At 45.3% G+C, this 72089-nt stretch overlaps 1 protein-coding gene and 1 pseudogene across 1 annotated transcript; both read left to right on the top strand.

Moving 5' to 3' along the window:
* Positions 1 to 25102: 25102 nt before the first annotated feature.
* On the top strand, positions 25103 to 25789 carry LOC123142825 (disease resistance protein Pik-2-like). The gene has a single exon (XM_044561562.1). The coding sequence runs from the start codon at positions 25109 to 25111 to the stop codon at positions 25787 to 25789; it is 681 nt and encodes a 226-aa protein (XP_044417497.1). The 5' UTR covers positions 25103 to 25108.
* Positions 25790 to 27268: 1479 nt separating this feature from the next.
* Positions 27269 to 48756, top strand: LOC123142824 (disease resistance protein Pik-2-like; annotated as a pseudogene).
* The last annotated feature ends 23333 nt before the right edge of the window (positions 48757 to 72089 follow it).

Genomic DNA, 72089 nt, shown 5'->3' with positions numbered 1-72089 from the left:
AGATGAGTCTCCCTCGGCCCTTGCTGACTCGGATTAATTGCATGGTTGGGTGTACCACTTTTGTTGTTTCAAAGTGTGCTGGTGGTATGTCGTTATGTTGCTATGTCAAGTTAGTTGGCTGACTTATAAACCGGACCATCTCATGTTGTTGATGTACCACTTTTGTTATTCAAAGTGTGCTGGTGGTATGTTGCTAGTTGCTATGCCAAACTTTGCTCTGTTATGTAATGAATTGAACCATCTCCTGATATATGTCCTTATTATGTATTGTACTATATGGGGCTGTTCTTTGCATTATGACTATGAGTTTAGGACTTGCTGCTATAGTTTATGAACTGCACTATGTTATGTGGCTGTTTGCATGAGTATGGTAGGAACTACATAATACAGTATCATTTTTCTATTAACTTGGCTCTATGCTAGTTGATATATGTCCATTTTCAAGTATATATATGTCAAGTTGACGACTGATTCTATCTTTATTTTTTCATTTTTTATTGATTTATACTGAAACGCTAAATGGGGCTTAGCACGCTATAGCTGCGCTATAGCGTTTCGTAGCTTTTGGTCAGGCCGACGCTAAGAGGCTTAGCGCGCTATCTAAAACTTTGCTTGGAGGTCATCGCTGATATCCACGGTCGCCTCGCTTTCCTCTTCCTCCACGGCCACCACCATAAGGCGGAAAGGGAGGCGACCCTTCTTTCTCTAGTCCTGCTCGCCTCCTCGTCCTCCCCTCATCCGGTCAATCCAGTGTGTGATGATTTGTCTTTGATCTGATTGACCATGGATGGGATGGGACGTGTGGCAGCGGTAAGACAAGGTCTGCGGCTTGGGGTGGAGCGGCGAGTGCAAGGGGGAGTGACGACCTCGACGCTTGCTGCCGTGACCACCACAACTGCGTCTAAAAGAAAGGTAGCAACAGCCAGCCATGGGTGCAGTAGCCACAGTTTCAGTTGCTGCCCCGTCATTTGGTAATGGCAATGCAGTGGCTGTTTGGTTCAAGACTGCGATACGAAATCTCCACCATAAGTGCCTATATGGTCTGATGTTTTTTTGCCCATTAGTTGCTCTTTTTTTTTGAAAAATGAGCATCCATCAAGCCATCCGAAGCCACCACTCACACCTACAAAACTCGATAATATGGACCACGACGTCACGGCTTCTGGATGATCTGTCGTGCGTAGCACCTACCGACCAGACATGACACAGCATCGCACCTGCCGTAAAATAACATAAATCCGCCTCTGTTAGAATTCGAACCCATGTGTTGGGTTTGTACATCCATTCCTCCAACCAGTTGAGCTGGGCCCATCAGTTGCTCATGATAAATTCTAGTATGTGGTGGGTTAATTTACTAGATAAACTGCGCCGACAGCAAAGGCACTAATCGACTAGCTACATAGTATGTGGTGGGTTAATTTACTAGATAAACTGCGCCGACAGCAAAGGCACTAATCGACTAGCCATGAACAACCATTGAATTGTTTGGACATGTTAGTTCAGATGGTAGTAAAGATTAATAAGATAAGCCAGGCCTAGATGCAAAGGCTAGAGAGATTCATATTTCAGAGTTTCCGTTGTTGCTAGCTCTACTCTGCTCTGTCATTTAGTTCACGATTTACAGATTCTTCAAAGGAAAGCTCTATAGAAAGTTTTGCGTTATGTGAAAGGCACTGGGAATTATGGAATTCACTACACTGGGCATCCAAAGGTGCTTGAAGGGTATAGTGACTCAAACTGGATCTCAGATGCTGATGAGATAAAGGCCACGAGCGGATATGTATTCACTCATGGAGGTGGTGCTGTTTCTTGAAAGTCTTGCAAGCAGACCATCTTAACGAGGTCAACAATGGAAGTAGAACTCACAGCACTAGATACAGCTACGATTGAAACAGATTGGCTTCGCCGGCTCTTGAATGACTTGCCGGTTGTTGAGAAATCTATACCGGGTATCCTTATGAACTGCGACAATCAAACTATGGTCAAGAAAATGAGCAGCTAAAAGGATAAAATGAAGTCTTCAAGACACGTTCTTAGTCCTGTACGGGAGAAGGGTGATAAGGTTTTAGGGAGTGCTCCGCGTGACTACTGACTTCTTCGTCACGGACGCCCCGGACTCCTACGACTACTTCCCCAACAATGACTTCTTCCCCGACGTCGAGAACCTCCTTGACGACATGGCTGGTGAGGACACCGACCCCAAGACCGGTGCTTCTGCTCCTGTTCCATATGTTCTCTTACTCTTGCTGTTAGAGGTCGTACCACAGTTCCCTGTTCTAGTGTTCGCCCTAGATATGTTAGGTTCTACTTCATATATGCAACTTGCCCTACTGTCTGGTCTAGATATGTTTGGTTACAGTTCATATATGCAGATGCTATTTACCTTCTCTCTGTCAGATCGCATGACTTGTTTTATCTCCGCTATATTAGTCATGCTTTATCTAGTATTTTTGTTAATTAAATCATTCGGTAAATTGCTCATATTTCAACCAGTACCTCTCAACCGAACGATCTATCATGCCAGGGGTTCCACGGAGAGCACTCACACAATATTCACATCCAAATGTGTGGATCTATAATTCACTACATGTTTATTACTTATGTAGCTCACAACTTATTATTTTAATAAATTTCCAATATGAGGGGCTCATCTAGATGTCAATGCGTTATTTTTACATCAAATTTAAATTAAAAATAACTGATTTTTTTTTCCGAGGTAGCATGATCTGGCATATATATGGGACGTACATTTCGTGATACATACATGAGAAATGATTCTGCATTTTTCAGAATGTTTTCTTGCTTTTCGGCCTAGTTGTGGTCTGAGTCAGTTATTGTTTTTCTTGCTATATTACTGATGAAAAGTGTTGGGGATATAACTATTGGGTACGACCCGCCCAGGAGAGGCCGGGTCATACCACTGGCGGTTCATAATGACAAGGCCCATGAAGATGTTAAAGATGGCGGTTCACGAAGCAGGCTTATTGAAGGCCCAAGACCCAAAGGCGACTTGAGACCCACGGGCGTAATCCGCCATATGTTAACTTGTACATTAAGGAAAGTATAGGTTCTGTCACCGAGCCGGACACATTGTGTATGAGCGGGCCGGGACTCTGTAGGCCGCCGGGCATCAGCCTAGGTATATAAAGGGGTGACCCGGCGGCGGTTTAGGGCAAGAAACAAGAGATCGAGAACTAGGTCAAGCGTATTCGCACCCTGGTAATCGAAACCTAAGCAATACCACCTCAAACTGGATTAGGCCTTTACCTTCACCACAAGGGGCCGAACCAGTATAAACTCTCTGTGTCCTTTTTCCTGTTTAACCCCTTTAAGCTAACCTAGTTGCGATGGTGAAAGTGCGTTATATCGACTAGAGGGGGGGTGAATAGGCGATTTTTATGAATTCTTCACTGAGGAATTTGCCAGTGAGGAAATTACTTAGCGAAGAACTACTTGCAGCGGAATAAGTACTCAAAAGTATGCATAGCAGAACACAAGCATGGTCATCATGATGAAATGAAGACAAGCACAGAGTACATAAAGCGTAAACACGGGATAACACAAGATGAAGACAAACAGACTGAAGAAATTGAACTGAGGAAATTAAAAAAGTCTTCAGTCAAAGTCTTCAAACACAGATATGAACAAGTGCACAACACAGTTATGAGGAAATGAAAGAGTTGAGAAAATAGAACTAGTTGGCTTGGTGAAGACAATGATTTGGTAGACCACTTCCAACTGCTGTCTCAGTTGTACATCTGGTTGGAGCGGCTAGGTATTTAAACCTGAGGACACACAGTCCTCACCATATTCTCCTTGAGCTAAGGTCACACAGACCTCGCCCAATCACTCGTGGTAAGTCTTCAGGTGACTTCCGAACCTTCACAAACTCGGTCACTCGGCGATCCACAATTCCTCTTGGATGCTCTAGACCATGACGCCTAACCATCTGTAAGAAGCACAGTCTTCAAAGGTAACAAGCGTCGAATCCACGCAGGATCAATCTCTTCAGTGATGCTCAATCACTTTGGGTTTGTAGGTGTTTGGGTTTGGGTTTTCCTCACTTGATGATTTTCGCTCAAAGTCCTCGAAGGATGGGATGCTCTCAAATGACAAGTGTCAGTTTCTCTCGGAGCAGCCAACCAGCTAGTGGTTGTAGGGGGCGGCTATTTATAGCCTAGGGAGCAGCCCGACATGATAAGACATAAATGTCCTTCAATGATATGACCGTTAGGTGGATAAGATATTTTGGGACAGCTGGCGCGTAGCACAGCAACGGTCGGAAATTTGAGTATCAAATTCCTCAGGGCTATCATGTTCCTCACTGTGTAGGCAATTCGCACTGGCGAATTTCTAACTCCTCAGTCAGAACAAATTCCTCAGAGACCAGAAGAACTTCGTCTCTGTCACTGAAGAATATGACTAAACTGTATGAGATTTCCAATGGCTTCACTCGAAGGGGTTGGTAGGTGTAGGATTTTGAGTTGAGCATCACATGGAAATTTTTCCTTAGTATTTCCTCGACCCCCTTTAACAGTACGATGTTTCCTATGACTCAAGAAAGAGAAAATGAAACTACGAAAACAAAAGTCTTCATGCTTCATGTTCCTCAAATGAATACCAAGTCTTCAAGGTAACACCAATTTCTTCACTTTCAAAGTCTTCAGAAAGTCTTCAGAAATCCAAAGTTTTCAGTCGAAGAACTTCATTTTTAGGGGTCGACTTTCTCTGTAAATATCAAACTCCTCATAAACTCATAGACATGTGTACACTCATAAACACATTAGTCCCTTAACCTATAAGTCTTCAATACACCAAAATCACTAAGGGGCACTAGATGCACTTACAATCTCCCTCTTTTTGGTGATTGATGATAATATAGGTTAAGTTTTCAAAGGGGATAAACATATGAAGTGTAAATACTGATATTGAGGAATTTGATTGCAAGATATAGAAGAACTCCCCCTGAAGATGTGCATAGTGAGGAATTTGCTTTTGAAGCAATGCACACTTGAAGAGTTGAATCATGGAGATCTCCCCTATATCTTGTAATTCATACACGGATTTGACATAATATATGAAGAATTTGAAATGCATGATGAAATATGGTGACTGAAGTAATTCAGCATGCGTGCAATAGCATTAACGAGGAATAAGCATGCAGAAGAAACAACAAAAGTATCAGGCCACCATAGAGTTTTAAGTTTACAACTCGATCCAACAAAGTCATCAGAAGAACGAGAGTTGTAACTTAGAAAAAAAATGCCCATATAAGATAGACCCGCTTGAAGACTAACTCAAATTTCTCCCCCTTTGTCATCGAATGACCAAAAGGTTCAAAAATGAGGACTAACGCCACTGAAGAATATCAAGTTGATGAAGGAGCGCCAGCGTTGTTGGGGTCGTTTGTTGATGTAGGGCCTGCCGCAGTGTTGTCCAAGTCTTCATGCTCGTCGGTGTCACGTGATGAAGAATAGGAGCTGGCCACCAAGGACGGAACCTTGACCTTCTTGTATTTCTTCGGTGAAGGTGCAGACCAGTCAAAGTCCTCCTTGAGACCCATTTTCTTCAGATCTTCTGCGCTATAAATGTGCGACAGAACAGCCCAGGTGCGGTTGAGGGTTTCATGAAGGTAGTTATGGTTTTTCTTCACTGCATTGTGGGTAGCAGTCATGTTGTGAAGAATTGAACCAAACTAACGCTTGACCCATTTGTGATTGCGATCAACCTTCTGGTGAAGACTGGGGAGAAGCTCATGGTCAGTCATCACCCTGGGAGCTGTGTCTTGAGGATTTGGCTTGGTTGCGTTGGCGGCAGAGTCATGGGTGGCAGAGTCATCATTGGTGGAGTAGGATGCAGCCTTGCGAAATTGACCATCCAATGGACGAATGCCTTCATCAATAACAGCAGTAGCCTTGCCCCTTTCATCAGCTGAGGAAAATGTCCATTTGAGGACTTCAATCGGGGGCAAGTAGCTGCAATAGTTCAGTGTATCAGCTTTGTAGTTGAGTGAAGACCTTGTTCTGATGAATCTCATAATCCACGGAGCCTAAGGCTTCAACTCAAAAGGTGACATTGCGACATTGGCCAGAGTCCTCATGAAGAAATCATGGAAGTTGACAGGAACGCCATGAATGATATTGAAAAGCAGATTCTTCATGATGCCAACGACTTCTTCTTCATTCGAGTCGTGGCCCTTGATAGGACTCAATGTCTTCATCAGAATGCGATAGACAGTCCGAGGCACATATAACAATTCCTTCACAAGGAATTTAGTTCTTGGGGCCTGACCTGGCTTTAATGGCTTCATCAGCACTTGCATATAGTGATCTGTAAGCTCAGGTTCACTGTAGACGCAACGAGCAGCTTCAAGGGGAGGACTGAGAGGCAAAGCACGAAGCAATTCAGTAGCTGGTGCCTTGTATTGAGTATTTTCAGACATCCAGTCCAGCACTCATGAATTCCCATCTTCAGAGTCTCCGGTGATGTGCAGAGTTGCATAAAATTGAAGAATGATCTCTTCATTCCAATCACATATATCAGTGCAGAAATTTAACAGCCCAGCATCATGAAGAACACTGAGGACTGGCACGAAGCACGGCCGAGATTCCATATCGATGTGAGGAATGTGCTCATGATCGAAGACTTTGTCTTTGTTGAACAACACTGAGGAATAAAAATTTGCCTGGCTGGCAGTCCAGAAACGCCTCTTCCTAATGCGAGCAGAGTCATAGGGGTTGTAATCAGTGAAGAATACGTGCTCGCCGAAGAAATCATTAGCCTTGAATTTTTGCTTCCTTGAGAATGGATCCTTTGGTTTAGGCAGAGGAGTGTCAGTCAGTTGCATTACAACCTCAGGAATCGCAATCTCAGGTTCTTCATGCTGAGGAATTTCTGGTTCCTCTTCAGTGGTAGCCTGGGTCTTCAATTCTTCATTTTCATTTTCTTCAGCACTAGTGGCTGGAATTTCTTCATGAGCTTCATCAGATCCCATTTGAACTGTAGTTGCTGGGGACTGAGGAATTTGTTGCAATGGTGTGAAGAGTGGAGAGTTGCGGTGCTGACTTTCCCAAAAGTCATCATTCAGCATAGGTGTGGTACAGCCAATGTCCACATCTTCATCTTCCATTTCTTCAACGCCGGCCTCTTCAGCAGTAAACTGAGGCATAGGCGAGGAAACTGTGGGGGTTGAAGGGATTTTATCCACTTCAATTTCTTCATCCATCTGCTCTGACGAAGCAGCAGAAGGATTTTCTTCACCAGATCCGCTACGGATCACATGTTCTTCATCAAAAGGGATGATTTCCTTTGATGGCATGGAGGAAACAGGAACAACATCAATTGGATTAGCAAATGAGCTTGTCAATTTCTTCATCTTCTTCAGTGCTGAAGAATCTGAAGGAGCTGGTGCTTTCCTTTTCTTCACTGCTGCACGCTCTGCAGCCTTGGTCTTCTTCAGATCTGATGCAGATGGAAGAATTGGAGTTGGGGTAGGTGCAGGAGGAGCAGAGGAATGTGGTTGATTTTCTTCAGGCACAACTGATGCAGTTGCCCTGGCCGCTTCATTTTCTTCAGGCGCACCACTAGTGGATGCCCTGGCAATTTCATCAGCGGCTGGAATGCAGTCATTAGCCCTAGAACATTTTCTTCAGCAGCCTGAATGTCATCAGCGGTGCTGGCATGTTCTTCAGTTGGCTGAGCAGATGCTTCAGTCTGAGGAATTTCTTGTTGCAATGGGGCTATAACATTGGAGGGGAACTTCTCAGTCAGTTTAACAAACCTGACCTTGGCTCCTTTCCGATCAGTATAGTAAGCATTGAAATCATCGCTGAGGACTTTGATTTCAGACTGGATCTTTACAAGTTCATCAGTTGTCATAGAGACAACGTTGTTCTTCAGGAATTTCTCCTTCCTGTACTGCGCTTTCTTGAGCTGCCTGGCGTTATCAAATTTCCATTTCTCTTTTTGGATGAAGGCAGTCAGCATATGACTTTTGCCAGGAGTCAGCTTGAAGTCAGGCATAGGAGTGTTTGGGTCCTTGTGCCAGAGATCAATGTAATCGAGGATCAACTTTGGATCCAAAAGCAGAGGCACATTTGTGCCTTTGGCTCTAGCGGCCCTGACTTGCCTATCTCTGATGATTTCAGCAAGTTCTTCATCATCAGCTTCGTCTTCTTCAGACGGCACTTGGAAGGCGACCTGCTTCTTGTGAGGACTTGGGCGAGAGCCTCGTCCAGCAGTGGTCTTTGTCTTCAGCAGAGAGGGTCCTGTTGAAGAATTTGGTGCAGCTGAGGAACTAGCTGAAGCCCCTGAGGCAATAGAGATGCATGTAGTCCTTTGGCATGTGGCAAGATGCACATGTGCTGAGGATTTGGTCGGAGCACCTGAGGACTTTGGAGGAGCAGGAGCAGCGTGAGGAATTGGCCGTGAGGGCATTGCTGAGGAACTTGGCCTTGAGGGCATTGAAGGTGAAGCACTTGGCTTACGCGCATGCTTCTTTGCCATGGATTTCTTCGCCTTGACAGAGACCTCAGCGGCAGCGGCAGCAGCAGCAGCAGAGTCTTCATTGAATTTCCTCACTGCTTCTCTAGCTTGTTTAGCCAGCTTGGCCTGGCGCTTGGCCCATTCATCAGGATAATCCTCACCACGCTTGAGGCTGGTGAGATCAGCTTCTTGGTCAGGTGCCAACGGAGGTCTTGAGCATGGAGGATTGAGTGCGAATTTCTTCATGTACTTGGGAGTCACATACCTGTACTCCCTCCACTAACTTGCGCATCTCCTCTCTATCTTCTGAATGCGCACCTTGCGCTGATTTTTATCTTCCTCAGGGGGTGTGTAGTAACCAGCATAGATGTCCTCAGGGATTTCAAATGCAGTGTTGATCTCAGGCCTCTTTCCTCCTTTCTGTGGCTTTTTTCCATCAGCCATTTTCTTCAGATGAGGAATTTGAACAATTGAATTCTCTGAAGAAGTATGCAACCTTTCTTCTAGGAACGCTGCAAATGAGTTAAGTTGATGAGAACCTAGTGATTCAGCAGCGGACATGAGTACCTGTGAACAGAGTATAGTTGCAAGGAATTTGAAGAGGTCATATGCGTTCTCAGAAGATTTTTCAAAAAAAACAAGTTTGAGGAATTTGACCAGATGAGTCTTGAAGAATTTCACTAAGCGTTCTTTGTCTTAGGTTCCAGAGTTGTATAGATCGAAGATCCACACAATTGAGGAATCTTGAAAAAATTTATTTCTTAGAGAAATGAATCAAGAACAAATGACGTGTGAGGTGTTTAGTGTGTGAAGAATTTGAAGAATAAACACCTTTGAAGATTTTATAGAAATCATTTGAATCAAGGAGGGCAGTAAAAGTAACTTTTAATTACCCTGAATGAAGAACACGATGAACTGTGAGGTAGAGATGAGAAGTTCGTCTGTGCAGATCTTCCACGCCCTAACTCGGCGGAGGAAGACGGCTACGGCGGCGGCGGAGTGAAGATTTCTGCGGCCAGCGCTAGTACGGCGGCGACGAGGTCGAGGCAGTGAAGCTCTTCCTCACCGGCGACGATGAAGTAGCGGCGGCGCTAGGGTTTGAGAAGCTCGAGCTGGAGAGAGGTCGAGCAGAGTAAAGGAAGTGAGGAAGGGGAGAGGGGGTATTTATAGCCACGGTGAAAAACTGTTCGCCCGAAGAAATTGGACGGACGTGCCCCTGACCCTTCTCATTCGCTTGACATGTGTCACCCACGTACTGAGAAGTGGAGATCGTGTTAGATCGTGGGTGAATAGACAAGTATTTCGTGGGATACAGAACGGTTTGAGCGGCAACGCCGAAAATTTGGATAAGATAAGTTAAAAGTTCCGTTCGCAAATTCTTCAGCTGACAAGGACATAGTGAAGATTTTGAACGAGTTTCAAATAGAACGCACATGAAGAATTTGTGAATAGATTGGGTTGAGTATAGCATAGAGGGGGAAGGGTCCGATCACATTCACTTAGCAGAAAAACCAACTTGAAGAATTAGCCATAAGTGAATGCTGTAGAGGACATAAACTCATATATATATATATATATATATATATATATATATATATATATATATATATATATATATATATATATATAGCCAATGAAGAAAAATGACGGAGAAGGTGAAGACAATGCAAAGTTGAAGAACATGAACAACTGAGGAATTTCAAAAACTGAGGAAAAACTCAAATTGAAGATTTTCAACTTTTGTGGTGGCGTGACCCACCGTATAAGAATGATGATTTCAGACACCGCGTACAATTGTTGTAGGGCTCTGAGAATCAAATTCTTCATTAATTTCTTCACACTTAGAGTGTTATTCTTCATTGATTGAAGAAAAACGTTTCTTCATGTGTTGCACATCTAATTCATCAATTTTGCATAAGTGTTAGGATGAGTGTCCTTTTCAAAGAACATTCGAAGATTCTAGGATATTTAGCTCACACCGCAACTTGCTAAATCTCTTCTCATCCAAGGGCTTTGTGAAGATATCGGCTAGCTGTTCTTCAGTCTTCACATGCTCAATAGAAATGTCGCCCTTCAACACATGATCGCGAAGAAAATGATGACGAATCTGAATGTGCTTTGTCTTCGAGTGCTGAACTGGGTTGTGAGCAATCTTGATGGCACTCTCATTGTCACAGAAGAGAGGCACATTCTTCACGTTGACGCCGTAGTCCTTGAGAGTTTGCTTCATCCACAGCAATTGAGCATAGCAAGAACCAGCAGCAATGTACTCAGCTTCAGCAGTAGACAGTGATACGCAGTTCTGTTTCTTCGAGGACCAACAGACCAAAGATCGTCCGAGGAAATGACATGTACCAGATGTTGACTTGCGGTCCACACGATCACCAGCATAGTCAGAGTCAGAATATCCAATGAGATCAAAAGCCGAGCCCTTGGGGTACCATAATCCAAGTGTTGGTGTGTGAGCTAGATATCGAAGAATATGCTTCACAGCCTTATGGTGTGATTCCTTCGGTGTAGCTTGAAATCGGGCACACATGCAAACACTAAGCATAATATCTGGCCTAGATGCACATAAATACAATAAAGAACCAATCATGGAGCGGTATACCTTTTGATCGAAGTCAATACCATTTTCATCAGTGCACAGATGGCCATTTGTGGGCATCGGAATTTTGACGCCTTTGCAATCTTGCATGCCGAATTTCCTCAGTACATCCTTGAGGTATTTCTCCTGAGATATGAATATGCCATTGCGCTGTTGACGAATTTGAAGACCTAAGAAGAATTTCAACTCTCCCATCATAGACATTTGATATTCTTCACTCATCATATAGGCAAATTCATCACTATAACGTTGGTCAGTACAGCCAAAGATAATATCATCAACATATATTTGGCACACAAACAATTCACCATCATAAGATTTAGTGAAAAGAGTAGGGTCGAGTGAACCGGGTTTGAAGCCTTTCTTCATGAGGAATTCCTTCAAAGTATCATACCACGCCCGAGGGGCCTGCTTGAGGCCATAGAGGGCCTTATTGAGTCTGAAGACTTTGTCAGGATGCTTTGGATCTTCAAAACCTGGGGGTTGAGCAACATATACTTCTTCCTCAAGCTTACCATTGAGGAATGCACTTTTCACATCCATTTGATATAAAGTGATATCATGATGGTTAGCATAAGCAAGTAATATGCGAATAGCTTCAAGTCTAGCAACAGGTGCAAAAGTTTCATCGAAATCAATTCCTTCAACCTGTGTGTAGCCTTGAGCTACAAGCCGTGCCTTAATCCTCACCACAAGGCCATTTTCATCTTGCTTGTTGCGGTAGATCCACTTTGTGCCAATGATATTGTGCTTGCGAGGATCTGGACGTTTAACCAGTTCCCAGACATTGTTGAGTTCAAATTGATGTAATTCTTCTTGCATGGCCTGAATCCACTCAGGCTCCAGAAATGCTTCATCTACCTTAGTGGGCTCTGTGATAGAGACAAAATCATAGTGCCCACAAAAGTTAGATAAATGTGAAGCTTTTGAGTGTGTGAGAGGACCTGGTGCTTCAATGTCATCGATGATCTTTTCAACTTGCACTTCTTTTGCAACGCGAGGATGAGTTGGTTGTCGTCGAGGAATTTGATCAGCATTTTCTTCAGGTGCATTAGCTCGACGTTCTTCACGTTCTGGAATGAATTCTTCAGCAGATTCTTCGGTAGGAATGACATCCTCAGTAGCCTTGAACTTGATAGTTTCCCCAGGTGCTGGTTCATCTATCATAGAGGGTAGGTGCTCTCTTTGAGAGCCATTAGTTTCATCGAACCGCACATCTACAGTTTCAACAACCTTGTGAAGAACGTTGTTGAAGACTCTGTAGGTGTGCGAGTCCTTTCTGTAACCAATCATAAACCTTCATGTGCTTTCGGTGCAAATTTAGCATTGTGATGAGGGTCTCTAATCCAACATTTAGCACCAAAGAATTTGAAATAACTCACATTGGGTTTCTTGTCAGTGAGGAGTTCATAGGCAGTCTTCTTGAAGAATTTGTGAAGATATACCCTATTGATGATGTGGCACGCAGTATAAATTGCCTCAATCCAGAAGTGACGAGGCGTCTTGTACTCATCAAGCATAGTGCGAGCCATCTCAACAAGAGTTCTGTTCTTGCGCTCCACGATGCCATTCTGCTGAGGAGTGTAAGGAGCAGATAACTCATGAGTAATACCAAGTTCATCAAGATAGTCATCAAGACCAGAATTCTTGAACTCAGTTCCATTGCCACTTCTGATGTGCTTGATCTTCACACCAAAGTTGGTTGAAGCCCTCGAGGAAAATCGTTTGAAGACTTCCTGCACTTCATGTTTGTATGTAACAATGTGTACCCATGTGTATCGAGAGTAATCATCAACAATAACAACGCCATAGAGAGATGCGTCATTTGTGACTGCTGAGTAATGGTTAGGACCGAAGAGATCCATATGAAGCAATTCAAATGGTCGAGTAGTGGTCATGATAGTCTTCGCTGGATGCTTAGCCTTGGTTATCTTTTCAGCTTCACAAGCTCCACACAAGTGATCCTTGAGGAATTTGACATTCTCAATGCCAATGACATGCTTCTTCTTTCCAAGCGTATGCAAATTCCTCATGCCTGCATGACCAAGTCGTCGATGCCATAGCCAGCCTTCTGAAGCTTTTGCAAGTAGGCACACGGCTGGTTGCGGTCCTGTAGAGAAATCAACAATATACAAGTCTCCTCTCCTAAAGCCTAGGCCCAATACCTGACTTTTGCCTTTGTCAGCGAAGATGATATGCTTCAGATGCGATGGTGATAAGGGAGCATCCATCAATAAATTCTTGTCACCAGTCATGTGATTTGTACATCCACTATCGAGGACCCACTCAGTGGCTTTGGGTTGATCATCCTGCAGATGAATTAGTGCAGCTTATGAACTTCATATACTTCATCAGTGAAGAATATGACATCACAATTCATCAGACCAATTTCATTAAGCAATGCAACAGTTAAAATAGTATGAGGACGTGAGAAATGAAAGTTCATTTCTTCATGATTAGCCCGCGTCCTTTCAGGCACTTTTCAGGTCTCCAGCAAATTCTTCAGACGTTAAAGTACGTCTGGAGACCTGACCCTGCATAAAAGATAAGTTCTTTTTCTTCACCACCCACATCTGAATGGGTGGCAAAGAATTCATCACTCTGCGAGCTCCATACGAGAAAGGTGGCATAGAAGCCAATCCATTTCGTTTCACATAAGAGGAGTTAGGGTAAGCATATGAATAAGCAGAGAAATTCTTCGAGGACTTATGAACATAATGATTAGAAGAATAATGCTCATATTCATAGCCCTTAGCTCTTCCCTGCGAAACAGAGTTGTTAGCACGATGATGTTCATATGAGGACTTTGATCCTTTTGAGGAATATGATCCATGTGAGGAATTCGATCCGTATGACACTAGTAGAAAAGGGGGCTTTTGTCCCAGTTGGTAAGGGCCTTTAGTCCCGGTTTTTGAACCGGGACTAAAGGGTCGTTACTAATGCCTCCCCCCTTTAGTCCCGGTTCTTACACGAACCGGGACTAAAGGCCGCGGCCACGTGGAGCTCCACCTTTAGTCCCGGTTGGTGTTACCAACCGGGACTAAATGAAATTTTATGATTTTTTTTTGAAAAATTTTCTTGCGAATTTTTTTTTGAATTTTCAAATTTCTGAATTATTTTAACCTCTAATCTCTAATCACCACCCCTCATCACTGCTCAATTTATCCTCTAATCTCTAATCACCCCTCATCATTCCAAATCATCTAACTTCCCGGACGGTCACCCATCCTCTCACTACTCCAGCCTGAGCACGCTTAACTTCCGGATTCTATTCTCCCTCGTTTCCAAGTCTGCACTTGTTGTTTTCCTGACAATAGTAAGATGTCAATCCTATTAACCCTCAGGAATTTAGCTTGAGCATGAAGTGACACATTTCACTGTTTGAGTTTGAAACTATTGTTTTAAAAAACAATAATTATTTAGTAACACTAATATTTCTGGAATAATTAGTTTGACCACTGTTTGACCACATTTTGACCACAGTTTGACCAGATTTGACCAATATTCAAAAAAACTGAAATAATTATTTAGTAACACTAATATTCTAGAATAATTAGTTTGACCATTTTTTGACCACAGTTTGAAATTTTTTGAATTTTTTTGCCTCTCCAGATCTTAAAAGCCTCGTGACTATTTTCTGTTAGGTTTTTGAGGAGTTTGACCACGGTTTTCAAATTTCTGAATTATTTTAACCTCTAATCTCATATCACATGGGAAACTTATTTTATTTTATTTTTTTGACATTTCCATCATTTTCTTTTGTTTTTTCTAAAACTGAAAAGGCGGTCCAGGGGGGGTAGAGTTTGAAAATGAGACCTTTAGTACCGGTTCGTGCCATGAACCGGTACTAATGCCTCAAAGCCCATTAGTACCGTTTGGTGGCATCAACCGGGACTAAAGGTCTAACCTTTAGTCCGGGTTGGTGCCACCAACCGGTACTAATGGGCATCGCACCCTTTAGTCCCGGTTCGTGGCACCAACCGGGACTAAAGGGCCCAGGTGAACCGGGACTAATACCTTAGCCGCACGAACCGGGACTAATGTGAATATTGCCCTGTGACGAAAGCCCTGTTTTGTACTAGTGTGAGGACTTGGATCCATATGAATAATTTGGTCCATATTACGAATTTGATCTAGGGTTCCTATTCTTCAGAGGTGGTGTCATGAGGACATTCACCTGCAAACTTTCAAGGCACCTTTTGGGAACCCAGATTTTCTTCATAGGAGAACCGTTCCTGCAGTTAGTGCCAACATATCTAGCAAATACTTCACCATTCTGATTTTTAAACAGTTTATAGTTGGAGTCAAATGACTCATCAGAAGAATGAGAAGATTCACATGTAAAGCTAGATAAATTAGATGGGTCAACTTGAGGTCCCTTTGCAGCAACCCATGAGGTTTTGGGGTACTGCTCAGGCTTCCAATATGTACCATCAGCATTGAGTTTCCTCTCAAAGGAAATACCCTCTTTCCTAGGGTTCCTGTTGAGGATCTTCTTTTTAAGCACATCACAAAGAGTCTGATGCCCTTTGAGGCTTTTGTACATGCCTGTCATGTACAATTCCTTCAGCTCTGCATCGTGTCTGATACTAGCAATGTCCTCAGATCAGGAATTAGTGATAGCAGAGACAGTTGAAGAATTTGTAGCATTAGAAGCATTTGAACATTCAGGTGAAGAATTAGCAGATTCACGTTCAATGCATTTCAAACATGGAGGAACAAATTCTTCCTGAGCAGCGCTGATTTGTTGAGCAAGTAGTGAATCTCGCTCTTTCTGAAGATCTTCATAACTCACTCTTATCTTCTCAAGATCTTGCTTTCTTTGAAGAAATTCATAAGAAAGCTTCTCATGATCAGATAAGAGAGTGTTATGTTGATCTTGAAGGGTGTCATACTTAGTATGAAGTCTCTGAAGACTTTCAGCCAAGGCTTTTGACTGATCCATTTCTTCACCCAACATATCATCGCTCTTATTTAGCATGTATTGAACTTTTTCCAAAGCTCTTTGTTGTTTAGTGGCAAGGGAAGCAAGTTTGACATAGCTGGGTCCAAATTCATCACCAGTTTCATCATCACTTGACTCGGATAGGTAGCATTCAGTTACCTCAGCACTTTTTGCCATAAGGCACGATGAAGAGGATGATGCTTCTGGTTCGAACGACATTACTTTGAGATTCCTTGAAGTCCTCAAACCAAGGATCATGACGGGTTCGATGACCTTCATAGACCTCAGAGAGACGGTCCCAGAGTGCGTTATATCGACTAGAGGGGGGTGAATAGGCGATTTTTATGAATTCTTCACTGAGGAATTTACCAATAAGGAAATTCCTTAGCGAAGAACTACTTGCAGTGGAATAAGTACTCAAAAGTATGCATAGCAGAACACAAGCATGGTCATTATGATGTAATGAAGACAAGCACAGAGTACAGAAAGCGTAAACACATGATAACACATGATGAAGACAAATAGACTGAAGAAATTGAACTGAGGAAATTAAAAAAGTCTTCAGTCAAAGTCTTCAAACACAGATATGAACAAGTGCACAACATAGTTATGAGGAAATGAAAGAGTTGAGGAAATAGAACCAGTTGGCTTGGTGAAGACAATGATTTGGTAGACCAGTTCCAACTGCTGTCTCAGTTGTACATCTGGTTGGAGCGGCTTGGTATTTCAACCTGAGGACACACAGTCCTCACCGTATTCTCCTTGAGCTAAGGTCACACAGACATCGCCCAATCACTCGTGGTAAGTCTTCAGGTGACTTCCGAACCTTCACAAACTCGGTCACTCCGCGATCCACAATTCTTCTTGGATGCTCTAGACCATGACGCCTAACCGTCTGGAAGAAGCACAGTCTTCAAAGGTAATAAGCATCGGATCCACGCAGGATCAATCTCTTCAATGATGCTCAATCACTTTGGGTTTGTAGGTGTTTGGGTTTGGGTTTTCCTTACTTGATGATTTTCGCTCAAAGTCCTCGGAGGATGGGATGATCTCAAATGACAAGTGTCAGTTTCTCTCGGAGCAGCCAACCAGCTAGTGGTTGTAGGGGGCGGCTATTTATAGCCTAGGGAGCAGCCCGACATGATAAGACATAAATGTCCTTCAATGATATGACCGTTAGGTGGATAAGATATTTTGGGACAGCTGGCGCGTAGCACAGCAACGGTCGGAAATTTGAGTATCAAATTCCTCAAGGCTATCATGTTCCTCACTGTGTAGGCAATTCGCACTGGCGAATTTCTAACTCCTCAGTCAGAACAAATTCCTCAGAGACCAGAAGAACTTCGTCTCTGTCACTGAAGAATATGACTGAACTGTATGAGATTTCCAATGGCTTCACTCAAAGGGGTTGATAGGTGTAGGATTTTGAGTTGAGCATCACATGGAAAATTTTCCTTAGTATTTCCTCGACCCCCTTTAACAGTACGGTGTTTCCTATGACTCAAAAAAGAGAAAATGAAACTACGAAAACAAAAGTCTTCACGCTTCATGTTCCTCAAATGAATACCAAGTATTCAAAGTCACACCAATTTCTTCACTTTCAAAGTCTTCAGAAATCCAAAGTCTTCAGTCGAAGAACTTCATTTTTAGGGGTCGACTTTCTCTATAAATATCAAACTCCTCATAGACTCATAGACATGTGTACACTCATAAACACATTAATCTCTTAACCTATAAGTCTTCAATACACCAAAATCACTAAGGGGCACTAGATGCACTTACAGATGGCTCCACGACTAAGTCCTTACGCTACGACATCTGCCGTGACAATTCCACGACAAAAAGAGATATAAGTACATCGTGAGATATAAGAATCTTATAAAATAGCTGAGTAAAAAATATACAAGGTGCTCATATATCATAAGGTTATAATTAATCCCCAATTTGCTATTATAAAAAATTACGTTGCATACATATGGCAAGAAGTATAATAGTACCAGTATATTTTAGAGAATATCTTCGATGCAGGAGTCGAGATGTCTAGACTTGTGCTTGACTTGATCAATAGGCTGGATCCTTCTCCTAGAGCCTCGAAGCTGCGGCCGGCAGACTCAATGACGTATAGCGCGTCGGGATGGTCCTCATCGGCGGCGTGTGTGACGCATAAAGAGACGGGGTCAAACCCCTTCGGCTTGCCGAGGGCGGGCATCATCTCGAAGGTGTCGGCGTCGGTGTCGTGGAGCACGGTCATGCCGTCCTCGTCAACGAGGAGGAACCTGGCATGGGCCCTGTCAGCTCCGCCGTAAAAGGGAAGGAAGCTGAGAGTCTTGGAGCGGCTGCCCAGTTGGGAGGAAGTGTTGAATCTGAATTTGGGCCTGGGCAGCGGCAAGACTCCGTCGAAATCCTCCTCCGGCACCGGCGAATAGATCATATAGTCCCTCTCCTTCTTCTTTGCCGCCGTCGCCGCCGCCGGCTGTTGCTGGACCTGGTGCTGCTGCGCGAGGGCTGTGGAGGGGTAGAAGAAGTGCTCCATGGGGTTGACGATGCGGCTCAAAGATCCTCCGCCGCTTCATGGTTCAAGAACCGCCGCGCCTTCATGGTTCAATTCGCACATATCGAAGAAGACGACGCGGGTGGACGAAGCAGCTAGCCGACGGGGGTGTAGTTGCTTGAAATGTATTTGCTCCTTAGCTTGATTGATCGAGTATTGGCTTTCTTTGATGATTCTACTGTAATTTTACCTTTCTTTCGCAAAATCACATAAAGTTGTCATATGATTGAATAAAAAAGGCATAATTCCACAACTTGGCAATACCATCTTTCTTCCCATCGGTCTAGTTGTGGCTGGCATTTTAGAGCAAGTAGTAGATGTCGGAGTCGAGACGTCTGGACTTGTGCTTGATCATCTGGAGCCCGGACCCATCTCGCACCACCTCCAATCCGGTGAGCAGGACCACCATGTCGACGCACTCCTCACCACTGCCCCATCCATCGGTTTCCATGACCTCAAAACTCCTGTGAATGCAGAACCTACCGTCCCCGAGGTACACCACGCTGTAGTACTGCAGCCTCCAGTCTGACAGAGGGTCGACGTCCACATCGACCCACGCGTGCACCGCTTGTCCATCTTGGCGGCACTGAAGACGTCCATGGCCAAGAAGTGCTTGTTGTCGATGCTGAACAGGAGGCCGTCACCGAACTCGGGGACATGCAAGGCCTGGGACCAGAAGGGGAGCGTCCAGTCCCCACCCTTGGCCCGCTTTCCCTTGCGGGTGTCGAAGCAGTATGTGCCAATGGATACCGCCCTAGTCCTTCCATAGTAGGAACGGCTGAACGAGACAAGAATGGTGCTGCTGGAGGCGTCCTTGTTATTGTGGGAATGGCCGTCTAGCAGCGCGTAACTGCACCAGATGGAGAAGGAGTCACGGTCGCCGACGATGATTGGCGGCCGAGGGAGTGGGCGCCAGTGCCAGACATTCCGGCAGCCCAGAATGTGTTGGCGGGATATCGGCTGGTCGGGGTACCCATATGATAGGGCCTGGCAGCCCAGAATGTGTTGTCCATGACGTAGAGCACGTCGTGGTCCACGGGGTAGGCAGAGGAGTGGGCCGTGTCGGCGTCATCAGTGATTTGTCTCGGCGAGGCCGGCATCATCTGGATGGGGCGTGGTCGATGTAGAGGAGAGGATTTGGTCTAATAAAAGGAGCCTCACATATTTGGTCTCTCTCAACAAACCTCGCTGGTTACATTGAAAAACTGATGTGCTGATGATAAACCGTTGTCCGTGTGTATTTAGTCTACTTCCTTTCCATATCCATGGTTTTCATGCTGATTTGTGTTTTCCGCTTTCTATTTCAAGTTATGGCTCATGTTGTTGTGTATTTGGCTGCAGATCATCGCTAGTACCTCGTCGAAATCACACGGGACCCAGTGCTTCACGCTACCTCCAAAGCATTCGAAGCAGGTGTCCACGTACATGGTATAATTGTCTCCTGCACATATATCACCATACATTCAAATGAAGAACGAAAGCGTCTAAAAGATTCTGAAGCTCCATTCAGCTGGAATTACATGAATCTGGGGCTGACCGAGGGAGATCAAAATGGTACTAGATGGTAACATTAGGTTGTGTGCCTGCAATGATGGTTAATCAAGATCGATCAAAGGCTATGTTCAGGTAGATAAATTGATCTTTACCATGCCGTATCAGTTCATCTATTAAGTTGTTGTAGTATTCCAAGCCCTACACTGTCAGCGTGACATTGAGTACCATGAATTTTCAAAGATGCACTACTGTACTGGACAATGTGCTTTCTCATCAATTTATAATAATTAAGAGGCCTGTGACATGTGTTTTAGTTTCTAATAGAAACACAAAATATGTCTATTTCACTTTTTAGACAATTTTTTTGATTGTGTGAAATGCACAAAGCAAATGCATTATGACCCGATGTTTTAATTTATAGGAACATGTATAAATTGTGAGTTGCTTTTGGTATTCTTACATGGTTACCGATTTAGTTATCAGACAAGATTTCTTGCGTTTTGTGCCTTTGTGTTTTCTCGTTCAAACTTTAATGATGGCTTGGAAATTCCTGGTAAATTTGGTTAACAATGAGGATACAATCGACTACAATTAATTTGCTTTTCTATTGCCGGGTAACCTTCTTATGTCATCATTTTCGGACTATTTTTATGCTGATAGTATCTGGTCCAGAGCCGATGGAGACAAGCAACATCATGATGCTGCTATATCTTAGTGGTCTTTATTTCACAAATAGTGATATGCTTCTTATCTGTTCTAGGTGTCGTTGTCGTGACTTGCTTGGCATTACTCTGATATCCGTTAGGCAGTGGTAACCTTCTTTTGATGGTTGTAGACACACATCTTCTGTCACACGTACACCATACGAGGTATTGAACAACCTATCCTCTCATTTTTATCGTCATTGCCATAACTTTTACAGGCTTCTCATCAAAGTTCTTGCCTCTGAGCCCACTCTCTGCCATGGTGTGCTGATCTGCTCGTTTTACATTATGTGTTTGTTTGTCTGTTTGTGTGAACTTTCAGTTTTCCAGAAGTTTTTGTTATAGCATGCCACTTCTATCCTTGTATATACTATAAGCTAAACTCAAGTAGAAGTAGTATTTTCCAGTTATCTATTTGCAATTCAATTATTTAGTTATTTTAGGAGGGGCGTTAGTTCATTGATTTAATGATTTTTTTAGCAGTCAAAACAGCAGGAGAGGCTTCCGCTGCTATGCTTTAAATTTTTGAGAAATAATTACATACTGTCTGTATGCCCACCAATTGGTGGCAGAAATGGTCTTTTTATTTTGCGAAAGGGCAGAAAGGGATTTACAAATAAAACAAGGCCAAGTATACAAAAAATATACAAGGGTAAGCAAGACTACAAATAGGAATCTAAGCTTGAAGTAATGTGATCAGGTCTTGAAGGAGTTCTTGATTTTCAGTTCTGGCCTTGAACTTCAGAATCCCTAGGTTTGATGTTAGTCCTCTCTTCCAACTGAGCAATGTAAGTGCCACCCCCTCGAAGTGACATCTGTTTCTTTGCTTCCATATGATCGTTGATTTTTGTTGATTTAATGACTTTGTACCTTGTTGGCACATTTGCAGATGCAGAGCCTCTGGTACGCGGCTCTGTCGCCGCCACCTGCTACTTTAAGTCGGCCAACGGCCTCGCCGTAAATTGGGGCTTATCCATATCCCGACTCAATTTCTGCATCGCCCTCCTCGCTGGTATACATGCATCTCATTCAGTCTGTTCGTTGTACAACTTGTAGTCTCCTCAATCCAGAAGTAGGAATTCACAGAAAAAAATGCTTATCTGAATTCAGGTGTGCAGCCATATATTGTTGTGGATTTTAGGTTGGATGCTCACATAAGAGGTGATCTGATTTTGCTATCGCTCGTCTCTCTTTGTAGATTTTTGCTCATGCTCGGATGTGTCCAAGTGTTGATTTTTGTTCATGTGTGCAAGTTGGACTATGTCTATATGTACATTTTTTTTCATGCAAGAATTTTTTATTTGCTCATTGCATCATGTTATTCTCATGTGTAGCTCGTCATTTACCCAAAGTATTGTTCTTCCATTTGGGCAAGCTTTAGTTGCAGATGCATCTTTGCGTGCTTGTTCTGCTTGAGCCCGCCGCCTCGCCATGAAGCCCTCTGCTGCAGCCTCTCACTTCACTGTCGACGACACTCTGCTTCAACCCGTCTCTGTCCAGTACCGGACAAACCTGTTGTAAAAGTCATTATTTTGTGCATCTTTTGCTGCATCAACTAGGGTTGAAAGGACTAAAATTATTCAACTTTGTTACTATATATCTGGTCATAGATATTATAACTACTAAATAGTATGATATCCTTTTAAGAAACAATTTTTTATTTCTGTTTGACATTGATGTGCTTGTGATTTGCTTTCCAGGTTATTTTTCTTAAGAACTTATTGGTTTACCTATTCGAGATTTGTTTCATCATGTTTTTATACCCTGTCATCAGGAGTTTCATTTGTTCTTCTGCCATACCATCTATGTTTGCTCTTTTTTTAACCTCATGTCAGTTTCTTTTCTCATAAGAGATCATATTGCAGTTCTATTTTCACATTAGTGAAAAGTTTTGCTGCTAACAAGTTATTTGGGTGCCGAACTTTTTACTAATGAAAAGCTTGGTAAGAATAGATTATTGTTTTTTTATCCCTTAAAACTGACCATTCTCAGGAATAGATTGGTGTACCAACTTATTAACATTGCCTTCCTCCTTGAACTTGCTACAACTCAGAATGGTTATGTGAATGTGTTTCATACCACAGTTTCTGAGCTTTCTTCTTTCTTACAATGTCAAGTACATCTTCACGAGACCACTCCCTGAATTTCTTTGTTTTGCTGTTATTGTTATTTCTATTATTTCAAATCTTGGTAACAGAAAGCAACAGATGATATCACTCTGCAGTAGACACCTGCTTAATAAGTAACAATGCACACAACACCAACCTCGATGAGTGCCCAATCTGCTTCTCGGTCGGCCCCCATTCCCTGAGTTTCTTCTTGTTCCTCCAATGGATCCTTCAATAGATGGATGCATAATTCTGACTACCGGTCAGTTCCCTTTCCCGAATATCTTGTTCCTCCAATGGGTCCATCAATAGATAGATGCAGAATCCTGACTACCCCCCCCCCCCCCCCCCCCCCCCCCCCGCGCACGCCTTGATTGCAGTCGAGTGTTGTGCCAATTGTAAGTCTCATTGTTGGTCAAGGATACATGGTTGTTCTAATTGCACATGCATCTTCAACGTTACCCTGGTTATTTTCCGTTGTTTTCAGAAGTGGGAATTGGTTTAATAATTTACTCTCTTTTGAGAAAATCGCTAGTTGCAGAACATTTTATTTCTGTATCATGTACTGTTTGGCATTTTCCATTTAAAATGGAAGGATTACCTCCTACACTGCAAGTTATCTTATTTGCTCTTAGTTATTTGTTTCCAGTAAGCATGAATCGAATGATGATTGGCCATGTGCTTCCTCTTTACAGGAATGATCACGTAAGCGATACCACTTGATATTGTTCAAAAAATGAAAGTATGCCCTGACTGAAGATTTTAGCTTTCTTTTTGTTCAGAAGATAGATGGTTTCTGGCTTGTTAACAACAATATAAGTTCTATGATCTGCTACCCTTGTATATTTTGTCTTAGGTTAGACCAGAAGTTATTGACCTTGGTCAGCAGATCACTCTTAAGTTTCAGTTGTGGATGAAATGCTTCTTTCTAGATGTTTAGTCCATCAAGTACTGTGAATCATTTGGCTTCAATTCATGTTTTTTTCAGACACTTGAGATGGAGGCCTGCTTGTTGCAGTTTCAATAACTCAGGGAGCACCTCCTTGCTGGCAACCCCTTTGTCACCAAGCTTGTCGTGGAGTGCGTCGTCGGGTCATCGCCAATGTCTTCTTTATTTTGTGAAGCGTCATCACCGCCTCTAGACAGGATCGTCGGCGACCGCCACTGCCACGTGTGGGAGCCATGAACTCTGCCTTACCATACAAGGAATTGTGCCTCCACTTTTGGACAATGTCCGATATGTATACCATTACCAAAACTTCTTACCCTTCCTTTTGAACCAGCTAGCATATATGTAATGCATAGTTTGGATTACTACTCAAGGGATTTGGCATGCTTTATGGTCATTGGTTAACAAGGTTCTCAGTTGTACATGCATGTGTGGCAATAGAAAAAGAAAGAAGCAGCCGAAGGGGCGCCTCCTACCTGGCACCGCCCAGCTTTCTCCTAAGCGGCGCCACCTCGTGGCGCCCCAACTGCTAGTATATATGTAACTGCTGAGTATGGTATACTAGACGAGATAGTGTCTAGCAGGCGTTGCAAGTTTGAGACTTTATTCCTTTTCTCTTTTCTTTGTTTGTAGATGTAGATAATGATGATTCCTTTCTCTTCTTTAGATAGTGGAAACATGCATTGATTCTATTCCTTTCTTGTACTACTACTTCCGTCCTAATTTATTGGTCTTCATTGTATTTCGTGTTAAATTTTGACTATAGATTAAACTTACAAAATGTTCATGCATGTCAACAAAAATTATATCATTGAAAAAGTTATATTATTGGATTCGTATTTGATTATATCATTGAAAACTATGTTCAAATACGAATTCAACGATATAATTTTTTTGACATGCATTAACATTTTGTTAGTTAAATCTTTGATACAAACTACAAAGGGGACCTATAAATCAGGACGGAGGTAGTAGTAGCTAGTGGTAAGCCCGGGAGAGAATGTTTGCAACGACAGCAATGCAATGATGACAGCCAATGGTGCCACCCACGTAACGGCTTTATTCGAAACGGAAACGACTCACTCACTCAACCCAGGCCTGAGGAGTACGTCGTAGATGAAAGAGGAGAGGGGTTTAAGTTGTCGAGAATGGAGAGCGCGGCGCAGTCCATTGTGAGCACGTTCGGACAGGTGCTGGTGGAGGAGCTCCAGGAGATCTGCGGCGTCGGCGACAATGTCGTCCACCTACGGGACGAGCTGGCGACCATGAACGCCGCCCTCCGGGTCATCTCCGAGGCCGACCAGAGCTCCGTCGACCACCTCGTCCGGGAGTGGGAGAAGCAGGTGCACGACCTCGCCGACGGCGCTGAGGATTGCATGGACACCTACTCGCTTTGCATCGTCCGCCCCACCCCACGACCGCCGAATGACGTCTCCGGCAGCCAGCCCATCTTCTCCTGGGCCGGATACCTGCTTTCGCGAGCCAAGAGCGTTGCCAGGTACCCGTACGTGAAGCTTGTGCTGCAGCGCACCCTCGCTGCTGACATCAAGGCCCTCCTGGTCCGTACCACCAAGGTCAGCGAACGCCGCGCTCACTACGGCATTGACCTACAAAGGTCCGCCTGGTTTGCCCCGGTCTCGGCGGCGTCTGTGTCTGCAAATGCCCTCCGCCGTGTTGACGACCCTGATCAGTTTGTCGGCATCACAGAACAGGCCAACAGCCTGGCCGGGAAGATCAAAGCGGCGGCGGTCCATGAGGGTCTGAATGTCTTCTCCATTGTGGGGTTCGGAGGACTGGGGAAGACAACCCTGGCCATGGAGTTGTGCCGGCAGCTGGACATGGACTTCCCTCGCCAGGCGCTGGTGTCCGTGTCACAAGCCTTTGATGCCACGAAGGACGTCAAGGGACTGCTGGTACCAGTGCTCCAGCAAATCCTCAAGGATTAAATATCATCGTTATTATAAATATAATACAATGGCTCAATCAATCAAATTAAATCTGATATCAACATCATCTTTATAAATATTCAGGGATCAGCTTGTTTTTTGTTTTTAGAAAAGGATCAGCTTGTTAAGGAGCTAGTGATTCTACAAGTCTTGAGCACATGCACACGCGCACTCAGGCTCGCAGCTATTCCAAAATACACATAAGCACCAAAAGGTTTATCAGTTTGTAGGGCTTGTTCTTTTGGGGCTTACTGTTAGCCCAAACTAGTAACTAGCTATAGCTTCCTTCGGATCGAACTACACAGGCGAAGCTACTGGCTGTTTGCACCCCTTTGCTAGCTTTGCTCAAACCCACAAGTGAAGCACACACTTAATGTACAACACACACACTTGAGAAGAGAATAGCTCGTACTAGTATTGAAGCTGAGTGGAGTGGAATAATTACAACCGGGAGGGCTCAGTCCCATTATATATTAATCCCTCTGGTCCTAAATATTTGTCTTTTTAAAGATTTCAAATGGACTACCACATACGGATGTATGTAGACATATTTTAAAGTGTAGATTCACCCATTTTGCTGTGTATGTCGTCACTTGTTAAAATCTCTATAAAGACAAATATTTAGGTGCAATCCGATTGATTATAGTAATGGTGCAATCTGATTCATCCGAAGCGCTATCAATCCTCTCAAGTGATAGCGACACCTAGTAGCAGAAATCAAGTCAATGATGAATGAAAGGGAGTTTGTTCCATAGAAAATTAGTAGAGCTCAAAACAGGGTAGCAGATTGTATGGCAAACTATAGCCGTACCGAGTCATGTAATGCGGTGTGGATGTGCAGATGTCCTCCATGTTGTGATTGCCTCTCGATTGTAACCCTGTAAGTTTGGAATAAACTCCCATATGATTTCACACAAAAAAAAACTGACTATAGGAGCACATGGCTGACGTACTACTACCTAATGACATCACTGCTTACTTCACATTTTCTCTTACATGTGAAGTTAGTCAAAGCCATACTAGAACTTTCCTATCTCCCTCGGGGGCCCCTCGCGCGGGCGGCTCCGGAGGGGAAATCCCTAGCCCCGCGCGCCGCCCTGCCGGCGCCTGCGGTGGTGGTGGCGCCCGGCTCTGAAAGGCGGAGGGCGTGAACGACGCACCCTGACGGGCCTCCTTTGCGCGTGGGGGAGCTGCGTCAAGGGGCGGCACGGGGAGAGTTCCGGTGTGGCAGCACACGGCGGGGAGTGTGTGGTGTGGCGGAGATGGGTCAGGAGCTCGCAATGTAGTACTGGCCGGTGCGTGGTGGTTTTTCCGGTAAGCGACGGCGTCGGTGGCACCGCAGTTGGGCCGTGGTTGCAGAGGGAGGCGCGGCTCGGCCTGGAGATGCTGCGCGAGGGGCGGCCAGGCGGCTTCTGCTATGCGTGGGTGCCCTGGGGTCGCAAGCGTCGGCGGATGGTTCTTAGAGTCTGCAGCGCAGGTATGGGTGGTGGGGCGTCGACTGGATCTGATCTGGGTCACTTGACTGTGGTCGCAATGAGGCCGTCCGCCTGGAGTGGTGGACTAGCTTCTCGAGATGCCGGCGGCCCGGCCGTGCTGGTGCTGGTGTTGGAGTATGGAAGGAGCTGCTCGTGGTGTGGTGCTGATGTTGTGTTGGAGGATGGAAGGAGCTGCGTGTTCTTGACCCGTGTTGGATGTGGTGTTGGACCGTGTTTCCTCATCCCTGATGGGTTTCTCCGTGACAGTCCGGGTACGACGGCGAGGTGTTGCTGCGGCGGCGGTGTGACCCATCTGGTCAGTTAGGCCGTACTCCTGCGGGATGGGCAGGAGATGTGCGACATTTCAGATGAAAATCCTGCCTTTCTTCGGACGCCGACTAGGCTAGCTTGTGTGTTGATCCTGGCGAAGTCTCGCTGCCCACTCGCCGTCTCTTCTTAGACAATCAAGGGTTGTTGGGTGCGGTGCCGAGGAAAGTTCGGTGAAAGTTGTTGCTCTTTGGGATGACCGGTGTTGATCGAGACGCACCTTGTCGATCTGTTTAGGACAGGCACCTTTGCATTGTGTCTGTTTTTGTTCTGGTGGCTAATCTTTCGATTAGCTTGAGTGTGGTGTTTTTGCTACATTTGTATGTTTGCAACAAACATGTTGCCTCTTGTACTTGATTTCTGACTTCTCTAAAAACATGGTAGGTCTAGGCATATTCTCGAAATACTCTCGAAAAAAAAGCCATACTAAAAACTACTACTGCTACTACTAGTTTCCTTAACTACCAAGGCATGCAGCACGCTGCTGCTTGTCTTGATAACATGCAACTGCAAGAGGTAGACACGTTTAATGCTCACAATCTCCCCCTCAACCCGGTCGAAGGAGCTTGATGTCAATGATCCCGGTCTCTTGTAGCGCAGCTCTTGGAACTAGATGCGACTAAGTGCCTTTGTCGGGATGTCCGCCTTCTTGGGCTTTGTGTAGCCCATAACTCTGCTCGTGCTTTGCCACAAGAGGGAAGACCTCCTGCAAGTACTCACCCTATGCGCTGTACGTAACCCTTCGCAACGAAACGCACATTGTGCTTGATGATGGTGTCGTGCTCATACTTCTTGATTTCGGGTGTTGCGGTTGTCCCGCAGGCTCACCGGGAAGGACCCCTAGGCGTCGGAACCTGTGTGGAGTGCCAACATTGTTGTTGGCATCGAACAGGTCCGACCACATTGTTGACGCGGTCACGAACTGCCCGGCAACCACCTCCCTCATGGGCATCAGTGTTGGTGGGCTCGTAGTTCCTGACGTCAAACTGCTCGGGAACTCCCTTCCCGTTGCCATCGTATCGGACATCATGCTACCCGGAAACTCCCTTCCCGGGGATGACTTGTCGGACATCTAGAGTATTAAGTTCATAAAGAAAAGAGTAACGCCTGAAGCAAGATGACATGATGTAGACAAGTAAACTCATGCATGAATAAAACCCATCGTTTTATTCTTAATGGCAACAGTACAAATATGTGTCTTGTCCCCTTCTGTCACTGGGATATAGATCTCCGCAAAATTGAACCCATCACAAAGCACCTCTCCCATTGATAGGAAAATCAATCTAGTTGGCCAAACCAAATCAGTAGATCAGAGAGAAATACAAAGGCATAATAATCATGCATGAAAGAGTTCAGAGAAGACTCATATAATATTCATAGATAATCTGATCATAAACTCACAACTCAGCGGATCCCAACAAATACACCGCAAAAAGTGATTACATCGAATAGAACTCCAAGAACATCGAGGAGAACATTGTATTGAATATCAAAGAGAGAGAAGAAGTCATCTTGCTACTAGCTATGGACCCATAGGTCTGTGGTAGACTACTCACACATCATCGAAAGGGCATCAGGGTTGATGTAGAGCCCATCCATTGTCGATTCCCCCTTCGGCAGAGTACCGGAGAAGGCTTCTAGATTTGATCTCTTGAGAACAGATACTTGCGGCGGCGGAAAAAGTATTTCGGGTGGCCCTCTGATGTCAGGGGAATATAGAAATTATAGAAGCGGAATTAGGTCAAGAGGTGCCACGAGGGGCCCACAAGCCTGGGGGCGCGCCTCTCAAGCTTGTCGCTCCTTAGTTGCTCGTCAGTTCTTCTCCTGAACCTTCTAGGGTCTATTCTGGTATATAAAAAATTAATCCAAAGTTTTTTCTCCGTTTGGACTCTGTTTTATATTGATTTCCTGAAAAGCCCAAAACAACAACTCGCACTGGGCACTAGGTTAATAGGTTAGTCCAAAAAAATGATATATAATTGCATATAAAACATCCAAGATTGATACTATAATAGCATGGAACAACAAAAATTTATAGTTATGTTGGAGACGTATCAAAGCGGCAGTGCTGCGAAAAAAGGGGAAAGGAATCCGTTTCATGCGGAGCTGGGAAGGCCAGACATACAAAGAAAGGAGCCCTATGGAGGCCTCGGAGCTCGGGCACCCACGACCTCCGCCACGCTCGGGGGCTACTGACGTGGTCCTGTACCAGGAGTACCTAGTGTAAGGGGTCCGACCTTATCCTCAAACGAGGCTCACCAGGGCTGGAGGGTACCAGGAATCCCTAGACATCGAAGATGATGTGGGTGTTCCCCAAGATGGAGGGAGGCGGCCTAACCAATCTCACTGACTCCGTCTTGTAACCCTAGGCCTCTCCGGTCTATATAAAGGGAGGCTAGATCTTCATTCATCATCCAATCTCATATCCAACTTTCGGTAGATATCCCATACATTATTGTAGGCCTCTGCACAAGGTATCCCCTCACCATGAATAACAAGAAGAAGCGGGATGTAGGATATTACTCTTTGGAGGCCCAACCCTAGGTAAATTGTGTGTGCAGACTCTGTCCTGGTACTTCCGAGCTCTTCATGAACCCTACCGAGGAACCTAACGGGAATTTGCTCTATCAGTTGGCGCGTCAGGCATGGGCGGCGTTGATTGGAGAATGAACCCGGCATGGAGAAAGCAAAGAGGTCGGCTATCTCTGGCCAGGCCATTGCCTCACGATTGGCTCTTTCGAGCTAGTCACTGATGGATTAGGGCAGTTCCTTGACATCTCGCCCTCGCGTCTCGTCAAACGCGTGTACAATAAACAAGGGGCAAGCTTGAGGGGTTTACCATCGCCCCGGTCATCTCGCGTGGAGACGCATCGTGCGACCTCCGCAATGTTACGGTCCCTCTCACGGGACCTCCATGAACATGACCTTCACGACGAAAGATACACGTCGAAATTAGAAGCTCACATGGCGCGTGATCTACATGGGAGAAAACGCAACCAGCGAACGGTTAGCGTGGTCCCAAGAAATAGTGAACTTCGACCCGGAGATCTCCCCGAAGACGTCATACAACCGAGTAAGCACACCCTGGTGCTAGATCCAATCTTTGGGGGATGTCGCCTCCCACGCGTCCTGTTGGATGGTGTAGCGGCCTCAATGTCATCTTCATCGATACTCTAGAAAAGATAAAGATCCTGAAGTCCGGACTACAGAGGTCGGACGTGGGCTTCCACGGAGTGGTACCAGGCCGCCCAGTTCACCGCTTGGGGCGGATCGAGCTCGAGGTCCTCTTCGGAGACAAACATAACTACCGAAGTGAAGCCATCCAATTCGAGGTCGCCCCTTTAGAGAGTGGCTACCACACAATCTTAGGCAAACCCACATACATAAAGTTCACGGTGGTCCCATCCTACGCCTACTTGCAGCTGAAGATGCCATGCCCGAACAGCACAATCTCTCATCACACCCCAGCGCCACCGATACCCACCGCCTCAGTCACGTCCCGCACCTGCCATGCGTTAATCTGTCGTGAGCGGGAGCATGTGGATGGCTAGCCTGTGGACCGCCGCAACGCAGCTCGCTGCCAAGTCATGTCGTCGCCAAAGACGTGGCCCTGAATCCGGCAGAGTCTGACGGACAAGTCACCAGTGAGCTAGGTTGAAGAAGATCATGGGGGCTACTCTGCCTCAACTCCACACGGGAAACAATGGTGGTGGAACGGGTTACTCGGTCGGTGGCGGCGAGTTACTCGTTGGCGGCAGTGGGTGGCCAAAGCAGACAACGGAGGAGAGCCGGTAATTTTTGATAAGGGCAATTGGCCTCTTCCGCATGTGGTTTCCAGTTGGGAAACGTTCTGTTTCATCCGGCTGATCCACACGACGCGTAAGCCGGCTCGAGCGATCGACACGCGTCCCATGGCCTGGGCCCACGCGCAGCTATCACTCTTCGTCATCCCGGCGCAGCGAACCGCACAACCACTTGTTTTCTTCTCATCTCCCCTATCCTTCGTCTTCCTCCTCCTATTTTTCCTTTATCCTTTGCCCTCCCCTTCCTTTGGATCAGGGCAAACACAAGCAAGTCCACGACTGTCGCTGCAGCAAGCTTTCATATCTCCATTCATGTGCACCTTAAGGAGGAACAACATCATTTTTTTCTGCATCCGCTACTCCTGTCCGCTGCTGAAAATCAAAAGAACGGCCACCGCTCGCCCCAGTTGCTGCACGGGGCAACGACGGTCTCTGGAGGAAACGCGGGATGCTGCAATGGGGCAACCATCGAGGATGCAGCGCTCTCCGGCGGCTCGCAGGGCTGCGATAGTGGCTCCGGAAGCTACAATGGAGCGCTTACCGGCGACTCCCGGTGTTGCAACGGAGCTCCCGGCGCTGCAATGGAGTGGTCACCGGCGACTCCCAGCGCTACAATGGAACGCTCGGCGGCGGCTCCCGGCGCCGCAATGGAGCGGTCGCCGGCGACTGCAGGCGCTGCAATGGAGCGCTCCCGGTGACTCCTGGCGCTGCAATGGAGCTCCCAGCGTTGCAATGGAGCGGTCACCGGCGAGTCCGGGCGCTGTAATGGAGCGGTCGCCGGCGGCGACCCGGTGCTGTGATAAAGCACTTTGCCGGCGGCGGCTGTTGCACAGTTGCAGCACGCATGGCGTTGTAGCATCACCGGCGATCGACGGCCAACGGAGGACGCGGTCGGAGGCAAGCGGTGACCAACTGCCCCGATGAGAACTGAATGATGCTTGATTGGGTGAGGCGTGTCCTGCGGAGTGCGGGTGAGCGATGCGGGATCGGCAACGACCAAGCGACGGTTGTGATGGGCGCATCTAACAGCCGTGAGAGCGGCTTAAGTTCTCTTTTAATCACCCGAATGATTTGTAGCAGCCCCCTTTCCGGTTTTACCAAACGGCGGAGTGGTTGGTTTTTTTTATTAGGAGAGAGAAATTTAGCCTATTAACTAAAAATTAATTTAGGGATAGCATATCGCATAGCAAAACTGCTGGATCAAATTTTTTTTGGAATCTAGGTAGTTTTTAGGGAGTGCAAACAGTTTGGCTAGCTAATCTATTGGAGATGCTCTAATGGCAGTTTTTTTGGTATCTTTCAATTGCATATTGCCAAATTGTGAAATAAAAATCAGTGACCACCATACTGTTTGGTATATGTGTGTTGAATACTTCATACAGTGCTTATCGTATGAGTGGTGTGCAGAGAAAGCACAAAAAAAGGATGAAAATATAACATCTAAGTACACTATTGCAATACATGGACAAAACGTCTAAGCTTCCATTTGCAGAGAAACCAAAATCGTTTTTTTGGGGGAAAGGGGGTGGGGGGCAAACTCTTAGTGTGCTGTAAATGTTGGTATTTCTATTTGATCAACTATTTCTAATTCTAGTTTTGCATGTACACAATTTTTCTAACTCCAAGTATGTATATGTCCAATTAAAGCAGGTATCTCATTGTGGTCGATGATGTATGGAGCGTACCAACCTGGGAAGCTATCCGCAGCAAATTGCCAGAAAAAAATTGCGGCAGCAGAATCATTGTGACAACCCGGATAGAAACGGTGGCCAAGGCAGCTAGTGCCTCGGAATACTTTATCCATCATATGAAGCCCCTAGAACGAGAAGCCTCTGAGAAACTATTTGTCAAAAGAGTGTTTGGCTCCACAGAGAAGGGTATTTGTCCCAAGCAACTTAAAGCTACCATGGACAAAATTTTGAAAACATGCGGTGGGTTGCCGTTGGCCATTGTTAGCATCGCTAGCATTTTGGCAAGCTATAGGTCGGCCGAGGGCATGGAGATGTGGAAAAGAGTTTCTAGATCAATTGGATCTCAGATGGAGAGCCACCCTAACCTTGAGGGGATGAGGCGGTTGATTACACTCAGTTATGACTACCTGCCTCATCATCTCAAGGCTTGCATGATGTATCTGAGCATGTTCCCGGAGGATTATGTGATTGCCAAGGATAGGCTACTATACAGATGGATTGCTGAAGGTCTGGTCACCGAGAAGCGGGGGTTGACTTTGTTGGAGGTTGCGGAAGAATACTTCAACGAGCTGATTAGTAGGAACATGATTCAACTAGACAAACTTGTGTCCCTGCGAGGGGAGGTAGAGGGGTGCCGGGTGCATGACATGATCCTTGAGGTCATGGTGTCCAAATCCAGGGAGTCTAACTCTGTTACTTTGGTAGGGCGGCAATACGGAGGAATGACACATGGACATGGCAAGGTTCGCCGCCTTTCCATCCATGATAACAACCATGATGAGCAGCATCATGCAAGGCATGGCATTGAGGCGATGAAGCTACATCATGTCCGATCACTGGCCACATTTCAGCGCGATGGCCTCGGCAAGCTGCTGGATCGTTTAGGCGAGTTCAAATTGCTAAGGGTACTTGACCTGGAAGATTGCAAGGCCCTGCGAAACAAGCACATGAAAGATGTTTGCGGATTGTATCTTCTCAGGTTCTTGAGCTTGAGGCGTACAAACGTCTCAAAGATGCCTCGCAAAATTGGCAATCTAGAGCACTTGGAGACACTTGATATTAAAAGCACGTACATTAGGGACAACCAGCTGCCGCGAACTGTGACAAATCTGAGCAACCTAGAGTGCCTAATGTCCAGTTATTGGGTTCCCACGGGGGTTAGGGAACATGAAGGCGTTGCGCAAGGTGGACATGGGAGTTCTCACAGGTGAGGACATTAAGGTTACACAAGAGATAGGCGAGCTGCCGCAGTTGGAAGTGCTAATTAAGTATCGAAATCTTGCTTGAAGATGAGCCCAAAGAGGAGTTTTTGTGTGCACTTGTCTCCTCCCTGAGCAAGACAAGCGCTCTCCGATCGCTCCATCTGGTAAGCCAGTCGGGCAGTTTGGACTTTGTCTGTGACATCTCCCCGCCGCCACTCCTCCAACACCTTAGTTTGAGTGGCAGCATTCGCCAACTGCCCGACTGGATCTCATCACTCGTACACCTCACAAAGTTTAAAGTGGGATGGACAAAACTTGTTGGCGACCAGTTATTTGGTGTCTTGTGTAAGCTGCCCAACCTGAAGAGCATCCAACTGGGGAGAACTGGGTACAAAGACAGAGAACTGGTTGCACGCCCTGACACTAGTAGAAAAAGGGGCTTTTACCCCGGTTGGTAAGGGCCTTTTGTCCCGGTTTTCGAACCGGATGTCACCAACCGGGACCAATAGGCATCCACGCGTCAGCATTTCAGGGGCTGGGGTTTTTGTTTTTTTAAAGGGGGGTTGGGGGTTAATTTAGGTGTTTCATATATTGTGTTAGCTAGCTAATTAATATAGAGAAGTGTCCTTTCTTTTCTCCGTGCTTGGTCGACGCTACGTACTATATACGTATGGAGAGGACTAGACACGCTAGCTAGTAAGCAAATGAAGGAAACAGAAGATCGTCATGAACATATGCATACAGAGAGAAGTGATATCGACCACCTCTCCTTCTCCGAGAGATTGGTCGAACAACAAGTTCTCGTATATCTATCTGACACTACCGGCTACATATATACAATAATTATCTCTTATAATATAATCTCCTAATTAAATTGTAAGAACACAGGGTCCACATAGTATTCTCCGTTTTCAGCGATCATGTGGTCAAGGAAGAATGCCGCCAATTCCTCTTCAATTGCTCGCATACAATCTGGTGCTAGGAGTTCATCCCGCATCCGAAACATCTAATTTGAAGAAGGAGGTCAATACATATATATATGAATAAATGAAACTCGACACAAATGATGGTAATAAAATAAAATTGTGAATATTATTGCTTACGCACTTCATATTGTTCGTCAGAGTAACCCCGCTCACAGGTCGTGTGGCGGATAGACTCGCAAACGTAGTATCCACAGAAATCATTCCCTTGTTCCTACCACAACCACTTTACAAGAAATAGAGGTCAATGTAACTGATAAGCAAGCATGCTAAATGGTATTGATGAAACTAGCGCTTGAATCATTAGGAGATGTGCGGAACATGCTACTATAGTACTTACTTTCCGGTGTCTAAATTGCAGCTTCTTCGGCAGTCCCGGAGCTTTTGTGGTGAATTTTCTCCAAACCCTGCCAGACAAAGAAAACAATTACTTGATATCAGCAAATGAACAAAGTTGCTGATATGGTGGATAATGATCGATTTAACTTACTTCTCGAGCATTTGAGCCATGTCCGCATAGTCCTGGGGATCTTTTCGTCTCGAGTCTAAGACGGTTACTACTCCCTGCTCAAGCTTAATCTCTAGGAGAATATAGTGGAAGCTGCGCATGCATGCATAAGTCATCAATTACATTACCATAACCTGGAATAATAAGGGAAACCGAATATGCACAAGACAGTAACACTCACTTGAAGTTGTAAGGAAAGAATATTACATCTTTGTTTTGATTTAATACCAACGATCGTAGCAAGTTGGCCTCGGCTTCTTTGGCATGTTTTTCAACCGTATATGCATCTATGAGATTTGTGTTAATGAACCCAATATCACCGATTTGTCTTTTCTTCAATTCGGCGATCTTCAATCTGCATAATATAGTGAGGATAATTATAAATACATACAATGAAAGAGTTGACCTATATAGAGAGACTTAATGACAGAAGTACTACTACTTACAGACAGTAGCAAGTGATCGTTGATTTATCGAGGCCCTTTTGATTGAAAAACTGGAAGAACTCCTCAAAAGGAACATTCAGCAGTTCAATTCCAACGAGGTCATGCTCCGGTTTAACTCTCAGCGTCAAAGTATTCATCCCATCAGACTCTCTGCAGGTTTTCATGTACCAATCATGTAATCTTCGCATCATCGTTGTTAGAGATCTTTCATCTTTGACGAGAGGCTTCCCGTAATGGTATTTGTGTTCGTCCACCTCCATGATTTCATAATGTACATCGTCGGGCAGGTAATCTCCAAGATTGCTATAACCGGGCACAATCCTCGGATCACTAGCGACGATGTCGCTAGACACCTTGAGCGGGGGGCACGATTGGTTTGCTTGTTCGCCGAGCTGGGCAATTTTTTCCCAGCTCGTCGTTCTTTTAACCTTTGATTACTGACAGTACTTCCCGACCGCTCCGCTTCGACAAATGTCTTTGCAATAATGCGCTCATAGTTGCCTTTCGGCGGAGACTTTGGTGGTTTTGTCAGGGCAGCCAGAGTGCGCTTCGCTTTCACCGGATCTACCTTCTCCTCCGGAGGTGGATGTTTCTTTGCTTTGACCCCTTCAAAGAAGTTTGTCACTTCGTCTCGCACGATCTTCGCGTTCTCCTCCGGGGTCCTCTCGTATGGTAACTTCTCTGGAGTCTTCAGAGAAGGACCGAATCTGTATTGCCTCCCGCCTCTGGCAGCTGTACTGCTAGACGCCGGCAGAGCAGACGGACCGGTTGCGGCTGTCTTCTTTCCTTGCTTACGAGGCGGAGGAGAAGGACTACGACGCGCCGGAGCTGCCGGAGCGGCGGCAGGTCTCTTCCGCCCTTGCTGACGAGGCGGAGAAGGAGGAGGCTGGCTGCTCTGGCACGCAGGCGCAGGCGGAGAAGGAGGCGGAGTGCCGCCACGCGCCGGAGAAGGAGGCTGAGTGCCCTGATCACTCGCCGGAGGAGGAGGCAGCGGAGTGCCCTTACTCGCCGGAGGCATCCAGTTCGGAAGGTTAATGAGCTCCTTCTGCCATAGGCACGGAGTCTTCAGAGCAGAACCCAGCCGAGTCTCCCCTTCATCGGTAGGGTGGTCAAGCTGGAGGTCCTCAAATCCCTCCGTTATTTCATCCACCATCACCCTAGCATATCCTTCTGGAATCGGCCAGTAGTGGTAGGTTGCGCTGGGTTCAGGAGGTAAAACAGAGCCAACAGCCGCCTTGACTTTGAAGTTCTGCCATTGCGCCATAAGGTGGCAATGTTGAGACTCCGTGATAGCATCCACGGGGTAGCTAGGAGGAGCCGTCAAGACATGCTCCGGCTGAAGCAGCTCGGTGGAAGTCACGCTGCTTCTCCACTGAGATGGCGGGGTAGCTTCGGGGGTAGTTTCGGCATGTCGATTGCCGTCTCGTTCCTCTAGCGCTTGAACCCTTTCGTGCAGCTTCTGAATTTGGGTCTGCTCCACTTTTTTCCTCCTCTCCTGGCTTTTGTAACCGCCTGCGTCCGGAAAACCAGCCTTCCACGAAACGGAGCCTGGCGTGCCTCGTGTCCGTCCAGGGTGCTCAGGATTCCCGAGGGCCATTGTGAGCTCGTCGTTCTCTCTGTCTAGAACGAACGTCCCTTGCTGCGCTGCATCGATATAGTGCTGAAGCCTCTTGACTGGTATTCTCAAAAGCTCGTCCGTCCAAACGCACCTCCCTAATACAGGGTCCAATTTTCCGCCAGCCCCGAAGAACCAAGTCGGGAACGGTCTGGCCAGTTCATTGTCTGTGGTTCGATCCGTTTTTCAAGCAGATCATTCTCAGCCTTGGCCCACTTAGGCCGGGCTTTGAGGTAGCCACCTGACCCCGTGCGATGGTGAAGCTTCTTCTTCGCAGCATTCTTCTTGTTTGTCGCTGACATCTTCTTACTCTTTTCCGATGTCTTGTGGGCCACAAATGCGGGCCAGTGATCTCTGATCTTCTCATACCGGCCGATGAATTCTGGTGTCTCTTCTTTGTCGACAAACGTTTTCAGCTCATTCTTCCACCTCCTGAATGGGTCTGCCATCTTCTTAAGAGCATGAGACTTGATTAATTCCTCTTTAACTGGCTTTCCGGATCCTCCTCTGGCGGTAGGGTGAAATTTGCCTTCAGCTCAGTCCAAAGATCATCTTTCTGCATATCATTGACATAAGACACCTCAGGTTCTTCCCTCTTAGGCCTATACCATTGGTGGATGCTGATCGGGATCTTGTCCCTAACAAGAACCCCGCACTGAGCAGCAAATGCTTCCTTTGTCCGGATGGGTTCAATCGGTTGGCCGTCGCGCGCGATTGCTGTGATCTCAAACCTTTCATCCGAGCGCAACTTTCTCTTCAGGCCTCGTCTCTTTACCGAAGTTGTGCTTGCTCCGGAGGGCTAGAAAAAAGAAGAAAGACGAGAGTTAATTAATATGTGTACATACCAAAACAATGAATGCATCAATTATCTAGTCAGCACAGGCTTAACTAATATATTTATCTGGCTGGACTCTGTTCGGTCACCGGAGCCGTCACCACGGGCTCCTTCTTGCACCAGCATTGGGTCACCGGAGCCATCATAATCATGTCTTTCCTCCTCCACTCTTCGATCACCGTAGCCTGCTTCTTCACCCTGTTCTTCCAGACCATCATTGTCGTTAAGATACGACAAGATATCACCTTCGGCTAAGATTATGTCCCCCAACACCTCTTCTGCTTGCTCGTCTCGTCCGTGCTCCATTGTTTCTACAAATATTAAAACATGGCAATTATTACACAAACGTGACAGCAGGTGGATATATTAGTGCAAACGTAGACCTAGCTTATTCCGGGTTTGGGGTGGCCTCGGCAACGCTTCAAGGGTAAGGGCGCGGCGGGAGGGGGTAGGAGACCGACATTGTTTTTTTCTAGGGTTTGGGTGTCCTCGAGAGTTTTGGTCGAGCGAGAGGCCCGGGGGGTGCTCCCGTGGTATAAGTTATCACGGTCGAGAGGGGGTATAAATATCGACCGTCCATCATGTCGAAGTTATCTGGGAGGGAGTTATATATATCGACAACGACGACATACATACATGGGAAAATAATGTTATCGGGGAGGGGGTATATCGACAACGACATACCCGATAAAAAAATAAGAAGACGAAGAAGAAATAAAAAGAGGAGAAGAAGAAAGGAATAGAGGAGAAGATCGAAGAAAAAAAGAAGAATAAAAAGAGGAGAAGAAGAAAGGAATAGAGGAGAAGATCGAAGAAAAAGAAGAAAAGGAATAGATATATTTATCTATTTTTTCTTCTTCTCCTCTATTCCTTTCTTCTTCTCCTCTTCTTTTTCTTCTTTTTTCCTCTTCTTGTTTATTTCTCCTCTTCTTCTCCTTGCATCCTCTTCTTATTTTCTTTTTTCCTATCCTTCTTTTTCTTCTTCTTCCTTTTCTTGCTAGCTAGATTTTTTTTCTAAAAATGTAACTTTTGCATATATATAAAACTTTTTCTTCTTCTTCCTTGTTCCTTCTCTTCCTTCTTTTCCTAAATATATAAAAAATTTCTAAAAATGAAACTAACCTAAAATGGACTAAATCAGAGAACATATATAGATAAAACTTTTCTAAAAATCTATGTTTTGCATACATGAACATATATATATATACATAGAGAACACACATACATATATACATTTTTATAAAAATGCGAAAAACAAAAAATCTGAAAAGAGGACATATAATCAGATATACACACATACATATACTCACACATATACATATAATCTGGAAAAAAACATCATATATATGTGAAAAAAATAGGGAGGCAGGGGGCGGCGCCGGCCTGACCAAACGAGAGGTGCGGCGTGGTCGGGGCAGGGGCAGAGGCACGGCTCGCGTCGGGGTAGAGGGCGGCGACGGCAGCGTTGTCGGGGCAGGGGCGACGGCTGCGTGGTCGATCAGGGCAGGGCGAGGCAGAGGCACGGCGAGGGCCCGCGGCGTGGTCGGGGAAGGGGCGCGCGGCGTGGTCGGGGCGGGACGACGACGGCATGGTCGGGGCAGGGGCGGCTGCGTCGATGAGGCAGAGGGCGGCGACGGCGTCGACGGGGCGAGCTCGGGCAGCCTGGCGGCGTCGTCGGGGCGGGGCAACTGCAGAGATGAATCTGAAAAACGCTAAGTGTTTTCTTATATACTCAGAGCATTGGTCCCGGTTCGTGGCACCAACCGGGACCAATGCCCCCCTTTAGTCCCGGATGGTGCCACCAACCGGGACTAAAGGCCTCTTTTCAGCAGCCCAAAGGGCGGGAAGCGGCGGCCTTCGGTCCCGGTTGGTGGCACCAACCGGGACTAAAGGGGGGGCATTGGTCCCGGTTGGTGCCACAAACCGGGACCAAAGGGTGGCATTGGTCCCGGTTCGTGCCGCCAACCGGGACCAATGGCCTTGCACAGCGGCGTGGTGGTGGGAGTTTAGTCCCACCTCGCTAGCTGAGAGAGAGCCGCACCTGTTTATAAGGTGCGGTGCGCCTGAGCTGTCGAGCTCCTCTCTAAAGCAGGCTTACGGGCCTAACCTCTCTGTACATGCCTGTGGGCCTACTGGGCCTTCTGCAGGCCTGAATCCTGACCCATGGATGGGTTTCTAGTCGTATTCAGGCCGTGGTGGCCCAGTAGGTGGCATAATTTTTATTTTTTGCCTTTTTTTTGTTTTCTTTTTGCTTTATTTATTTTGTTTTGTTTCTACTTACAACAAAAAACTTATTTATTTTATTTTATTTTGTTTCTAATTACTTATTTATTTTACTTTATGATAATTCTTTTTGCTATTAAAGTTTCTAACAAAAAAAGTTCTTTATGAAAATTATTTTTGCTTTCAATGTTTTTGAACAGAAAATACTTCGATAATTTTAGTTGCATCAATTTTATATAATTTTAGTTTCAATAATACTAGAGGTTGCTTATAATGTTTTGAACAGAAAATCCTTTGATAATTTTAGTTTCATAATTTTATTTATGTTATTAATGTTTATTTTATTTTGTTTCTACTTATATATTTTATTAAAGTTTATATTATTTTGTTTCTAATTACTTATTTATTTTATTTGTTATTTTTCATGCACCATTTTTCATGCATTTACTGATTATTTTGAGCTATAAGACCCTAAAATTGAAAAGCATTTGAAATGAACTCTGAAAAGGTTGAAAGTTGGCATGGTATCATCATTTCATCCACATAGCATGTGCAAGAAAGTTGAGAGGGTTACGGCAAAAATGGATGCACTTCGTGTACAAAACGGACAATCTCTTTCGAAGTATCAGGATTTCATACGGAAACTCGTCTGTTACAAAGGGATTTTATTTTTCAAAACTTATTTGAACTCCTGACTTTTTATGTGTTCAAAATGCACCATTCAAAGCCACATCATCAATTTTCAACCCTTTCTGACTTCATTTGTTATTTTTCATGCATTTACTAATTATTTTGAGCTATAAGACCCTAAAATTGAAAAGCATTTCAAATAAACTCTGAAAAGGTTGAAAGTTGGCATGGTATCATCATTTCATCCACATAGCATGTGCAAGAAAGTTGAGAGGGTTACGGCAAAAACTAGATGCAGTGCGTGTACAAAACGGACAATGGTATCATACTCGTCTGTTACAAAGTTGGCATGGTATCATCATAATAGTTGCGGAAGAAAGTCTTCACTTTTTTTCGCCTGTGTCATTTGCTTATTGCGCGGTAACCATGGATAATCTTCATCGTTTATCAGGATGCTTGGGTCAGCCTTGACTTTGAAGGAGGAATTTCATAAAACTTTTCATGATCTTCAGACATGTCTGTCTCGCCCTCCACTCCCACAATGTCCCTTTTTCCTGAAAGACTATGTGGCGCTTTGGCTCATCGTATGATGTATTCGCTTCCTTATCTTTTCTTTTTCTCGGTCTGGTAGACATGTCCTTCACATAGATAACCTGTGCCACATCATTGGCTAGGACGAACGGTTCGTCAGTGTACCCAAGATTGTTCATATCCACTGTTGTCATTCCGTACTGTGGGTCTACCTGTACCCCGCCTCCTGACAGATTGACCCATTTGCACTTAAACAAAGGGACCTTAAAATCATGTCCGTAGTCAAGTTCCCATATGTCCATTATGTAACCATAATATGTGTCCTTTCCCCTCTTGGTTGCTGCATTAAAGCGGACACCGCTGTTTTGGTTGGTGCTCTTTTGATCTTGGGCAATCTTGTAAAATGTATTCCAATTTATCTCGTATCCTTTGTAAGTCAATACAGTCGAAGATGGTCCCCTGGACAACGAGTACAACTCATCACAAACAGTGGTGTCACCTCTGAGACGTGTTTCCAACCAACTGCTGAAAGTCCTGATGTGTTCACATGTAATCCAGTTGTCACACTGCTCCGGGTGTTTGGAGCGCAGACTGTTCTTGTGTTCATCGACATACGGGGTCACCAAGATAGAGTTTTGTAGAACTGTGTAGTGTGCTTGAGACCAAGAATATCCGTCCCTGCATATTATTGAGTCCCCTCCAAGCGTGACTTTTCCAGTCAGTCTCCCCTCATACCGCGATTTAGGGAGACCTATCTTCTTAAGGCCAGGAATGAAGTCAACACAAAACCCAATGACATCGTCTGTTTGATGGCCCATGGAGATACTTCCTTCTGGCCTAGCGCGGTTACGGACATATTTCTTTAGGAATCCCATGAACCTCTCAAAGGGGAACATATTGTGTAGAAATACGGGCCCCAGAATGACAATCTCGTCGACTAGATGAACTACGTCGTGCGTCATGATATTGAAGAAGGATGGTGGGAACACCAGCTCGAAACTGACAAGACATTGCGCCACATCACTCCTTAGCCTTGGTATGATTTCTGGATCGATCACCTTCTGAGAGATTGCATTAAGGAATGCACATAGCTTCACAATGGCTAATCGGACGTTTTCCGGTAGAAGCCCCCTCAATGCAACCGGAAGCAGTTGCGTCATAATCACGTGGCAGTCATAAGACTTTAGGTTCTGGAACTTTTTCTCTGGCATATTTATTATTCCCTTTATATTCGACGAGAATCCAGTCGGGACCTTCATACTGAGCAGGCATTCAAAGAAGATTTCTTTCTCTTCTTTCGTAAGAGCGTAGCTGGCAGGACCTTCATACTGCTTCGGAGGCATGCCGTCTTTTTCGTTCAAACGTTGCTGGTCCTCCCGTGCCTAAGGTGTATCTTTTGTCTTCCCATACACACCCAAGAAGCCTAGCAGGTTCACGGAAAGGTTCTTCGTCACGTGCATCACGTCGATAGAAGAGCCGACCTCTAGGTCTTTCCAGTAGGGTAGGTCCCAAAATATAGATTTCTTCTTCCACATGGGTGTGTGTCCCTCAGCGTCATTCGGAACAGCTAGTCCGCCGGGACCCTTTCCAAAGATTATGTGTAAATCATTGACCATAGCAAGTACGTGATCACCGGTACGCATGGCGGGCTTCTTCCGGTGATCTGCCTCGCCTTTGAAATGCTTGCCTTTCTTTCGACATTGATGGTTGGTCGGAAGAAATCGACGATGGCCCAGGTACACATTCTTCCTGCATTTGTCCAGGTATATACTTTCAGTGTCATCTAAACAGTGCGTGCATGCGTGGTATCCCTTGTTTGTCTGTCCTGAAAGGTTACTGGGAGCGGGCCAATCGTTGATGGTTACAAACAGCAACACGTGCAGGTTAAATTCCTCCTGTTTGTGCTCATCCCACGTACGTACACCATTTCCATTCCACAGCTGTAAAAGTTCTTCAACTAAAGGCCTTAGGTACACATCAATGTCGTTGCCGGGTTGCTTAGGGCCTTGGATGAGAACTGGCATCATAATAAACTTCCACTTCATGCACATCCAAGGAGGAAGGTTATACATACCTAGAGTCACGGGCCAGGTGCTGTGATTGCTGCTCTGCTCCCCGAAAGGATTAAGGCCATCCGCGCTTAAACCAAACCATACGTTCCTTGGGTCAGCTACAAACTCAGCCCAGTACTTTCTCTTGATTTTTCTCCACTGCGACCCGTCAGCGGGTGCTCTCAACTTCCCGTCTTTCTTACGGTCCTCACTGTGCCATCGCATCAACTTGGCATGCTCTTCGTTTCTGAACAGACGTTTCAACCGTGGTATTATAGGAGCATACCACATCACCTTCGCAGGAACCCTCTTCCTGGGGGGCTCGCCGTCAACATCACCAGGGTCATCTCGTCTGATCTTATACCGCAATGCACCGCATACCGGGCATGCATTCAGATCCTTGTACGCACCACGGTAGAGGATGCAGTCATTAGGGCATGCATGTATCTTCTGCACCTCCAATCCTAGAGGGCATACGACCTTCTTTGCTGCGTATGTACTGTCGGGCAATTCGTTATCCTTTGGAAGCTTCTTCTTCAATATTTTCAATAGCTTCTCAAATCCTTTGTCAGGCACAGCATTCTCTGCCTTCCACTGCAGCAATTCCAGTACGGTACCGAGCTTTGTGTTGCCATCTTCGCAATTGAGGTACAACCCTTTTTTGTCATCCTCTAACATGCGATCGAACTTCAGCTTCTCCTTTTGACTTTCGCATTGCGTCCTTGCATCGACAATGACCCGGCGGAGATCATCATCATCGGGCACTGGTTCCTCTTGATCTTCAGCAGCTTCCCCCCTTGCAGCATCATTGGGCACATCGTCTGGTTCCTCTTGATCTTCAGCAGCTTCCCCCGTTGCAGCATCACCGTATTCAGAGGGCACATAGTTGTCATCGTCCTCTTCTTCTTCGCCGTCTTCCATCATAACCCCTATTTCTCCGTGCCTCGTCCAAACATTATAGTATGGCATGAAACCCTTGTAAAGCAGGTGGGTGTGAAGGATTTTCCGGTCAGAGTAAGACTTCGTATTCCCACATGTAGGGCATGGACAACACATAAAACCATTCTGCTTGTTTGCCTCAGCAACTTCGAGAAAATCATGCATGCCCTTAATGTACTCGGAGGTGTGTCTGTCACCGTACATCCATTGCCGGTTCATCTACGTGCATTATATATAATTATGTGTGTCAAAAACCATTACAGAACATCATGAATAGATAATTAAGTGACCAAATTAATAGAAGTTCATCATCACATTAAAACCAAAGTACATACATAGTTCTCATCTAACAATATATAGCTCTCCAGAGCATCTAATTAATTAAACCATACATTGAAACTATGTAAAACATTTCAATGCGAAAACAAATGCGATCATAATCGCAACCAAGGTAACAATTGATCCAACGGCATAATGATACCAAGCCTCAGTATGAATGGCATATTTTCTAATCTTTCTAATCTTCAAGTGCATTGCATCCATCTTGATCTTGTGATCATCGACGACATCCGCAACATGCAACTTCAATATCATCTTCTCCTCCTCAATTTTTTTTATTTTTTTCTTCAAGTAATTGTTTTCTTCTTCAACTAAATTTAACCTCTCGACAATAGGGTCGGTTGAAATTTCCGGTTCAACCACCTCCTAGATAAATAAAATATATGTCACGTTGGTCGGCATATTTGTCATAAACAATAAATTAACCAAATAGTTATAAAAAGATAATATGTACCACATCCGAATCATAGACAGGACGAGGACCGACGGGGGCGGATACCAAAACCATCGCACTATGTAATAAGAAGGAACAATAAAAGTAACAAAATTAGACAAGTATCTATCTAAAGTAAGAATTTTTTTTCTTTCAGAAAGAAGATAAGAACAAGAGGCTCACCACGGTGGTGCTGGCGACGGGATCGGCGCGGGCGATCGACGGCGGTGAAGACGGGCACGGGACGTGACGGACCGCTAAACCTAGACAAATCTCGAGGAAAATGGAGATCGGAGGTCGAGTTTCGAGAGGAGAAAGATTAACTAGTGTGGCTCAGACATTTCATCGAACACCTCATGTGCATAGGAGGTGAGTTAGAGCACCCAAATGCCCTCCCCTCGCCGGCCAGAAAAAAAAGAGCACTGTGGAGTGCTCTGCTGTGGCGATGGGGTATATATAGGCAACTCATTGGTCCCGGTTCTTGGCACCAACCGGGACTAAAGGGGGGGCATTGGACCCGGTTGGTGCCACGAACCGGTACCAATGCCCCCCTTTAGTCCCTGTTGGTGGCACCAACCGGGACCAAAGGCCTTGTGCTGCCCCGCATCAAAAGTTTAGTCCCACCTTGCTAGTTGAGAGAGCTCGAGAGTGGTTTATAAGCGCTGCTGCGCCCACCCTCTCGAGCTCCTCTCAACTGCAGGCTTTCGGGCCTAACCGTTCTTTTTGCTTGTGGGGCCTACTGGGCCTTCCGCGGGCCTGAATCCTGGCCCATGGATGGGTTTCAAGTCGTATTCAGGCCGTGATGGCCCAGTAGGTGGCATAATTTTTTTCCCTGTTTTTTGTTTTCTCTTTTGCTTTATTTATTTTGTTTTGTTTCTACTTACAACAAAAAACTTATTTATTTTATTCCATTTTGTTTATAATTACTTATGTATTTTACTTTATTTATTTTATTTTTATTTATTTTGCTGCTGCTATTTTTATTTATTTTACTGCTGCTATTTTTATTTATTTTATTAAGGTTTATTTATTTTATTTACTATAGTTTATTTTATTTTATTTTATTAAGGTTTATATACTGTAAAAAATGAACATAGATGCGCCTATAGAGAAAATTCAATCTAAATTCATAATAAATTTCTATGAAATTTAAAGAAATTTACTCTGAATTTAGGTCAAATTCCCTGTATAAGGGCATCTATTTTCACTTTGAGAGGAGCTCAACAAGGCAGAGAGGGACGGGCTTATAAACCGGTGTGAGCGCCCTTCAGTTGGCGAGGTGGGACTAAACTCTGACCGCAACTAGGACCAACCCTTTAGTCCCGTTTTATGGTATTGAACCGGGTCTAAAGGGTGAGCCTTTGGTTCCGGTTCAACCCACCAACCGGGACCAATGGTGATGGGCCAGGAGCGAGGCCCATTGGTCCCGGTTTGTCCCACCAACCGGGACCAAAGGGGCCGGACGAACCGGGACCAATGCTCCCACGAGGCCCGACAGGCCCCTGGCCGCACGAACCGGGACCAATGCTTACATTAATCCCGGTTCAGTCAAGCTTTATGGTGACAAATTAAGGCAACCCAGCAATGGAACGTGCAGTGGAGCAGCTTCAGGCTCTCTCCACTGAGTCCAGTCAGATCAAAGTTGTAGCGGACTGGTGGTGAGGTGCGCGTCTTAATAAGGAACTGCTGCTCCTGTACGTTTTCTACGTACGGCCTTAATTAGTGTGTTTTTCCTTTCAACTGCATGCATGTGTGTGTAAATTCAGTTCAGAGTTGAGGCTGGATCGAGCAGCATTTGGTTATTCTATCGATTTGTATGTGTGTAACAAACATGAGTGCTATATACTGTATGTACGAGTATTCCGCACGATTTATAAATTGCCTCGTACTCTTGAGCATCATTCCAACGGAGCTGCTGCCTACAATTAACCTGCAGCCATCTCGTCTTCCTCTTGATCCTCTCATCCCCTGATGTCCCCGCGCCGGGCGCCGCATACACGTCTGGCACCTCCCGGCGCGCCTCAACACGGCGCGGGACTGCGCGCAGCTGCTGAACACCGACGCCATGCGTGGATCACCCCAGTGTGCCGGTCGCGCCGCACGGCAAACTCATGTTGTCCGCCGGCGATGTGTCCTAGCCGCCGTAGCGCCCTGAAATCAACCCCAGGCATGCTTGCCAGCCGCGTAGCCTGGCGATGCCCTCAGGCTCTCCATCGAGTTCTTATTTGAATCCTTTGGCAGCGAGTGGCTTCCTTGTTGAGCTCGACGTTGTACGCGCGCGTCGATACTAAATACACGCGCCAGGCTATGGGAGGTTGCCGGTGGCTAGCCAGGCTAGGCAATGCCCTCGGCTGGGGAGCTAGCCAGGCTCAAGGATTCATCAGGTACATTCTCTACACTGCAATTTATGCAAATTGCGTGGACATGGCCAGAGATATAGGAAGTGTTAAGTTTCAGCATTGCTTTAGGGAAGCCAACAGTGTTGCTCATGAAATCTCTAAGGATTGCTATTCCTCTAAAATTGCTGCTTGTAATTGGGTTGACGAACCCCCTAGCTTCTTATTCCTGTTCTTGTGAACAATATAACTTTATTTAGCAATCAATAAATAATCCCTCGCCAAAAAAGAGCATGCCATGAGCCCATGATGGCTTTCCCTCAAAAATAAAAATAAAAACGACCAATCGATCAAGCATGCTTCAGTTCAGTACTTACGCACAAAGGGCAGGCCACAACACTTTTAACATCTCTTTGGATATGAAAGCGTTGCTGCTCTGGGTCTGGTTTCAGAGTTGATGTCAGGCCACCATTTCAACCAACCTAACAGGATCTATATATCTAACTGGTCTGTCTATAGTTGTTATAGCGAGATTGGGTTGTTCTGTTTCACTTAACAGCACTGTGATCTATCCTAATGTCCAGAAAGTTCACGGGCTAGAAATAAGGAATCAAGCCTTTTATCATTCTCCCATTGAGAATTTAATTCGGTCCATGCTATTGTAGAAGAAACAAACATTTCAATTTGGCATTATTCCGTGTTGGAAGCCTCCAAGTGAATTCGTCCTAGATGCCTAATAAAATCCATTTGATTATGTGAGCAGTTTGCCAAAGATACAAAATATTTCAGAACACGGAGTAGCTGTCATGGTCGAGACGCTTGGAATTGTGCTTGACCATCCCAAGTCTGGATCCTTCCCGCACCACCTCCACGCCGGTGAGCAGGACCACTGTGTCTACACACTCGGTGCCACTGCCCCATCCGTCCATTTCCATGACTTGGAAGCTTCTGTGGATACAAAACCTTCTTTCCCCGAGGTACGCCACGCTGTGGTGCTGCAAGCTCCAGTTTGGCAGTGGTTCGACGTCCTCCCACTCATGCTGCAACACCGGGGCTGAGCCGTTCGTCCTCATGGCGCCCAAGACATCCACGGCGCAAAAACGGTCGGACTTGTTACCATCAATGCCGAACAGGATATTGTTGCCAAGCTCTGGGACGTGCAGGGCACGGGACGAGAAGGGCAGCCTCGAGCAGCCGGCCTTTGTCCACTCGCCTTTGTCCACTCCCCCGGAGTTGGAGGAGGAGCCAGAATCTCTGAGCGAGACGCAGATGGTGGTGCTGCTGCCACTAGAAGCATCTTCATTGCCGTCGTGGCCGTGAAGAAGTGCATAGGACTCAATGGAGATGGAGCTTTTACTTCTGCCATGGCCGACGCCGAGGGGTGCGGGAGGTGGGAGCGCCCGCCAGTGCCATAGGTGCCTGTCATTGCACGCAAACAGGCGGAACCACGGCGAGTCGGGGTCGCCGTAGACGAGGGCCTCGAAGCTGCGGCCCGCGCCATCCATGACGTAGAGGGCCCCGGGGTCGGCGGCGTGGGTGACGAAGGAGATAGGTTCCGACCTTTTGGGCTCATCGAGCCTGGGCATCATCTGGATAGTGGCAGCGGCGGCGTTGTAGAGCGCGGCCATGCCGTTGCTGTCCATGCAGAGGATCCTTTCCTCGGCCCCAGCGGTGCCGCCGTAGAAGGGAAAGAAGTCAAGCATCCCCGTGCTACCGCCCGGGTGGGAGGATGCCTTGAACCTGAATTTGGGCGTGGCCACCCGCAAGACGTCGTAGTCCTTCTCCGGCGGCGCCGACGTGCCATCGCAATCGTCGTCCGATGACGCCGCCGCCGTGCTCTTCCTCGGCTTGTCCTTCGCCTTGGCAGCCGCCGCTCGTTGGATCTGGTGCCGCTGTGCCTCAGCCGTGGAGGGGTAGAAGAGGTGTTTGTTGGGGTTGGTGATGCGGCCGAGCGACCCTCCGTCGTAGTATTGGCCAATCGCCACGTTCAAGAACCGTCGCGCCTTCATATCGATCTGCTCATTTTCTCCCTGTAATTCCCTCGGGACACACGGATGACAGATCCATCGGAGAAGAAAAAGTCGAAGGTAGACGAACGAAGCGGCGGCTAGCTAGCTAGGTCATCTCTGGCGCATATGGGTTTTAAGCAGGTACACTTAGGTTTATATGGTGACTACATTTTATGTTTGTGTGCGTGCGTGCATGGGCCGGCCTGTTATCAAGTAGCACGATTTGAAACTGGGCTATACGTGCATCTTTTTTTTTTGAACATCAGGCTATACGTGCATCTTTAAAAATATAAGTACATCTTCGGATACAAGAATTCCTGCAATAGCAGAGTTGAATACTCTCTCAAACCAAAGGATTTTCGTATAAAATTTGGAGGCTTCAAATGCTTAGGACTTGATTTTATGTCGGTCATTCAAGTCGTAAAAATCACGGTTCAACGCGCTACGCAAACGGACCGGTGTGCATTTCATGTCTGCTACGACCCATTTTCATGCCCTCCAACTTGAGAATATCTTCTTTCTTTCGTATGGCATGCGCTGATTATTGTATTTCTTCTTATTTATCTCTGCTCCTCGGGTCATCTGAATACTAGCCGACATGCATTGATAATATAGATATAAGTAGATCTTTAGATTTACACGGGGAGAGGTTTTTATTAGTCACCTAATTTTAACTGAAAGTAACTTGTAACAAACACATAAATATGGTATCCTAAGTATCTAAGAGATTCATCTTCACTAACTTAATTATCTCAACTTGCAAGCATGTTACCTCACTATACAGTCATGAATGGGAGAAGGCCCACCTCAAGTTGCAAGCATTCATGGAGGAAAAACCACCAAAACATTCAACCATGCATGAAAAAAAAAATTCCATTCAACTATTCTACTTATGTTCAATAGATATTTTACAACTATACATAATCAAATATAATAAGTCATATGTATTTTCAATTTTGCTTCTAATGTTATCAACCCAAATTTTTATCAACTGATTCTCATAGCAACACACGGGGTATTCTCTAGTTGAAATAAATACTCTCCAAATCAAAGGATTTATATATGATTTCTTGAGGACTAGAATGGTTAGGAACTTTTGCAATGTGGGTCGTCTGATTTGTATAATTGACTTCTATAGAATTTTTTATAAAGATTCATTTGGACAACACCCATATGAAATTTTTGCATGCATTTAAACCTTTTGAAAGAATTTTTATGTGATGCAAACAAACAAAACCAAATCGCTCAAAGAGCCCTAGAAGAGTCATATTCTTACTATGCTAAAGATGCATGCTCAAGCATAGCATAAACTATTATATATTTCTATATCACGTAGTCGATGCAAGAGTCAAGGCGTTTGGACTTGTGCTTGATCATCTGGAGCCCGGATCCCACGCGCAGCACCTCCACACCGGTAAGCAGGACCACCGTGCCGACGATTTCCCAGTCTGATGAATATGCACCCTGGCCGATGATGTTGAAGCTTCTGTGGATGCAAAACCTTCCATCCCCAAGGTACACAAGGCTATATTGTGTTGGATGCCAACCAGGAAGTGGGTCGACGTCCTGCCATGCGTGTCACAACACAAGAGCTATGTTCATCTTAGTGCCAGAGACGTCCACGGCGCAAAAGCGGTAGGGGTGCTCGCTCTCAATGCCAAATAGGAGGTCGCCGCCAAGCTCGGGGACATGCAAGGGCGAGAAAAGAAAGGAAGCACCAAGTCGCCGGCCTTCGTCCACTCGCCGATGCCAGAGCAGATGTCGAACCAGTAGGTGCGCGGACAGCCGACAGAGATGTATACGGTGCCGCCCCCATTTTGACCATGGACGAGGGCATAGGTCTGAATAGGGTAGTTGTCGTTGGCCGGCGGCGGAGGGAGCTGGCGCCAATGCCAACCCTGCCAGTGGGCCCTCCTGTAGGGCGACGGATGGGGGTCGCCATAGACGAGGGCATCAAAGCTGCGGCTCTCTTCATCCATGATGTAGAGCACGTTGGGCCGAGTGGGGTCGTCGGCATCGGTATGGGTGACGTAGAAGAAGACTGGCTCGCACCACCCACTGTGCTCGATGAGGCCGGGCACCATCTCGATGGTGGAGGCATCGGCGTCGTAGAGCGCGGCCATGCTGGACTCATCGACATAGAGGAGCCTGCCCTCGCCCCCGCCGGCGCCGCCGTAGAAGGGAAAGAGGTCGACCTTCGTGCCGCGGCCGCCAGGGGGATTGGAGGGCTTGAACCTCAGCTTAGGCTCGGGCAGCCGCAACACGCCTTCGTAGTTTTCCTCAAGCACCATTGGCGTGCTGTCCTCCTCCTTCGCCTTCGCGGCCGCCGCCGCTTGCTGGATCTGGTGCTTCTGCGCCTGGGCTGTGGATGGGTAGAAGAGGTGCTTCCTGGGATTGGCGATGCGGCTCAGCAAGCCGCCGCCGTATGTGTCCACCGCCATGTTGAGGAACCGCCGCGCCTTCATCTTTTTTTTCCTTCGATCGGTGGAGAGATGAAGAAGGCGGCGATGGATCCAATCCAATACGTGCGTGCTTTTTTTTAGTAATCGTGCGTGCTTTTGGCGGACCTGTGCTATGCGTATGGGCCAACCCATAATTACTATGACCATGGGCCGTCTATTTTCTTGCGAGTTGGCCCGGTCAAGTCGGCCGTCGGGGAGGGCCTATTCGGCGCCTTCAGCGCCGCCGAAGGCAGCTGGCGCCTGCGGCAGCGCCTGCTGGGCCGGCCCACGAACGTGCACGTAGAAGAAATTGCATTATTGCGCCAAAAAAAAGTGGCTATCTGTGAATCGAACTCGCGACCTCACACTCGACTTCGAGTTTGGCGAACTGGTACACATAAATGCTGCTAATGATTCACTTCAGCGCGAAATGATTTAAGAACCAATTTAGCAGCGCTACTTATTGTACATCCCCTCGCTTAGATTTTGACGTATTTGAAAACATTAATGAAAATGTGAATGTATGGAAAAACTGTGAACAAATTTGGATAGTTGACGAACATTCATAAAAAAGTTGGCCAATGCAAAAAGTGTTCATGTATTAAAATAAGTTCATGAATTCAAAAATAAAAGTTCATGAAATTGAAAACAAAAGTGCACTAATTTAAAAAAACAGTTCACAACAATGAAAAATGACCATGAGTTTGAAAAAATTTCATTGAACTTGGAAAAAAGTTCACTAAATTTGCAAAAAGTTCATCGAATTTTAAAAAAATTCATCAACTTTTCCAAAAGAGTTCATCGGATTTAAAAAGAGTTCATCGAATTTGGAAAAAAGTTCATTGAATTTGCAAAAAGCTCATCGAATTTTAAAAAAATCATCAACTTTTCGAAAGAGTTCATCGGATTTAAAAAAGAGTTCATCGAATTTGGAAAAAAAGTTCACTGAATTTGACAAAAGTTCATCAACTTTTCAAAAAAATTGATCGGATTTAAAAAGATTTCATCGAATTTGGGAAAAAGTTCATTGAATTTGCAAAAAGTTCATCGAATTTAAAAAAAGTTCATCAACTTTTCCAAAGAGTTCATCGGACTTAAAAAAGAGTTCATCGCATTTGGAAAAAAGTTCACTGAATTTGCAAAAAGTTCATCGAATTTAAAAAAAGTTCATTGATTTTGAAAAAAGTTCATCAAATTTTAAAAACAGTTTATCGGATTTGAAAAAGGTTCATCAAATTTGAAAAAATGTTTATCAATTTAGAGAAAAGGTTCATGAATTATAGAAACGCGCATTAAAGAAAACAAAAAGAAGAAACAGAAAAAGATAAGAAAAAATGTAAAAGATAAAGGACGATGAGCCCATTCATCCCGCGGGCGGCCTTGTCCTGCAGCCGCTTCAACTGGGCAAGCCGAGCCGGTGAAAGTGCTGGTGACGAGAAGCATGAATATAAAAACAAAACTTAATGTGGATTTTTCGTTTAAAACATGCAGAACTTTGAAAATTGGTAGGCAAAATGAAAAGGCGGCACCAGGACCTGAGTGCCCCCGCAGTTGCATGCTTTAAATCCTCGTCCTTATATGTCTGCTCCTTTGGGGCATTCAAGTACTATAGACATGTGTTAATTACAGAGATAGAAATAAGAATTGCTAAAATAGCCAAGATGGAAATATATCTAGGAAGGTGTTCATAGATCATTATCAGTCCACTAATTTTCAACTGGCGGATAATTATATTGGTGTATCAAAATAAATAGAAGAGTTGTTACTGCTATGAATTAAGGTGCATGCAGATGTGGATGCTGTCAAGAAGTACTCTAAGATTCAGAGCACGGAGACGGAGTTGATGTAGCTAGGTGTCGAGACGTCTGGACTTGTGCTTGATCATCCGCAGGTTGGGTCCTTCTCGCACCAACTCAGACTCCGGTGAGCAGGACCACCGTGTCAACACACTCCTCGCCGCTGCCCCATCCGTCCATTTCCATGATGCCGAAACTTCTGTCCATTTCCATCCCCGCTTCCGCCCTCGCCCGTGCCACGGTAGAAGGGCAAGAAGTCGAAGCTCGTCATGTCGTAGTAGCCTGGGAGGGAGGAGGGCTTGAACCTGAGGCTGGGCGCGGGCAGTCGCAAGACACCGTCGTAGTCCTCCTCCGACGTGCCCTCCTTCTCCTGCGCGCGCCTGGGCTGTGGATGGGTAGAAGAGGTGCTTCCTGGGGTTGAAGATGCGGCTCAGCGCCCATCCGTCGCGGCATCCCCCCGTCACCACGTTCAAGAACCGTCGTGCCTTCATCTTTCCCACGAAGCAACCAGCCACGCGGCGGCTAGGTCATACTACTCTCCATCGGTGTCACCAACGTATCTGCCTTAGTGGACTGCACGTTTTTGGCCCATAACTAATTAAGTAGTACTTAGCATATTAATTAATTATTAAGTACTCGTGTGCCGACCGGCCTCATTTCTTAAAAAAAAACAAAAAACAAAAGCTGAAACATGTTTTGGAGTTCCGAAAGAAAAAAACCAAAGGTTTCTTGAAGGGTATATAGATGATCACTAGTGTTTCTCAAAAAAAAAAGATGATCACTAGTGGTGCGGATTTATGGCTGACGAGCTCCAGGAGTAAGCTATTTTGAAACAAAAGCAACAATCATATTCAAAAGTTCCAAAAAATAAATATTCAAAACACTTTCTGTGAAAAAATTTATGTGTTCAATACGGAACAGTGATCTTTTGTTTAAATAATGCGATTTCTAAGCTACCCAGCAAACAAAATTCTGGCCAAACAACAAAAAAACTATTCTGTCCATTACGAAATACACATTTTTCATTTTTTTTATGCCACATATGAAAGTATATTGTTGTAAAATTTTGCTAGTATGTAGTATACATGTGTATGTCTATTCACTAATTTTGCTATAATTCTTTTTGGGATGTACACAACTAAATTTTCAGAACGATCTTCCTGGAGCCGGGCCACCATTAGGCATGTTTCACTATCCACATGTGTAATTCGGCGAAGAAACGTGATTTTTTGTGGACTAAATAGAAAAAGAAAAATATGTGGACCTATAATTCACTACATATTTGTTATGTAGCTCACGAATTTTCAAAAATGTGAATGAAATTCCGCATAGAGCAGAAGCACTTGTACATGTACATGTTTGATTATTTTTACGAAAATTGTGTAAATATGAAAATATATATTCTTTTTTACTTTCGCCATCAAGCCTCATCCAGCCAGAGTGATAGCTTGGTCCTACTTGTATACGAAAAGTAGTTTCCTTGACAAGTATATGAGAAACAGTTCTCCAATATGAGAAGTCTTCCTGTTTTTCTTCTCGGACTAATTGTAAGGCTGTGTTGACTATTATTTTTCTTGTTATATAACTCAGCTTTCGGCCTTTCAAATAATAGAGGACTTTTTTTAGCAAAAAACCTAGAGAACATGTGTTTTGGTAATAAAGATATAAGTACATGCGGTGATATAAGAACTGCTAAAATAGCCGGGTTGAAGATACAATGGCATTATATCGATAGAGGAAGGTGTTCAATCGTAGGGGAATGTGTTTTACGTAGCACAATCAAACCCAAGATCACTATTTACTCTAAAACAACAAAGATCGCTATCAAAGTTCAGGTACCAAGATCATATCATTGACGATCCGTCAGCATGGCGGAGATGTTAACGAGATCGATGAAGTCCTCCAACTCCTGTATCTAGGTTATACCTTCAGGTCACGAGAGTTTTCTCCTCGCGAGGATGTGCCCGAAATAGCATCAAAGAATACGATGCCTCCAAGGTATCTACACATAGCGATGTAGCAATATCGCATCACTTTATGGACCAACACAAAGAACCGAGGGGGGTCTAAATCTAATCTAGAGACCTCTCTGACCAGGTGCTATCTTCCTATACATCCTTGCCTCTACATAGATCTGCATTGAGCGCCACTGGTGTGGGGGTGGAAGGAGACATGGTCAACATCTCCAAGCCGCGGATGCGCCAGCAGCTTGCATGCCAAGATCGATGGTGTCCATTGTCGCTGGAGCATGGTGCACCGGCGGAGGTGTCCTATTGAATGCATGAAGGCATTGTCGAGGATGACATCTCTCGGTCATGTAGAGTTTGCAATATACCATCAACAGAAAGGATATGAAGATCCAGTCACAGATGGGAGAAAGATTCAGGTGCAAAATTGGACAGCGAGAAAGAGAGATATGCGTCCATTTTTTCCCTTCTTGTTTTTTCTTTAATGTTTTGGTTCTTTAGATGCTAACATCAGAACAAGCAAAATTTGAACAGAGAAACACCAAAGCCTTATTCAGAGGGGGAAAAGCCTTCCATGTACTTCTTCTCAATTGAATCATGAAAGTCATCATGAATCAGGACACTACACTCAAAGGATGGTTAAATTCATATTATATCATGAAAATGTAAAAAAGGCAGGATGCACAATATGAAATCCATTTTGCGAATTCAGTCTCCAATGAGTGTAAGAAGAATATGCATAGGGCATGTTCACAAGTTACTACCAACTAAACAGCCCAGAGGCTGACCAAATACCACAAACTCTGAGTATGCAAGTTCGGGAAAACTAAAATATGTATATGCATGATTGTGCAATTAAAAAAAAAGGTACTGAAACATGTTGATTATGTACATGTACCAAATAACTTCTAACGCTTACATAAAATAATATGAGGTGTGCAACTAAACTAACTCACAAGATCATATTGACCTAGATTGATGAGCTTGTTTCAAAAAATCCGTAACTTTTCTTTGAAATTAACCTTAGAGTTTCACATGATGTATGTGGTAAGCAACCACAAAACAAACTATGTCATGTCGAGATATTTTACGGTACATCATACTACCGGATGTAATGGGTAGTATTAAGTTCATCCAACGATTGATATTATTCGGGTTAGATTTGGCTCGAGGACAGCTTTGTAATTTCTTCCATGATAATGTTTCGATCTGATTTAGACTTCTGCTGTGTTTAGAAGTCACGAGCGCCAGATTGAATGCCTATGATCGACCGAGGGAAAAATAGATAATCGGTCGCTGCCGCACACGACTGACCCTGCTCCACGCCCTCACATCCTTGCGACGGACTCCAATGTCCAACTGTGCTCCCGCACGTGACGAGCGCTGCAGTACGCCTTCGTGCCTTGTCGCGCCTCTGCCTTCACGTAAGGCGTTGCAGGTCGACGAGCAGGATGATGCCGCCAACCACTGCTCGTCTCGATTTACAACACAAAAAACGAAAAAACTTGGAATCCATGCAAAACTTTAACACTACAAAACATCAACCACGTACGCCCAGCCAACCTCAAGTCCTCAACTGAGTGGCAATTTAATTCGCCGTCATTGTTGGAAGTCAATTTCAAATCCAAGGATCTGTTGGTACCGCCACTGCCTCGCCGCAGTTCTCCTCTCCCTCTCACTCAGCTCGCTCTAGCTTGCCGTGCCTCGATCAGCGAAAGGAGGAAGAAGAGGTTCAGAGAAATTCAGAAAAGTGGTGGACACAGCAGTTTTCCCGGCGCACGAACGCCTCCTGGTTTCCTCGAGCACGAACTCGACAGTGTCATCTGTTACTACGATCACCCCGTGGCTTCATACCCCCGAGCCAGCGCACTGGGCACGCACCCACGCCTCCACTCGCCCGCGATCTACTCCACGCCCTGCATGCTCTCGCCACGCCCGCTACACACTCGCGTGCGCCCGTGTCTCGCGCTGATCATCAACCAGGCGACCCAATCGCCCCGCACGGCTCGCCAACAGACACACACACACACTGGTAGAAAAAAAGCCTTTAGTCCCGGTTCGCAAAGGTCTTTAGTCCCGGCTGTGCAACCGGGACTAAATATGCGCGACTAAAGACCCCCTCTTTAGTCGCGCCTCTTACGAACCGCGACTAAAGGCTTTAGTCCCGTGGCTAACCGGGACTAAAGGCCTGTCCTTTAGTCCCGGTTCTCGTGGCTAACCGGGACTAAAGGCCTCCTCCGCAGGTTTAAACCTGGTTTTTTTGCGAATTTTTTTTATTTTTTTTATTTTCAAATTTCTGAAATATTTTAACCTCTAATCTCTAATCACCACCCCTCATCACTGCTCAATTTATCCTCTAATCTCCCCTCATCATTCCAAATCATCTAACTTCCCGGACGGTCACCCATCCTCTCACTACTCCAGCCTGAGCACGCTTAACTTCCGGGTTCTATTCTCCCTCGTTTCCAACTCTGCATTTGTTGTTTTCCTGACAATAGTAGGATGTAAATTCTATTAACCCTCAGGAATTTAGCTTGAGCATGAAGTGACACATTTCACTGTTTGAGTTTGAAACTATTGTTGTAAAAAACAATAATTATTTAGTAACACTAATATTTCTGGAATAATTAGTTTGACCATTGTTTGACCATTGTTTGACCACTGTTTGACCACAGTTTGACCAGATTTGACCAAAATTAAAAAAAACTGAAATAATTATTTAGTAACACTAATATTCTAGAATAATTAGTTTCACCATTGTTTGACCACAGTTTGACCACAATTTGAATTTTTTTGAATTTTTTTGCCTCTCCAGATCTTAAAAGTCCCGTATCTTTTTTTCTATTAGGTTTTTGAGGATTTTGAAAATGTTTAACGGGGTTCCCCCGGTTAAATTCGGATGTAACTTTTTGAGTAGATGATTTTTCATATAAAAAACTTTTTCTTCCGAGTTCGTATGCAAAAGTTATGCCCATTTTAAGAAATTCCAGAGAGATTTTGCAAATAAAGTCGAAATTCATATTTGTTAATTTTCCCAACAACTAGACCACATATTACATGGGAAACTTATTTTATTTTATTTTTTTGACATTTCCATCATTTTCTTTTGTTTTTTCTAAAACTGAAAAGGCGATCCACCGGGGGGGGGTAGAGTTTAAAAATGAGGCCTCAAATCACCTTTAGTCCCGGTTGGTCTGGCCAACCGCGACTAAAGGTTCGGGCCTTTAGTCGCGGTTGGCCAGACCAACCGGGACTAAAGGTCTAACCTTTAATCCCGGTTGGTCTGGCCAACCGCGACTAAAGGCCTTCGGGCCAGCCTGAGGACCTTTAGTCCCGGTTGGCCAGGCCAACTGGGACTAAAGCCCCTCCCGTCCGCCAGCTCGCGCTGGGCCCACATAGTTGGTCGCGGGTCTCCTCCCGAACCGCGACTAAAGACCCCTTTGGTCGCGGTTCGATTATTTTGGGGACTAATGGGGGCGTATGAAAGCCTCTTTTTTTACTAGTGACACACTACCCTGGTGCACGGACACGCCCGTGCACCCAACGCACGCACACACGCACGCCCTAGTCCTCGGACCTGACGTGCCCGGCAAGTCCAGCGCGCGCCCATACCCGCACTTGACGTGCCCGGCTCGTCGCCGTGGCTTATTCGCCCTTCAGGATCAACCGGCTAGCGGCGTACCAGTTTTGAAGTAGTGATGGAAAATGGAAGCAAGCACGAGCTACATATGTACCTGAACGTCGAAGACGACGAAGGCAAGGTTGGCTTGCTGGGCGGCACGATCGAAGGAGCTGTGTGTTCACCGGCTCCTCGTCAACCAGACCCACAGCATTCTAAAGTAACCGTGGTGAGCACCCCACCCCTCAACCATCCCCCACTCCACCGGGAGCGTAAACGGCAGCTCCCGCGTCCCGTCCTCTCTCCAGCCATCGCCCAGGCCATGGACTATCCAACAAAAATGAACTACACCCTCTGTTCACTTTTATAAGACTTTGAAGACATTTTAGACAATATGCAAAACAGCCCATTTTGAGTTGTCTGAAACGACTTACATAAGTGAACGGAGGGAGTACCGTAAAAGGACTCATGTCAAAAAACTATATATCCTTAGAGTTGGTGGTCGGAGCTAGTGTCCCCCTGCGCTTCCAACATGCTTACTCCAAACCGTGAAGCTGCGGTAAGTGCTTGTCGACCAGATATCAACTCCTCCATTCCTCCATCACCTCGATCTCCCAATCTTTATGTTCACCCGGGAAAGTTTGCCTTCGTGATCGATCCAATTGTGGAGGGCTTCCTGCTCCCCCGGATCTTGATGGATGGCTGCAGTAGAGTGAATATTATCTTCCCGGACACCCTTGCCAAGATGGAAGGTTTTGGATCCGGTGGTGAGTATTTTCTAATCATGACTGGCGAGCTCAAGTCCAAATGTTGTGCGGGCTTGCTTCTGGTGATACCACGCACTGGCGCTCGCTTGAAACTGTCTGTACGAGTCACGCCTTGCGTTCGTGAGCAGCCGCGTGCTCCCATCAATGGTTGTCGCAGAAGCTTTTCTGACGCAAATAGTACTATTTCGTCGTTGCGCGGGCCGGTGTACCTCTCAACCGAACGATGTACCATGCCAGGGGTTCCACGGGGAGCACAGTCACATAATCTTCACATCCAAATGTGTGGATCTTATGTAGCTCACAACTTATTATTATTTTTTTGAATAAATTTTCAATATGAGCTCATCTACATGTCAATGCGTTATTATTTCATCAAAATTATATTTAAATTTTTTTTTTGTTCCTAGGTAGCTTGATCCGGCATATATATGGGAAGTACATTTCATGATACATACATGAGAAATGATTCTGCAATTTTCAGAATGTTTTCTTGTTTTTCGGCCTAGTTGTGGTCTGCGTCAGCTATTGTTTTTCTTGTTTATATTTCTGATGAAAAGAGATATAAGTACATCTTGAGATATAAGAATCCCCTATAAAATAGCTGAGTAAAAAAGATACAAGGTGCTCATATATATACCATACATACGGTTATTAGTACTTGCCAATTTGCTATTAAAAAAAAAAGTAAGTTGCATGCATGCATATGGCAAGAAGTATAATAGTACCAGTATATTTTAGAGGATATATTCGATGCAGGAGTTGAGATGTCTGGACTTGTGCTTGATCAACCGTAGGCTGGATCCTAAAAAAACATTATCATTGAGTTAGGTAATAGGGATGCTTTGCAGCTAAAGTCGTTTAAAATGGAGGATCACCCCCGGCCTCTACATCTGAATGATGCATGCAGCCATATTATTAAGCAAAATGTCCCACAAAAGGTCTGTGATACATCAATCGCTTCAAAAGATCCAAGGTATAATGCTAAGGGTGTGTCTAGGTCTCAGTCGACTGAGACTTAACCAAGTCTCCGTCAAGTGATACAGAATTTTTTTGTACAGATCTCCATGCAAGATCAAAGGAATATAGCATCGACTGACATATAATAACGAAGTCTAAGTCAGACTAAGACTTAGCAAAACTGTAATGATAAATAAGTTGCCACAGCCGGCGAAAATAGAACAAGATGCCTTGTCCCAAGATGTGGAAAATAATACCCGATTAAGGACGTCTGTAGTCTTGTTGAGCTACTTATTAGTCCATGTAAAACAACCACCCAATCAGTGTAGTTGCCGGAATTGTATTTGCTCCTTAGCTTGATCGAATATTGGCTTTCTTTGATGATTATACTGTAATTTTACCTTTCTTTCGCAAAATCACATATATATATGTCCATTTCAGGTTGTTGTGTTGTTTGTATGCATCAGATTCCTAGCCAAACCTTTTTTGTAAACAAAGTTATCATATGATTGAATAAAAAAGGCATAACTCCACAACTTGGCAATACCATGTTTCTTCTCATCGGTCTAGTTGTCGCTGGCCAATTATTGTTTTCGTTGCTATATCTCTGCTCGCTGGGTCAGTGAAATATTAGACATGTGTTAACAACAAAGATATATGGGAAATCCCAAAATAGGCACTGGCAAAAAAAAAAGTATGGCATTTTAGAGCACGTAGTAGATGTCGGAGTCGAGACGTCTGGACTTGTGCATGATCGTCTGGAGCCCGGACCCATCTCGCACCACCTCCACGCCGGTGAGCAGGACGCACTCCTCACCACTGCCCGATCCATCGGTTTCCATGACCGCAAAACTCTGTGAATGCAGAACCTACCGTCCCCTAGGTACACCACGCTGTAGTACTGCAGCCTCCAGTCTGACAGAGGGTCGACGTCCACATCGACCCACGCGTGCCGCAACACCGGGGTCCACTGCTTTTCCGTCTTCGCGGCACTAAAGACGTCCATTGCCAAGAAGTGCTTGTTGTCGATGCCGAACAGGAGGCCAGATGCCGAACAGGAGGCCGTCGCCGAGCTCGGGGACATGCAAGGCCTGGGACCAGAAGGGCAGCGTCCAGTCCCCAACCTTGGCCCACTTGCCCTTGCCGGTGTCGAAGCAGTACGTGCCAATGGATTCCGCCCTAGCCCTTCCGTAGTAGGAACGGCTGAACGAGACGAGAATGGTGCTGCTGGAGCGGTCCTTGTTGTCGTGGCCATGTCCGTCTAGCAAAGCGTAGCTGCACCAGACTGAGATGGAGTCGCCATGGCAGACCATGACCGGTGGCCGAGGGAGGGGCCGCCAGTGCCAGAATTTCCGGCAGCCCGTGTGCCGGAGGGATATCGGCTGGTCGGCGTCGCCATACGAGAGGACCTGGAAGCTGCGGCTCGCGTGTAAATGCTCACATGTAGTAGAAACCTTGGAAGAGGAAAAGGAGGTTGATAAAAAACAAGGGGACAATGAAGAGAATTTCTCTGATGAAGAAAGTGAGGAGATTAGCAATGATCCTCTTATTGACACTATAGTTGCAGAAAACAGGAGGGATTAGATGGAAGGAATGGGGTCCCCCTGAAACTTTGTCATATGAAAAAATTGTGGTGAATGCTATGCAGATCATACCCAGTGTTCCTTTTGTCAAAAAAGCTACATCCTATCTGGATGTTGTGATGGGACAGCCTCTGGTTACTGAGTTACCTGCTGATGACATAACCTGTCAACATGTACCATCATTGTACTCTGTACAATCTCCTGATACATCTGGGGGAGAGAATGTGGAAGTTATTCCTACTCCACCTGTGGTGGAAGAAGTGCAGATCAGGCTGAGTCAGAGGACTGCTGGTGGTAACATTGAACACATGGGAGTTCGGGCTGAAAAAATGACTATGAAGAGAAATCTGCAAGGTAATGAAAATACCCCCAACTCCAATTCTTTTGAGATTCTTTCCAACTTAGAAATTGTATCTACAGCTTCGATGATGGGTGTTGATATTCCTGACAATAGTTTTACTGTGGTTGATGTAATTAAGGAGCTGGAAAAATCTAGGGCTAATATAGCTGAAAAAACTGAGAATACAGAGAGACAACAGGATAAAATTCTGCTTATTACTAATGCTGCTGGGGATAAATCTCCATTAAACACAGAATGGATGAGAGATGGTGAGATTGATGATGATGATTTTACTATTGTAAGATCTATAAAAAGGAAAAAAGAAGATAAATGTAGTAATATCCAAGCCTGTTACTAGAAGTCAGAAGAACAAAGTGGTTCTTGATGCTGGTTCGACCATGCCTCCTGGTAAACCTAGCAACAAAAACCACTCCCCAAAATGCAAGAAAAAATGATTAGTCTCTTTTGGAACTGTAGAGGTGTGGGGAAGAAGGGTATGGCAACTTGCTTATCTGACTTGATTAGAGAATATTGTTTAGACTTTATTGGTATCGAGGAAACAATGAAGAAGGATTTTCCCTCTAAGTTCTCGAGGAAAATTGATCCAGGGGAATGCTTTTGCTGGAATTGGATTCCTTCAGTGGGCAAGTCTGGGGGAATTTTATGTGGTACTAAGAATGATACTTTTGATATCAGATCCTGCAAAGCAGGATTTTTTTTTATGAAACTTGAGTTGTGGGATAAAGGTAAAAAAGTGAATTACTGTATTCTGGTAGTGTATGGATCTGCACATGAGGAACATAAAGTGGAATTTTTAACTGAGCTCTCTGACATGTGTAGCAACATTACATGCCCTTATATTGTGGGAGGTGATTTTAATATGCTGAGATATGCTAGTGAGAGAAACAAAAAAACTAGGATAAGTCACTCTTCTGATCTCTTTAACTCCATCATTAATGCTTTTTGTCTAAGAGAAGTAGACATGAATGGTGAGATTTACACTTGGACTAATAACCAGCAAAATCCTACCCTTGAAAAGTTGGACAGAATCCTTATGTCCAGTTCTTGGGAGAGCCAATTTCCTTTGACTTTTGTTAGAAAACTGGTTAAAGAAATTTCAGATCACTGCCCTCTGATTTTGAATACTGAAGATTATATCCCTACTTCAGTGCAGAAAAGAGAATTTAGATTTGATCTAAACTGGCTCAAGAATCCTGATTTTATTCCCTTAGTTGCTAAGGTGTCGATGAAACCTGTTAAATCAAATGATCCCATGGATATTTTGAACATTAAACTGAAGAGATTTAAGAAGTTTTTTAAAGTATGGGGGTCTAATATCTTTGGGAAATCTTGGAAAGGAGGAGAGAACTAAGTGAGGAACTGGAGCATCTAGAGAAACTAGAAGAAACTGATGTACTTTCTCCTGAATTATATTGTAAGGAAGTTGAAATATCGGTGGAACTCTATAATCTCCTGGTGGAAGAAGAAATTGCTTGGTTGCAAAAGTCTCATGAAAGTTGGTTGTTGAAAGGGGATAGAAATACAGATTACTTTCATAGAATAGTGAATGGGAGGAAACGGGGGAACACTATCTTCTCTCTTAGTTGTGGTGATGAGGTGATAGAGGGGACCAAAAAAATATTGAAACATGCCACCGAATTTTATAAAGACCTTTTTGGACCTGCTCCCGGGAATCTTTGCAAGTTGGGTGATAAGATGTGGGAACCTAATGAGAAACTATCAGATATTGATAACTTTATTCTTACTAGAACCTTTTCTGAAACTGAGGTAAAAATGCTCTATTCTCTATGAAACCAAACAAAGCACCTGGTCCTAGTAATATTCCTATTGAATTCTTCCAACACTATTGGGAGATTGTTAAGGGTGAAGTGATGCTTTTATTTGATTGGTTCCATGATAATAAACTAGATGTGCAACGATTGAACTATGGGATTATTACTCTGCTTCCTAAAGTTGTTGGCGCAAATAAAATACAACAATTTCGCCCGATATGTTTACTTCGGTGCATATATAAACTGATTACCAAGGTGCTCACCATTAGGATGGAACCTTTTGTTGATATCATGTTCAGTAGACACCAGAATGCTTTTATTAAAAAACGTGATATAATGGACGAGATTATGTCCCTGCATGAAATCCTCCATCATACTTATGCTAGAAAAAAACTGGCATTGTTCTTAAATTAGGCTTTGAGAAGGCATACGACAAAGTAAATTGGGATTTCTTGTTAGATTGCCATAAAATGAGAGAGTTTCATCCGCAATGGATTGAATGGGTTAGGAAAATCCTAGTAGGAGGCACGGTTAGTGTGAAATTGAATGACGAGATTGGTCCCTACTTTCAAAGCTCGAAAGGGGTGCGCCAGGGGGATCCTTTTTCCCCTTTCCTTTTTAACCTGGCTGCTAATTGCTTGACTAAGATGGTAATCAAAGCTCAGCAAAATGGCTTGTTCAAAGGTTTAGCGGCTGATCTGATTCCAAATGGGGTAGCTGTATTACAATATGCGGATGATACAATTCTTTGCTTTGAAGATAACCCTAGAAATGCACTTAATATCAAGTTGCTCTTATATCTCTTTGAAATCATGTCTGGGCTGAAAATCAATTTCTTGAAAAGTGAGATCTTCTCAGTTCGTGCTGATGATGATACTATGCAAATGTATGCTGAGATGTTTAATTGCCAAATAGGCTCTTTCCATATTAAATACTTAGGAATGCGTGTTAGCTATGCTGGTTTGAGATGCAATGATTGGCTTTTTGTGGATGATAAATTCATTGGTCAATGTGAAAATTGGATTAGTGAAGTGCTACCTATTGGTGGCAGGCTTATAAAAGTGAACTCTGTAATGTCACATATTCCGACCTTCTACATGTCTATGTTCCTGCTAAATAAAACCACTTTGGAGAAGTGGGACAAACCTAGAAGAAAAAATTTCTGGCATAGTAAAGGAAAGAAGAAAGGGTACCATATGGTAAAATGGAGCCGTATTTGTAGATCCAAAAAGAAAGGGGGTCTGGGGGTGAAAGACTTGAGAAAATAGAATATAAGTCTGCTGGTGAAGTGGTGGTGGAAACTTGATAAAAATGAGGGACTCTGGCAAGATATTATTAAAGCAAAATACTTAAAAAAAAATCCTCTGTTGCTTTGGTAAAATCAAAAGCTAGTGACTCACCGTGTTGGAAATCCCTTCTAAAAGTGAAGGACTTTCATATGATGGGCAGACGAATAAAATTGAATAGTGGGGATGTGGCTAGACTTTGGCTGGATGAACTGGAGGGTAGGATTCCCTTTAAAGAAAAATTTCCGTTGTTGTTTGAAATTTGTGTTGAACAAAACTGCACTGTTGACAAAATGGGGTCTTTGGACCAGATTTCCTCTTTTAGGAGAAGGATGTCTCCTAAGATGATGGAACAGTGGGGGGAACTGAAAAGTGAGATGTTAACACTAAAAAGAAATGAACTCCCTGATGAGGTATACTGGAAACTAGACAGTTCAAAAAATTATACCACAAAATCCATGTATAGATGGCTAGAAAGGGATGTGGCTGGCTCTAACTTCAAATGGATTTGGGATGCCAAGCTACCTCTTAAGATTCAAATTTTCCTGTGGCAAGTATGTCAGAATGCTATACTTACTAGGGATAACATGAAAAAAGGCTATGGCCAGGGGATCCTTGCTGCTCTTTCTGTGATCAATTGGAAACATCTTAGCACTTGTTGTTCTAGGGTGGTGTGGAGAACTGTGGGTTCTCTTCCAAGAACTGATTGTTGTCCTAACTATGTGTGGCAATACTATGCTTGTGTCTATAGTTTTCTGCCTGGCCTTAATGAGTTGTACACTGTTGGCTTGGTGGCTATATGCTGGGCCATTTGGCTGGCTCAAAACCGGGCTACTTTTGAACACAAATGGATTAATACTCCGTTTGAGATTGTGTTTACAGCTTGTGCCTTTTTGATTTATTGGGCAGGTTTACAGAAGCCTGAAACAGGTGAGATGATGAAGAGGGGCGTGGAGATGTTGAAGGAGAACATATCCCAGATGATGCTGTTGTGCGGCCCTCCGGCCTCAACCATGGGCGGAAACGACGGTAACTGAAGTGAACAGCTGTTGCAGGTCTTGTTTAGCACTTTCTTCTGCTACCAGGAAGTTGACGCGGCCAGGAAGTTCTTGCTGGATGACACAAACTAGCATATTTGCTCATCGGGCATATCTGAGTCTCTGGGTTCATGTTAGGTGTCCTTTTGATGGACTGCTGGGGTTTTAGCCTGGGCCTGTGGCGTATGTAATATGTGCGATACTTGTTTAGGTGCTCGTAGTGCGGTTTTGGGTGATATTAGGTTTTCGCCCCATGATCTGATGTTCCTGATGACAGGCGCAGATAGTGGGTTTCCTGATGTTGCCCCGAACTCGCTTTTCCTCTTTCCCTAGTCCTTGCTGGTTTCAGTTCCTGAGACAATGTATTTCCATTATGAAAGTAATGGAAAAAGGAAAGCCCGGTTCGAAAAAATATATACTCAAGATATCCCCTGTAAACTTGTATCGATTTGTGAAAGTAATACAAAGAACCAGGAGCGATATGCTCCTATGGGAATCAGACAAGATTCACGTGTGCGTGTGTTGTGTGTCACCGGAATCGATCAAGAGAGACATCGACTGCTAGCTAGCTTTGGCTTGTAGCGAAGTAGTACACGTCCAACTAGAAGCAATCAGCTTGGTGCTAGTGTGGTACGTGTCTCTAGCCAGCTTGGGGCAGGATCCAAGTTAACCAGCGTTGCTTCGCTTTGTCCTTGTCCGTCGTCGGTCACCACATGTTGCCGGAAAATACTCGGTGACGCGGTCTGGGCCAACAATTGGTATCAGAGCCAGGTTGATCTTCTAGTAACGGAAGGTCATGGCGGGCAAGAAGATCGTGGAAGCGTCCGGTGAGGCTAAAACACTTGCCGTGCCCGGTACATCGTACCCACGATTTGATCGCAAGAACTTCGGGGTCTGAAAGACCCTCATGGAGTGTGGTCTCTGCGCCAACGAGCTGTGGGACGCGGTTGATCCAGGAGGCGACATGTTCAAAAAGGAGGGAGCCGAGCACCGGAAGGATCGGTAGGCGGCGTCGACGATTTATTCGGTGATGCCGATGGATGTCCTCCAACACCTAATCGCCAAAGAAACAGCGATAAAGGCATGGGATACCTTGAAGCTCATGTCGAGGGACACTCCCGCGTGAAGCAAGCCAATCTCCAAACTCTCCTAAGAAACTATGAGACTTTGGTCATGGGCGACAATGAGTCCGTGGACGCGTTTGCTTCATGGGTAGCTACTCTCGTCAATCGGATTCGCGCGCTTGGAGAAAACCTCACGGAGGCATCGGTTGTCCGTCCGTTCTTGCGCGCAGCCCCTCCCCGATACCTGCAAATTGTCACGGCGATCGAGCAGTACGTCGGTCTATCGCCTCTCTCCATCGACGATCTCATCGAACGGTACAAGGCTCACGATGAGCGTATGCGGTACAGTCTTGGGGACGGGAGGAACGACAAGCTTATGATGCTCACAAAGGCGCAGTGGATCGCCCTAGAAAAGCAAGGCAGGTCCAAAAGCAGCAGCAAGAAGAAGGGGAAGCAGCGTTCGGCGAGAAAGAACTTCACCGACTCGGACAACGACTCAAATGACGAGGTTGCACCACCACCGAGGAGAAAATTTGACATCAGGAAAGTGAGGTGTCATAAATGTGGCCTCCTCGGTCACTTCAAGGCTAACCGCGAGGAAGCACTGAAGCAAAGGGCGCTCATGGCTGAGGAAGGTGATGATGGAGACATGATGTTGATGTGCAAGCTAGTGGACGTGGCGGATCCAGATCCTCGGATGTTGACTAAAAAAACTGTCACGTTTGCGGAAGAAAAAGTTTGCCATCACAATCATGGTTCGAAAACTCACATCGATGGTACAGATGCGGGAGGTGATTTCGAAACTTACATCAATGATATGGATGTAAGTGCTATTGATTACTGGAGCAGATGAAGAGGTGATTGCAAAGTTTAAGCTATAGATGAAAAAGCTTTTCAAGATGGATGATCGAGGTCTTTTGAGCTACTACCCCGAGATAGAGGTACAACAAAAGCCGGAAGGGATCACACTATGCCAGGAGGCGTACACAAGGAAGGTACTTGAAAGCCGTGGCATGAAAGATTGCAATTCAATTGAGGCTCCGATGAAACCTCGTCTTGAGCTGAGCCAGAAGAGCAAAGCGCCCGCAGTTGATGCAGTAGAGTATGCCGCTGCGGCGTGTCAAGGTGTGTGGCTAGGGAGGCTACACGATGATCTCATGAATCGAGATCAGGAACAAGTGGTGTTCAATGTTGATGGTGAGGCTATAGTTTTTCTACGCGAGGATCCAGTGCGGCATGAAAGGAGCAATCACATTGATACGATGTATCAATACATAAAGGACTGCATGGAAAAAGGTAAGATGAAGGTCAACTACATTCACACCGATGATCAGCTGGCGGACATCCTAACCAAGGCTTTGGATCGAGAGAAGTGGTTGGAGATGTGGAGAAAGATCGGCGTCCATGCAGTGACGTGACGGCGTCGTGTTTAGGGGGATGATTGTTGGGATTAACCGCGACGCAGTGATGTCCCTGTCCGGCATGGACTAGTAGCAGTCACCGAGTAGGATTAGAATTGTTAGCCGAGTAGGTTAGCTTGATAGTCCTACTACTATATATATATATATATATATATATATATATATATATATATATATATATATATATATATATATATATATATATATATATATGTGTGTGTGTGTGTGTGTGTGTATAGTCCCTGTAATCTGTACCGAGAGAAAAATCAATACAGAGTATTGTCTTTCGTTGATCCGGCAGCTCGGAAAGTAATCGAGCTACGTCGCTGCGTATTGCCGGAAAGTACTCAGCAACATCGTTCGTCGCGTGTCACCGTCGTTGGAAAGTACTCGACGTTGGGTCTGGACCAATAATTGGTATCAGAGATTTGGTCTTTTGTCGTGATTTTTGGAAAGAACTCGAAGGATCATGTCGAAGGAAGCAGGCAAGGAGATCGTGGAAGCGTCCAGTGTGGCTAAAGTACTTCCCCTGCCCGGTTCGTCGTACTCACGATTTGATCGCGAGAACTTTGAGGTCCCTGATGGAGTGCGGTCTCCCCGCCAACGAGCTATGGGACGGGACGCGGTGGATCCAGAAGGCGATGTTATCTTTGCTGGAGAGGAGGCAGCGAAAGCTGCGTGTGCTCGTCCATGGAGAAGCGACGGCAATAAAGGCTAGCTGCGACCGAAAGAGCAATTGAGAAAATTTGAAGAGAGACGAAGACATGGCGTTAGGAGTCCGCGCTGGAAGGAGCCCCGGTGTGGTCGTACCAGCGACGGTGCTCGGACCAGACGAGCCTGGCACGTCCGTGGTGTGGTGTCCGACAGTGCAAGAGCGAGTTGCACGAACATGCAGAGTCGCTGCATATCCGATGTGGCGAGTGCTGACGCTAGAATCGCGTGTGCCGCAACGAGCGAGCAAGCAACCCAAGGCAGCAACAGTAGGTACAAGACATGCTCTACCAGAGCAGGAGGAAACTCACAGCCTATTATGTGGGCTAGAAAGTGGGCACGGTCCACAAAGAAAATATGGACCAAAAGTGGAATCTTCAGATGGGAGAAAATGTCATGGGAACTACTTTCTCAGTCCAACCAGTGAAGCCCAGGAGACCCAAGCATGTCACAAGGCCCAACCGACGAGTCGTCTGCGTAGCCTGATCGAGTATTTGAGCGCATCTCACTGGAGTAGACGGGCATCCAGACACCTAAACCGGCCGCCACCCGCAAAAAAAAAAAAAAAAAAAACCAATCCCCTTCCCACCTCCGGCCGCCGTTGTTGGGCGTGAATCTCCTTCCCACCTCCTGGCTCTCATCTCCAATCTCCTTCTAGCTGCTACTCCCTCTGTTCACTTTTATAAGACCTTAAAGACATTTCAGATAATGTACAAAACAGCCCATTTTAAGTTGTCTGAAATGCCTTACAAAAGCGGACGAAGGAAGTACCAAATTACCTATATCCTGGATCTTGTACCATTTGAGACTAAATTGAGTGCTAGCTACTTATTAGGATCGTATCAGAAAAGCTAGTCTATCTAGCTGTGTTGTGGTCACAGGCCCATGTGATGGGTCAGGCGAGGAGCCGGACCAGGACCAGTGGCAGAGCCAGAAATTTTGTGAAGCTCGGGCAAGCTTTGAACCTAAGCGTCTAATTTCAGATTGAAAATTGGGGCACAACATATAAAATAGGATCCTTCTCGCCCCACCTCCACGCCGGTGAGCACATGGGCCACGCCGATCTGGTTGCTCTCGAGTCCGATCTCTTCATACATAACATATTGAATCTTCTGTGGATGCAGAACCTGCCATCCCCGAGG

This window comes from Triticum aestivum, chromosome 6D (assembly GCF_018294505.1).
Source record: "Triticum aestivum cultivar Chinese Spring chromosome 6D, IWGSC CS RefSeq v2.1, whole genome shotgun sequence".
Classification (NCBI taxonomy): domain Eukaryota; kingdom Viridiplantae; phylum Streptophyta; class Magnoliopsida; order Poales; family Poaceae; genus Triticum; species Triticum aestivum.
This window is presented reverse-complemented; position numbering and strand designations above follow the sequence as displayed.

Excerpts from the sequence above, each read along its gene's own strand:
- LOC123142825 (XM_044561562.1), top strand. The coding sequence starts at position 25,109 with ATGAACGCCGCCCTCCGGGTCATCTCCGAGGCCGACCAGAGCTCCGTC.